The sequence below is a fragment of the Rattus norvegicus genome, chromosome 17 (genome assembly GCF_021556685.1).
Source record: "Rattus norvegicus strain SHRSP/BbbUtx chromosome 17, alternate assembly SHRSP_T2T, whole genome shotgun sequence".
In the NCBI taxonomy this organism is placed as follows: Eukaryota; Metazoa; Chordata; class Mammalia; order Rodentia; family Muridae; genus Rattus; species Rattus norvegicus.
Window position 1 is genome coordinate 59,566,908 of NC_141550.1, and position 63,304 is coordinate 59,630,211.

The following is a 63,304-nucleotide window of genomic DNA, read 5'->3' on the forward strand; positions in this document are numbered from 1 at the left end:
AGCATCCAGTGGCTTTGGTTCCTAGAGGATCGTCCTGACTGATCAGTAAGTCAAGGAGACTGCAGAAACTGGATTGTAAAGGCCAGAGCACAGCGCAAAAGGAAGAGCAGTGGAGTGGGGCTGTGGCCGATTCAGCTGCTGGAGACCTCAAGTGTACCAGAGAAGCAGGAAGGGGAGACGCTAGGGATGGCAGGAAGGCCCAGGCATCAGGTAAGAAGGGAGGAGCGAGCATGGGGAACTAGGTGCAGCTGTGGCTCTTCAGTGCTGGCCTGTCTCCCTCTACACTTCAAACTGTGGCTTCCGGGAAGGCCAATCCTTCCTGATCATCCCGTTTCCCTGACTGCATTTGCTGGCCTCAGGGTGAAGCAAGGGCAGACGGCTTAGTCTAAGCCTCAGACACCTTGACGCTGTGCTTTTGCTGTACCCTCTTTGGTTCATTACTGTTCTGTCTTTCAGGGAGACCCTGGGCAGGCAGTATTTTCCCAGTCACAAGGCCAAACGATCAAAGTCAGGAAAGGGCCCTTGTTCTTGCTGTTCCCAAGACAGCCTAACACTACCCTGTGAAAGCTTTCATGGAGTGCTAACTGTTCCAGCAAAACCCACTTGAACTCTTACCCATTCCTTGCATCTGACCCTGCTATTCCTGGAAAATAAACCCCAGTTAACTAGCTCCAAGGAAAGAGACAACAGATGAGGTGGACAGATAGATAAAGGATTTCTGTTTTGTTTTAATTAAGATAAAAGGTCTCATCTATGTGTCCCTGGCAGGTCTAGAACTCACTTTATAGAATAAGCTGCCCTTATTCACAGAGGTTCACCTGTCTCATCCTACCTAGTGCTGGGACAGAAATGAGTGCCACCACTCCCAGCTGAGGAAAAGCATTTTGGATGTTCGTAACAGGTATACTTAGACCTCAGGACATCCAGGCATCCCTGCATGTATGCAAACTCCCAGTAATCTGCGTGTGGGGAGTTATACTGAAGCAGCCATCTTCTAGATGATGGTGACAAGGGCTTATTGGGAACCAGGGGCTCCTCTGGTCACTTTATCTTGTGGGGAAGTCAGAGCAGGCCTCCTCACCTCTCCCGCACACTCATAAGGCAGGAGACTCAGGCCTAGAGAGTGAGAAGCTGGCCAGACTCTTAAAGGGGAGGAAGGCAGTAAGGCTGAGGTCTGAACTTGCTGCCTTACACCAGAGCCGCTGTGTGAAGCAGCCTGTGGTTGGGCTACATCTGTTTTCTTCATCATACTGGACAAGCAGAAAGGATAATTTGAATTTTGTACTTTTATAAAACTGGGTGACCATATGGTTACGAAACATTTGTGAGTTTTACATCCCAACAAGTTGTCTGTCATATTTAGCCTAAGAGGTGTTAGTGGCCGAGAGGGCACACCTCAGCAAGCAAAAGCAGGGGTAGGGTGCCCTAGAAAGCCATGTCTGTGTCACTGTCCTCTGCAAGAGTCCTGACAAAGCGCAGGACTGACAGACACAGGATATACAGACACACAGGGGCAGGCACCTGCTGGAGCAGGGTACGGCAAGGGTATGGCTGGGGCTGGGGCTGCAGCTATAAGTATAACAAAGCCTCTTGTTCTGCTAAGTAGGCCAAGGAAGTGCCTTCTGACTTCCTGCATCTGTCCTCCTGCCGTCATCCTCAGGAGTGCTCAGCTTCAAAAGGAAGAACATCTCTTAAATTAGAACAACAATTATGAAATAGCGCAAGTCAAAATAACTAGGTGCATACATTTGTGTGCATATTCAGCTCAGTTAGTTTATAAATCTGCCAAATAGCCTGTGTGTGGAGTAAGGTTTTCTGCATCTTTGTGAACCATTCTTGCAAAGCTGTGTGACTGACTTAGTGATTGAGAATGGAGAAGCTCTGATGAGGGCAGGCCTCTGCCGACAAGAACACATTTTCTTACTGTTGAACAGTGGATTGCATGGTTGAAGAGTTTGAGACTCTTAGGTGAGAGCAAACAGGATAGGGGTTGGGAGTGAAGTGAGGCTCCTCAAAGTACAGCAGTCCTTCCTTACCCACAGGGAACATAGCTCTCAGATACCTGAAATCGTGCAAGGTGACAGATCCTATACTAATGTTTGCCTCCTATCTATACATACCTATAACATTATTTATCAAACAACAACAAAAACAAAATAAAGTAAAAAATTATAGCAGATTGTAAAAGAAAAGTTAAATGAGCATGGTCCCTCTCAGAGTATTTTACTGTACTGAACTCATTCTTCTGTGGTGGCCGGAAGCACCTACTTGCCAAGATGAAGGACGGCAATGTTCTTTGTGGCATCACACTAAGACACTATCTAACGGTACTTGAACACAAGCACCATGATGCCACAACAGACATTCTGATAACTGAGATAGGCACTAGGTAACTGAGGGGGAGGTAGTACATACCCTGTGGCTACGGTGGACAGGGAGATGATTGATGCCTGGTGGGAAAGTGGCACCAGACAACTGTGAATAAAAGTAATGTCTTTGTGGTGGTTTGAATGTGCTGGGCTCAGGAGGGGCACTATTAGGAGGTATGGCCTTGTTGTAGGAAGTGTGTCGCTGTGGGTTTGGGCAATGAGACCCTCCTCCTAACCACGTGGGAGTCTCCAAGCAGCCTTCAGATGAAGATGTAGAACTCTCAGCTCCGTCCCGCCTGGAGACTGCCATGTTCCCACCTTGATGATAATGGCCCTCTGAACCTGTGAGCCAGCCCCAATTAAATGTTGTCCTTATGGGTTGCCTTGGTCATGGTGTCTGTCCACAGACTAAGACTGTCCTGAAAGATGCAGCAGTGGAATTATAGATTGTTCTATAATAAACTAGTGAGTGCTGACAGCCATTTGCAATACTCTAGCCTTAAACTAGGGTCCCGCGCTAATGAAGGAATGCGGGCCGTGTAAGATGAGGTAACGGGATTGTTATTAGTGACATTGACTATGGATGTGATGTTTACTGTGGAAGAGAACATTCTTTACTGGACTCGGTAGCCCAAAAAGACTTTAAATCTGTGATCCTCTTACCTCAGCCTCCCAACGGCGTGCGTGCGTGCGTGCGTGGGTGTGTGTGTGCCTCTCTTTGTGTGTATATGTGTGTACATGCATGTACACACACACAGGCTCACACACAAACACACACACACACACAAACTCACATGAAAACGAATACAGAAAGGGGACAGATACAAGAGTGCAAAGGAGAGAAAACCAACACAGGAGGCAAAATTAGTGATTTTAGCAGAGAATACAAGTTTCATTTTGTGAATCATTCCTTCTTTTTGCATGTTTAAAAATTACCAAAATAGGAATTCGGAGGCAGGATTGATGATGCTTAGGGAAATGTGGGTGAAGTTGCTGCAAGGAAGGTAGATGATTGATTCCAAGTGGGAGATAAGAATAGCAGTGTTCTCCTGAGCTGGAAAAAGGTATCGCTGCGGAGGACTGTGACTCAGAGTGTGCGGAAACTCCGCCTGAGCTCGCCCAGCGTGGCTCATACACGCGAGTGCCCAGGGTGGCCAAGCTTGAAGGACGAGGGATCTCCCCTTACTTTTTGCTTTGCCAGGTACAGAGGACAAATGCTAGTCACCAGATGGGAAGAGAACGGAGCAAAGAGAGTGAAGGCACAGGTACTCGTACCTGGAGGACAAGCAGCCTGTATAATTGTGTATGTTCCAGCAGTGTTTTCCCGCTCCCGTCTACTACCCTGACTTTGGTAGAAGACCCTCTGTGGCTCTCAGTCCATTTTGGCTCCTTCATCTATAGCTATCATTCAGTACCTCCAACACCTCTACTTATAGTCATAATTTTGTAGTATGAGCCAAATCACATCTTTTTCAAGTTTTCTGTCAGGTCCTATTTTAACTTGTTACAAAAAACAAAACAAAAAAAAATCAACTTTTTTAAAGTATAGGATAAAAACTGATTGGTTAAGTGATATATGCATGTACCCAGGTCCTCGATTTAGAAATAGCTGCATAGCTGCATTGTGCCTGCCTCCTGGCGTGAGCTGATACCAGTCAAGCAGAGAGAATAATCCAGAAACAGAAGGTCTGGGCCTGGGTACTCTGACGCTTCCTTTCTTTCCATGAAACCTGTCACAAATATGAATTGTGGCTTTTCCAGAATAAACTTTCTTGCAAAGTCTGATTGTAAATGCCATTGAGTTCAGGGACAAGATTGTTGCTTTTCTGCAATCCAGCAGGTACTTGATCCAGAAGAGCGCAGAGACCATGATGGATTCTAAGACAGGGAGGAAGATTGATTCAGCCTAACAAGCTTTATGCTTCTTTTGTTCTGGGGACATGGCTGAGTGTTTGCTGAATGGAATCATGGGCTGGCTAAGTCTGCTCCCCTTTAACCCTGGCTGTTAGAGGATCAGAATCACATCGGATCCCCATCTGTGATCAAAGCTGTGTGCCCTGCACCAGGAACTGGGGCTGCCTTTGCATCCTTGTAGCCCAGGTCGGCCTCAAGCTTCCTCTTTAGCTGAGGACAACCTTGAAGTTCTTTTCCTCCTGCCTCCACCTCCCACTTGCTGGGATGATATGGGTGCTCCCCCATGCACAGCGATGCTTGTGACTTCTTATTCTTTCCTAGCTGCCACTGTGTAAGTCACTTTGACATCTCAGGATGAGGAGGCGTGGGAGTCAGGAAAAGAGCAGCAGCTGAACCTGAAATATCCCCAGGCTGTTCCTCCAGCAGGCTGTCCCCAGGATGCATATGTGCCAGCAAACCCCAGGCCACTTCTGGGGGACATGTGCTGTAGCACCTGACCTCAGCTCGCATTCAGTATAAGAAGGGCAAATGTGATGTGCAGGTGCTATAAAGGAAGAGTGTGCTGCTGCAATGCTCTACCTGCCCAAAATGTCACACCTGCATGACTCCTAATGACAAATAAGCTGCACCCCAAGACCTGGGAGAAATCAGAACTGCATTGCAGACCTACTGTACATTATGTCATAGTCTATGACAATTCTTTAATAGAAACCATTATCCCACCTTTCTCTTTTCCATGTGTGCAGTTTTGCATGTGTGAACACATGTGCAGATTTGTGTGTATACATGTGGAACCCAACAGTCTACCTTGAGGGTCATTCCTCGGGAGCTATCCACCTTGTCTTCTGGGGCACAGTCTCTCTTGGCCTGGAACTCTCCAATTAGGCTAGTACTGGCCAATGAGGCCCTGGGATTCCTTTGACTGTGCCTGCCAGACTGGGGTTATAGGCATGCATCACCATGTCCGTCCTTTTCAAGGGGAAATTGAACTCAGATCCTCCGCACTACACTGACTGATACGTGGCATAGCCCCACTGTTCCATTCTGTATATGAAGAACCTAAGGGTCCTAGAGAGTAAGTTGCCTGCAGTCAAGTGGCTACAGAAAACAGTAAAGGATGAGTTCATGTCATAAGGCATCTGACTCCGGATTCCTGGCACTGCCTGCCATACCTACTACCTATCCATGCCTGTTTCCCCATGTGTCCTATGCTTAAGTGTCATTTCCTTTTTCTCCCAGGTGAAAGGGTTGCATAGGAGAAGAGCCTCAAAAGCATAAAGCTACGTGGAATAAAGTAAAAGATTCACGAGAAAACTGGTCAGTTGGATTCAGAGTCCAAATGTCAAAGAAGAGATCTTGCACCAGAGAGGCATCCATGAATGTCACAAAGCTTGTGGAAACTGCTGGAGAAGTCTATCAGGCTATGTGAAATGTTTCTAATCCCAATATTTAAATATTGCTCTGGGTCCGGCCAACATTGTGGGTGTGATGGTTTGTATATGCTTGGGCCAGGGAGTGGCACTATTAGGAGGTGTGGCCTTGTTGGAGTAGGTGTGTCACTGTGGGCATGGGCTTTAAGATCCTACTCCCAGCTGCCTGGAAGTATTCTGCTAGCAGCCTTCAGATAATGATGCAAAACTCTGAACTCCTCTTACATCATGGCTGCCTGGATGCTCTCATGTTCCTGCCTTGATGATTATAGAGTGAACCTCTGAACCTGCAAGCCAGCCCCAATTAAATGTTGTCCTTACAAGACTTGCCTTGGTCATGGTGTCTGTTCACAGCAGTAAAACCCTAAGACAGTGGGCATACTTTAAATTCAGCCCAACAAAGGACCCCTATGAACAGGCACCGAAGCTCGATTCTGAGAGCTCTCCCTGACTTACCTGGTTTCCCTTTAGACATCTGCTGAGACTGCTGACACTCAGGGCACTAAACAGTGTCACAGGAACACCCACAACTCTCTATGCTCCCTTGGGTTAGATCACTTCAGCACTTCAGATTATATACCTTCACATCGGAGCAATCATCAGCATTATGTTCTGAAATATTTTCTTTCTCTCTAAGGGAGAAAGCTCCAGTCATTATTGCTTTCCTGTCTCCCTCCACTCCTCCTCCAGATATGACATGACTGGCAATGGATTTTTGGTTCCTCTAGTCTTGTTCTTTTCTATCTTCAAGTCTTGGCACAAGCTAACCCTTCAGCGCTAGAACATTTGTCTTCCCAAGATCCCTTTGTTGGCCTCAGGTATTTTTACTTTAGTAAAGTCATCATTGCTGAGAAGGTCCTTGGATGGCCCTAGACAGGTAGGTGACTGCTGTGGAATGCTATTGTGCCTTGTGATTTTTTTTAACTTGCAATCCTAAATTTATCATCAGTCTCCCATTAAACTGTGGGCTGTGTGAGGATCAGAGCTACATCTGTACTAGTCACTCCGTGATCTAAATAAGGTCCACCATAGAGCAGATGTTCTGGAAATGGGGAGATCAATGTGTGCGTGCAAGTATGCATATATAGATGGATGATGCATGGAAGGACGTGTGAATGGGTAGATTTATGACTGCATAGATAATTGGACAGATAGTTGGTGGATGAGCCTCTCTTCAAGAATGAAAATATAACTTGGCCCAATATTGTGACAATGACGATAATAAAATATCCTCAAGTAGGCAATTCCTCAATGTTTAAAAAAGTAAAAAGGTGCACTCATGACCTAAGGAAAGGCTTGGAGTCAGAGTGCTTGCCTCGAGTTCTCAGCTTGGGTTTAATCCTCAGAAACTGAAAAAACAAATAAGCAAAACTATCGCTTCACATACATTGATAACCCAGCCATGTACATGTCTACTGTGAATGTCTTGCCTCCCACCTCACTAGGTACTTTTACTTTGAAGGAGCAAGTCATGTCCTCTTCCCAGCCACTTCTCGCCTGGGCAACAACATTTAGATGACTTAGATGCTTTACTTAAGGTCTCTTTTTCCCAAGTCCGAAAGTTCTCAGGAGGCTGATTTCAACTTGAGAATAATAAGGCCTCAGAATGGGAAAACTCTAGGCCAAATGGAAGCTGACCCCCAACATCTTGTTAGAGGTCCACATTACACACAGTAATGGCATTGGCTCCTTATTTTTAGATTTAATACATAAATGAGACTTCCTGTGCTTAGTGTGGGGAGGTTTGAACATCCTGTAGGCTTAGGATTTTAAAACCTCCTCTAATAGGGTTCTTAGATGCTTCAATTCCCCTTCTAGCCCACTCAAAGGTAGGATGGAAAGATGGTAATAGGACAAGGGGATACGGACCTGTTTAGAAGTGGTTCTTTGGGGTGAGTCCAACCTCCATTTGTCAGGATACCAGCAGTCCAATTTAGTAGAGTCAGGATACCGGACATGAATCAGCAGTGGTGGCACGATCCAGCAGAAACAGGCCTCCACCTATTCAATACTGGTCAGCAGGAGTGACCAGAACCAGTCAGAACACCAGAAAAAACTATCTTTTGTGTCTCCCTAAACCAAGTGAAGACCGGTGAAACTGCAAGAGCAAAAAAGTGTTGCAAAGCTAGCCGTGCGAGCACGCCATCACTGTCCGTTGAGTCCTATTTATATTCTCTCCAAACATCACGTGTTCTCCCACAGGTAAATACCATGTGAGTCTGCATCATGTGACATAACCAGAAACTTCCATTTCAGCATCCAGCAAGCATGGTGCAGGCTCTGGGGTGGCCCCAGGTTTGTATCGTCTAGGGCAAGTGCTCAGGGCTATCACTATATGAATGGGCTGCCTCAGTGTATCATTCCACAGTCAAGTTGCCATTGGAAACCTGAGGCTAAGCCCACCCCACATCAAACTACATGACAGGAGTATGTTGAAGCAGAGGATCCCTAAATATCCAGTCTGTCTACTCATTCACAGCGCAGTATATTTTTAAAGCCCTGATGGTCAACAGAATCAGAGTTCACAAGAACAACTGGTACAGTTGGAATCGCTCTTGTGCAGCCCTGATGAGGTGGCTGATCTCTGTGAGTTACCCTGATGAGATGGTTGAGCTCTCTGAGTTACCTACGGAAATCACCAGCTTGTTCCCCAAAGAAACTAGAAACATAGTTTTAACATGGAATTGACATCTCTATCATCCAAAATGCAGCTCCCTGATCCCTAGGGGGCTGGTTTAGTCATTCTTTAATTGATTAAAAGCCTAGGCCAGAATTGCAACAGATTCAGATCCCTCAACCTATGGACCTCTCCTACTTCCTCTAATATGGGACCCTCCTGTAAGGGCAGAGAATGCTGGTTCCTTATATATGATTTGTCACACCTGCTTACCAAGGGACCGGGTCACCAGGTTCACCCTGCACTCATTCTCAAGATTCTTCTCCTTAAATGAAAACAGCCAGTGATGGACTAAGACCATCTCCAGGTGTCTGTCATCCTTATTTGGGCTGGCCAATTAAGTCATCGCCATTACAGAGGTGGCACCGGAGATCCAAGGTCTGAGGCGATTCCAGTTTACACAACTTCAAAGATGGTCCCTCACCCTTTACTTGCTCAAAACAAGGAGAATGAGGAATAGAAACACCATACTGAGACAGCTGTCACCTGCATCCCAGTTGGGAGGAAGTGCTACTCGGAGCAGCAAAAGTCAGAGAGAGGCATGATTCTCTGAAAAGCATCATGGAACATGGATCCCCAGCCAAGATGGCAGCTGAGCTTCTCTAGGCTGGGAGCCAATCCCCAGGGAGCACAGCCCCATCAGAAGGCAGGTGCCAGGCATTTCCTTGACTTGACTCAGCCTGGGTTTGGGGGAAGTAATAGAGGCAGCACTGAGGAAAAATGGTATGTTCAGGGGTGCACCCCAAGAACTACTCAGGAAGAGTGCACATAAACTCTGTCTCAGCTAAGGCATTCCTATTGGCTTAGAGTCTTCTTAGAACTACAAGATCCACAGAGAACTCACCCTTCCCAAAATTATAACAAAGAAAGGACCCACCCTGCAGTCAGACTGGAGAACCTGATCCCAGCTCCTCGGACATTGACTGAGGTGAGATCCTGCCTCCAGCTTTGCTTCCTACGTCTTAGGGAGTAACCTGACACAGAGATCATTGTGTGCACCCAGAGGGCTGTGGTTCTAGGCCAAGAAAAGCATGACCAGTTTTGTTCTGCATGGAGTGCTTGAACGCACCCCTGCAACCCCCTGGAACTCACTGAGCCCACTTATTATGAATTTATTATTGTTACATTTACTGTAATAAGGACTTTGTACTTACAGCCAGAAGCATAGGAACTAAAAGTTTTGTACAATAACCCACTTGTGAAATATAAACAGACACTAATACAAATGGCTGTCACTCATGTATGCACAAATGCTTGAACAGTAAACGGGGAACTAGAGAACTGGTGTTAGGACAAGTCAAAGTAGACTCTGTCCACCCGGGAAAGTGATCTTCTTCTACATAGTCTACTGACTTAGAATCAGTATTTCTCAGGACTGGGTTAGAGCTCAGTGGTAGAGTATTTGCCTAGCAGTCACAAGGCCCTGGGTTCAATCCTCAACACCATACAACAAACAATGTCAGATCTAAAATCAGAACCTGTTCTGTGCAGCTGCTCTGCTCCCTGGACTCCAACTGGCCTGCTCCCTGCAGGAATTGCCATCTTCCTCATCTCCTGGGGCTTGTCCTCTCAGACCTTGTCCCTTGAGCTCTTTTGATCCCTTCTCCTGCCTTCCAGCTTTTATCTTCTAAGCAAAACAGTCACAGTACAGGATCTACTCTAATAGACTCCTGTGCTCACTCCTGTGATTCTGGGCACTGGTGACTCCACAGCCCCCACAGCTCTCTGTGACTATCAGACCACTGCTACCTTGGTGCTGCTCATCAGCCCCCTCCCCACCCCCTTTCTGTGGTGAGATAAAGTTCACCTCATCCTGGGCTTACCTGCCACCTACCACCCTCAGAAGGCTATGGATCTGAGTTGAAGAAATGCAAGCCTGGTAACTCAAAGGACCCCAGGGGGCAGAAGAGCAAGGAAGGCAAAAGAATACAGTGATGAGCCCACATTGAGCAACTGTTCCAGAAAGGAATGTGTTTGTGTACATGTGCATGTGTGTGCATGTGAGAGGAGGGGTGTGGGAAGAGGAGGGGGTCTTATACCAAGGTTGGCCTTGGACTTGCTCCCCTGAGTCCTGCTCCTCCTGGGCAGGATTGCAGATATATGCCACCATATCCGTTGCCTTGGTTGTTTTATTGTTTGTTTGCTTTGTTTTGTCAACTTGATCCAGCTACACTTATCTGGGGAAAGGAGCCTCAATTGAGAAAATGCCTCTATTGCAATGCCTGTAGACAAGTGTCTGTAAGGCATTTTCTTAATTAATAATTGATGGTAAGAGCAGCCTAGTCCACTGTGGGTGGTGCTACCCCTGGGCAGGTGGTCTTGAGTAAACTAAGCCAGGGAGAGCCAGTCAGTAAGCAGTGTCCTCCACAGTCACTGGGGGACATAAATGCCTTCCCCATCCCCATCATGGAAGACTGTGAGCTGTCAAGGGAGATAAAACCTATCTTCTCCAAGTGGCTTTGGTCGTGGTGTACATCACAGCAATAGAAAGCTAACTAAGACACCCAGTAAGACATGGGCTGTTAAACAGGAAGGAAAAAATGTCTAGTGTGGTTGTTAGGCACAAAGCTGCAAGGCTACTCAGGGTCAAAGCTGTCATTCCATCCACATGGGCAGAGTGTGGGTACCTCCAACTCCCTCACACAGGACACACTGGGGTTCAGAACGAAGGCTTGCAATGAGGTATGGGCAACTGGGAAAGCACTGTGTGGTGGGAGTAGGCAAAAATGGAGTCCCTCCTTCAGCATGGCTATCCACAAGACTCACATCCCAAATCTACCACAGTCTACCACTGAGCTGACAGGTGTGTGTGGGTGGCCCATGCCACTTCTCCCCACAAGAGAGGGGAAGACTTTGGGAAGAGAAGAGAGGCCAGTAACAAATAATCCACTGCTCTAGCAATATTTAACAGCCCTTGAATTGGGTGTCTGCACTGTAGTGGGAGAAAATATTTGTCTACTGGATCCAAACCTAAAACCCTTAGAGAAACAAGGAGCTCTGAGTGTTCAGCACAGCTAGCCAGCAGCCCACAGGAGTCCAAGGCCTTCCTCCAGGACTGCAAACACAGACTGGAATCTCTTTGAAGTGGCAAGCCTGCTCTTTGAAATTCATCCAGTTTTGCACTCGGCCCATTAATATTTATTTTATTATGAAAATATTGTCCTTTCTTCTGCACATTGAATCCAATGTTCCAGGAAGGCATGACATGAAAATAGGCAGCCTAGGCTCAGCTGTATTGCATTTGAATGACCAGGTATCAAGCACTACTGGAAGCATTTAGACAAATGCTGTCCGGCTCTGAGGCTGCCATGGAGGACAGAGATACACGGCAAAGATCTCCGGCCCTGGGTGACAGCCAGAGACAATGCAGATGTGTGCTCATAGCTGCACTAGGAAAAACAACTCTATCTGGGTCACACGGGTGTGTCTCTTGGGGGTGTTAATTTCTTCCCTGTCCCTCACACACCGTCCATTAGTTCTGAGGCTCAGCTACGTTACCAAACTAACCTAAATGTGCAATGGCTGTGCACTGCAGCAGTGAACAAATATTCAGGCAGGTGGCTGTTCTCCAGCCCGATGAGCATAGGAAAACCCAGGCTCATGGTGGCTCTGCCATCTTCAGCATGCATCCCCCAGGGCTGCACAGAGGCCTTCCTAATCATGAGAGGAAATGAGCTTGTCAGAGCATGCATGTGAAAATTTTATAGGCCAGGTCTGGAAGTGGGGCATGCGCACTGTCCACATTCTATTCATAAGCCCTCAGTGAGAGGGGCCTCTTGGACTGACAGGAAGTCTGGGACAGGAAGTCTAGTTGTATATCAGGAAAGGACACTGCAGTTCTAATCAGTCCATTTGCAACGATAACCAAGGCCAGAAAACCCCACAGAGCTGAATGGGTGAATCTAAGATAAATTCACTCATGAGAAAGGTCCTGCTTTGGGCTCCTGTGGGGTATCCACCTGAGAAGACTATTTGGACACAGGTTCAAGCCAATAGAAAGTCTTCATCAGCTGCCTGGAGATGACCCCAGTGCAGTCCCAAGCCTTTCTCAGGATGGGATTCTAAACACATCCTGGGTCGACACAGCTCAATTGAACTGTTAGCTAGAAGGGGAACTACAGAAGCCGAAAGGCGAGGTTAGAACATTTGGGACTTTCCAGAACCATGGATCTGATGAATTTCCTCTTTGTTCTCACTCAGGCAGATGATGCTGCCTGCCTGCTGGCTTTCAAGGCCTAAATGCTATATTCTTCATGTTGTCAGTTGTACTAAGGTCTGGGAACCTGTCACAGAGTCACCAGCATGTTTTGGAGTGGGGTTCTCAAGTCCTTGGCAAGAGCCTAATTATACAATAGAGTCCTACAATGAGCTATGGAAAGTTTGTGGAACTATTCCTGAGCAACTCTCTCTTGAGTTTGATCTACTCAAATTCCAGACCTGTGCACTAGAATTAATCAAAAATATGTTCCAGTCTTTGGAGTTACAAAATACAATGGATAAGTGGTCTAGAGAGCTCCATTTTCTCCCCAAAATTCTATTTTACCAACTGTCTTCCCTCCAATCTTTTCATGATAAAGTGTGTCTGCATCTCCTGGGAGAGTGGAAACAATTCTCTGTGTTGTTTGGGTTTGAGCTAGCTCATGCTGTGTGTCTTTGCTGGTCAGAACTGGACTGGAAAAACATTGACATGGAATACCAAGAAGAAAATTAGATTAAAAAAACATTTATCTGGGGTTGGGGATTTAGCTCAGTGGTAGAGCGCTTGCCTAGGAAGCGCAAGGCCCTGGGTTCGGTCCCCAGCTCCGAAAAAAAGAACCAGAAAAAAAAACATTTATCTAACTATTAGCACTTCTCTGGAACAGAGGACATGTAAAATCACTATTTCAAAAATAATAAACAGTGTAACAGCCTTTATCACCTGGCTTTCTCCCACTGATCAGCTTCCTATCTTCATGTACTGATGCGTTTGTACTTTTGTGACTCTGAAAAATCGTCTTTTGCCGTCTAGATCACTGTATTTTTATGATTGGTCTTCTAGACCAAGACATTTTTCTGCTCAGATACAAAGCTGGGATAATTGTCTTAGTTTGGTTCTGTCACTGTGATAAACACCAGGACCAAGACAACATAGAGAAGAAAGGGTTTGTTTGGGATTACGGTTCCAGAGGGATGACAATCCATCATGGCGGAGAGACAATCATGGTAGCAGGAGGAGGAAGCTGAAGACCACATCAGTAACTTCAAACTCAAAGCAGAGAGAGAAAACCAGAAGTAGGGCAAGACTCTAAAATTCCATCAGCATATCTTTCCCCATCAAGGCCACACCTTCTAAACCTCCTCAAATAGTGCCACTCAATGGGAAGCAAATGTTCAAGTACTGGAGCCTATGGGAGACATTTCTCACTCAAATCACCACGGATAATAGAACCATTTTTTGGTAGCTTCTCACTGGAAGTTAAATGACCCATTTGCATCTCTCAGCAAGTACCAACAGACAAGTGGGTCACAGAGTGGCTAGCTGCCCTTCTGAATACTAAAGACTGCAAGTCACCTGGGATGGCTTTCTGTCTGTAGAGTAAGACTTACAAAGCATGGAGTCAGTTGAGCCTGCCTGCCATGGCTTTTCCCTTCCTTTACCTAACTTGTCAGTACCATGTGGAGTCTATGTGTGTTTTACTTTCAGAGTTCTCCTTTCACCTTCACCTAAGGCTGCTATGCTATGCAATGCTCACTGTGCAAAAAGGTCCTCCAACCATCAGTAGAACTAAGGAAGCTAGACAATCATTATCTTGCTATATTCAATAATTGCCAGGGGCAACTGAAACAAAATGTGGGCTTCCATTTTTTTTTTTTTTTGCGTAAAGGTTTAAAAACCCAAACACTTTAAATATATGGCAAGAGCAGATGAAATTAGTGTGGTCTCAGGTGCAACTTGCAGGAGCGTAAAGAGAATCCCACAATCCAAGACTAAGCGTGAGATGGAAAAGAAGCAAGAGACTAGGTGGGCTGCTGCTTGCCCAGTCGCAGTACAGATTTCCATGGGTCTGGGGACTGCACCCAAGGGAAGGGGCTTTAGCACACACTGAGCATGTGGTCGTATGTGCCTGAAACACATCCCCAGGCCAACCTTATTATTTTTTTAATTTTAATTTTGCTTATTTTACCTTCTGACTGCAGTTTCCCTTCCCTCCTCACCTCGCAGATATCTCTCTACCCTACTCCATCCACTCCTCCACTTCTTTTCAGAAAAGGATCAGCCTCAATGAATATTAACCAGCCCTGGTATATCGAGTGCAGTAAGATTAGGCACCTCCCTTCCTATTAAGGCTGGAAAAGGCAACCTAGTAGGAAGAAAGGGTCCCAAAGGCAGGCAACAGAGTCAGACTCAGCTCCTGTTCCCATTGTTAGCAGCCCCACAAGGAGATCAAGCTACATAACTGTAACCTATGTGCAGAGGGCTTGGGTCAGTCCCATGCAGGCTCCCTGGTTAGTGGTTCAGTATCTGTGAGTTCCTATGAGCCCAGGGTGGTTGAATCTGTGGTTTTTCTTGTGTTCTTGACCCCTCTGGCTTCTACAATCCTTCCTCACTATCTTCCTAGAGGTTTCCCAAACTCTGCCTAATGTTGGGCTGTGGGTCTCTGCATGCGTTTCCATCAGCTGCTGGGTGATGCCTCTCTGATGATAAATGGACTAGATACCTAGCTACGAATATAGCAGAATATCATTAGGAATCGTTTCGTTGACTTTTTGTTTTGTTTTCTGCCATTCATCTTCGGTTCTATTGTAGACAGTCCAGCCTCTGGCTCCTGGTCCTCCTGGCAGTGTCAGGGGTAGATTCCCTCTCATGGCATGGGTCTTACGATGGGACAGTATTGGCTAGCCACTCCCTAACTTTTGGCACTACCTTTACATCAGCACGCCTTGTAGGCAGGACAAAGTCTAGTTCAAATGTTTTCTAGCTTGACTTGTGCCCCAATCTTTCCACAGGAAGTCTTGCCTGGTTACAGGCTACAGGCAGTTCAGGTTCTGTGTCCCCATTTGGCAGGAATCCTAGCTAGGATCACTCCCACAGATTCCTGAGAGTTCTCTCCTCCAGAACTCTCTCCCTCTACTGTCCCCACACTTGATCTCTCCGGTTCCTATCCCTCCCCCCAATCCAATCCAGTTCCCTCCCCCATTTGTCATGATGTCTTTCCCCTTCTCTGCGAGGTTCTCGCGTCTCCCCTTTGGGTCCTCCTTGTTCTTAGACTCTTTGGGTCTGTGGAGTGTAGCATGATTACCCTTGTACTTCACAGCTTGTATCTACTTACAAGTGAGTTCATATCATCTTTGTCTTCCTGGGTTTGGGTTACCTCATTCAGGATAATCTTTCTAGTTCCATCCACATGCCAAGTTCAATGATGTCATTGTGCTGAGTTGCTGCTGAGGTCAGAGCTTGACATTACTGGAAAACCCTGAGCTATGTGTAAAATGGCAGATTCCTCTTGTCAGTGAGGCTTCCTCTTCTCAACCTGAGAGAGCCCAGAGCCCGTCCCTATACCTGTGGAATGTCACATAGCCTTAGCTAAGGTCACAGGTTCAACTTCCTTTCTCCTGATAAGAACCCAGTTGGCTAGTGCCTTGGATTCCTGGAATGCCTCTCCATGCTAATGAGGCATCTCAGTACCTTAGCTTTCAGCAATTGACCTTTGCCTACCCTGGATATTCGGTCTCATGAGGTCCCGTTTGCTAAATTTTTATCTTAGTGCTTGTTTGATAAGTGTTTGGTTCAGGAAGTTGTCTTCTGTTCAAGACTATTCCCCTCATTCTCTTCTATTACATTTAATGTATCTGGTTTTACATTGAGGTATTTGATCCCCTTGGACTTGAGTTTTATACAAAGTGATACATACGGATCTACTTGTATTCTTCTACATGCAGACATCCAGTTTGACCAGCACCATTTGTAGAAGATATTTTTTCCCCTTTGTATATTTCTGGCTTCTTTATCAAAAATCAAGTGTCCATATGAAGCATTACACCTGTGTCCATATGTTACATCTGTCAATGTAACCCACCATATAAACAAACTGAAAGAAATAAATCACGTGATCATCTCGTGTGCTGAAAAAGCTTTTGGCAAAATCCAATACCCCTTTGTGATAAAAGTCTTGGAGAGATCATGGATACAAGGCACATACCTAAATAGCAAGCTGATGGCAACATCAAATTAAATGGAGAGAAACTTAAAGCAAGTCCCCTAAAATCAGGGACAAGGCAAGACTTTCCACTCTCTCTACATTTACTTAATACAATACTTGAAGTTTTAGCTAGAGCAAAGACAACTAAAGGAGACTAAGGGGATACAAAATGGAAAGGAAGAAGCTAAATTTCAAATAATAAGATAGAATATATAAGCAGCCCCCAAAATTCTACTAGAGAATTCCTACAACTGATAAACACCTTCAGTGAAGTGGCTGGATATAAAATCAGCAACAGCAACAACAACAACAACAACAACAGAAGCACTCTTATATATACAATTGATAAATGGCCTGACAGAGCAACAACATCCTTCACAACCGCCACAAATAATATAAAATATCTTGGTAGAACTCTAACTAAGCAAGTGAAAGACTTGTATGACAAAAAGTTCAAGTCTCTGAGAAAGTAAATTGAAGAAGATATCAGAAGATGGAAAGATCTCCCAAGCTCATGGATTGGTAGGGTAAATATAGTGAAAATGGACATCTTACCAAAAGCAACCTACAGATCCAATGCAATCCCCATCAAAATTCCAAGACAATTCTTTACAGACCTTGAAAGAAGAATACTCAACTTCATATGGAAAAAACAAAAAGTCCAAGATAGTCAAAAACAACTCTGCCCAATAAAAGAAGTTCTGGAGGAATCATCATCATCCCTGATTTCAAGCTATACTACAGAGCAGTAGTAATAAAAACCATATGACATTGATTTAAAAACAGGTCGCTCAATGGAGTCTAATCAAAGACCAAGAAGTAAATACAACCTCATTAATTCTGAGGATTAGGTTTAATATTCCTGCTAAAGCAAAAGGCAGAATTGTGATCTTGGAAAAGAAGGAAGCAAATAGGAATCCTTCAATGACAAAGATTAAACTACAGTAGATGAGTGCTGTATCCCAGACAACGACAGGAAAGTGCACATAAGCTCGGCGTAGTTGTGCACATTTGTAGGCCTAGCACTGGGGAGGTAGAAGCAAGGGATCAAGAATTCTGAACTTCTGCCAGTCTTACAAGTCAAGGCTAGGCCAAGTACCAGCTTCCCACCTCGAGTCAAGGCTAGGCCAAGTTCCATTCTTCACCCATAGTTTTCGGGAGGATCAGGGACATTCTTGGAAAAACTGCAGAATGTACTGACTGATAATCACTTGATTCTCTGGTCCCAGATAGAGTTCGAATGCATGTCATATGCTTGATAGACAATAAAATCAAAGGTCAATATGCTTAGCCAATAAGTTTAAACTGTAACCTTGCTGATGTAACCTGTACCCCTAAAAACTGAAAACTGCTTGTTATAGCCATTCTGGTTTGCCTTCTAGTCACTCACCATGAGGGGCTGATTGAGGGTAGACCCCAATGCATCAGAAAATAAACCTCTTGCATCAAACTCCATTCTTGTGTCTCACTTGGGGTTGGGGGGCTCTTCTGGTAGTTAAGACTCACATTGAGCCTTATAGTTCAAGGTCACCTTTGGCTATCTAGTGAGGTCAGAAGGCCCATCTAGGCTATGTGAATCTCTGTCTTGATGCTTGACACTCTCCCTCAAAAGCAAAGATGGAGAAAGCATCTATTATTTTGCTTAGTGTACAGGAACGCAGGGGAAAGTTTTTCTTGGAATTTATAGTTGTATCTTATTAGAATTTCTACTTCAAATTCTTACCTTCATCATGATTCAGGAAAACCTACCTCAAAAAAAGAATAAGGGCCAATGAGATAGCTCAAAGGGTAAACAAAGGTGCTTCCCACCAGTGAGATAGCTCAAAGGGCAAATAATGGTTCTTCTCACTAGTGAGGTAGCAAAAAGGGTAAAGATGCCTACCACCAGTGAGATCGCTCAAAAGGTAAAGCTGCTTCTCACCAGAGAGATAGCTCAAAGGGTAAAGGTGCCTCCCACCAAGCTTGACAACCTGTGCTTGATTCGTCCTTGGAACCCATAGAGTGAAAGAGAAGAACTAATTCCTGCAAGTTGTCCTCTGACTTCCAAATGTATATCATGCCATGCATGTGCTCATGTAAGTGTATATGTATATGTGAATGTCCACAAACACCCAGGCACAGGCACATATGCGTGTGTATGCACACGCGCGCACACACACACACACACACACACACACACACACGCATGCACACACAGAACCAACAGATGAAATAATCAATGACATTCTAACCCAAGAATTTTGGAAAACTAGGTAATTTTATATATTATAAAATAAGAAGCTTCCTGGTTGCTGCCGCTGCAGAGAGCCCGTGGGGAGCACCCCACGAGCGAACCTGAGCCTCGGGACCACAGGTAAGACCAAATTTTCTGCTGCAAGAAAGCTGCCTGGTGAGCTTGGGACACACAGAAGCAGAATTTCTCTAGAACCGGGCACGTTCTGTGTTTACCGGAAGTCCCACACCCGCGGATCCCGGCCCGCAGCAGCTCTCTGCTCCCAGACCCGGTGAGAGAGAGACCCAACCGCCTGGTCAGGTGGGCACTCCTGAGGCTGCAGAGCGGAAGAGACCACCAACTCTGCTCACCCCTGCCCACATCCCTGGCCCAAGAGGAAACTGTATAAGGCCTCTGGGCTCCCGTGGGGAAGGGTCCAGGAGCGGCAGGACCCCTGTGCCTGAGACACCGCCGGAACCTGAAAGAAACAGACCGGATAAACAGTTCTCTGCACCCAAATCCCGTGGGAGGGAGAGCTAAACCTTCAGAGAGGCAGACAAGCCTGGGAAACCAGAAGTGACTGCTCCCTGCACACACATCTCGGACGCCAGAGGAAAAAGCCAAAGACTATCTGGAACCCTGGTGCACTGAAGCTCCCGGAAGGGGCGGCACAGGTCTTCCTGGTTGCTGCCGCTGCAGAGAGCCCGCGGGGAGCACCCCACGAGCGAACCTGAGCCTCGGGACCACAGGTAAGACCAAATTTTCTGCTGCAAGAAAGCTGCCTGGTGAACTCAAGACACAGGCCCACAGGAACAGCTGAAGACCTGTAGAGAGGAAAAACTACACGCCAGAAAGCAGAACACTCTGTCCCCATAACTGACTGAAAGAGAGGAAAACAGGTCTACAGCACTCCTGTCACACAGGCTTATAGGACAGTCTAGCCACTGTCAGAAATAGCAGAACAAAGTAACACTAGAGATAATCTGATGGCGAGAGGCAAGCGCAGGAACCCAAGCAACAGAAACCAAGACTACATGCCATCATTGGAGCCCAATTCTCCCACCAAAACAAACATGGAATATCCAAACACACCAGAAAAGCAAGATCTAGTTACAAAATCATATTTGATCATGATGCTGGAGGACTTCAAGAAAGACATGAACACACTTAGGGAAGCACAGGAAAACATTAATAAACAAGTAAAAGCCTACAGAGAGGAATCGCAAAAATCCCTGAAAGAATTCCAGGAAAACACAATCAAACAGTTGAAGGAATTAAAAATGGAAATAGAAGCAATCAAGAAAGAACACATGGAAACAACCCTGGATATAGAAAACCAAAAGAAGAGACAAGGAGCTGTAGATACAAGCCTCACCAACAGAATTCAAGAGATGGAAGAGAGAATCTCAGGAGCAGAAGATTCCATAGAAATCATTGACTCAACTGTCAAAGATAATGTAAAGCGGAAAAAGCTACTGGTCCAAAACATACAGGAAATCCAGGACTCAATGAGAAGATCAAACCTAAGGATAATAGGTATAGAAGAGAGTGAAGACCCCCAGCTCAAAGGACCAGTAAATATCTTCAACAAAATCATAGAAGAAAACTTCCCTAACCTAAAAAAAGAGATACCCATAGACATACAAGAAGCCTACAGAACTCCAAATAGATTGGACCAGAAAAGAAACACCTCCCGTCACATAATAGTCAAAACACCAAACGCACAAAATAAAGAAAGAATATTAAAAGCAGTAAGGGAAAAAGGTCAAGTAACATATAAAGGGAGACCTATCAGAATCACACCAGACTTCTCGCCAGAAACTATGAAGGCCAGAAGATCCTGGACTGATGTCATACAGACCCTAAGAGAACACAAATGCCAGCCCAGGTTACTGTATCCAGCAAAACTCTCAATTAACATTGATGGAGAAACCAAGATATTCCATGACAAAACCAAATTTACACAATATCTTTCTACAAATCCAGCACTACAAAGGATAATAAATGGTAAAGCCCAACATAAGGAGGCAAGCTATACCCTAGAAGAAGCAAGAAACTAATCGTCTTGGCAACAAAACAAAGAGAATGAAAGCACACAAACATAACCTCACATCCAAATATGAATATAAAGGGAAGCAATAATCACTATTCCTTAATATCTCTCAATATCAATGGCCTCAACTCCCCAATAAAAAGACATAGGTTAAAAAACTGGATACGCAATGAGGACCCTGCATTCTGCTGCCTACAGGAAACACACCTCAGGGACAAAGACAGACACTACCTCAGAGTGAAAGGCTGGAAAACAACTTTCCAAGCAAATGGTCAGAAGAAGCAAGCTGGAGTAGCCATTCTAATATCAAATAAAATCAATTTCCAACTAAAAGTCATCAAAAAAGATAAGGAAGGACACTTCATATTCATCAAAGGAAAAATCCACCAAGATGAACTCTCAATCCTAAATATCTATGCCCCAAATACAAGGGCACCTACATACGTAAAAGAAACCTTACTAAAGCTCAAAACACACATTGCACCTCACACAATAATAGTGGGAGACTTCAACACCCCACTCTCATCAATGGACAGATCATGGAAACAGAAATTAAACAGTGATGTCGACAGACTAAGAGAAGTCATGAGCCAAATGGACTTAACGGATATTTATAGAACATTCTATCCTAAAGCAAAAGGATATACCTTCTTCTCAGCTCCTCATGGTACTTTCTCCAAAATTGACCATATAATTGGTCAAAAAACGGGCCTCAACAGGTACAGAAAGATAGAGATAATCCCATGCATGCTATCGGACCACCACGGCCTAAAACTGGTCTTCAATAACAATAAGGGAAGAATGCCCACATATACATGGAAATTGAACAATGCTCTACTCAATGATAACCTGGTCAAGGAAGAAATAAAGAAAGAAATTAAAAACTTTTTAGAATTTAATGAAAATGAAGATACAACATACCCAAACTTATGGGACACAATGAAAGCTGTGCTAAGAGGAAAACTCATAGCGCTGAGTGCCTGCAGAAAGAAACAGGAAAGAGCATATGTCAGCAGCTTGACAGCACACCTAAAAGCTCTAGAACAAAAAGAAGCAAATACACCCAGGAGGAGTAGAAGGCAGGAAATAATCAAACTCAGAGCTGAAATCAACCAAGTAAAAACAAAAAGGACCATAGAAAGAATCAACAGAACCAAAAGTTGGTTCTTTGAGAAAATCAACAAGATAGATAAACCCTTAGCCAGACTAACGAGAGGACACAGAGAGTGCGTCCAAATTAACAAAATTAGAAATGAAAAGGGAGACATAACTACAGATTCAGAGGAAATTCAAAAAATCATCAGATCTTACTATAAAAACCTATATTCAACAAAATTTGAAAATCTTCAGGAAATGGCCAATTTCCTAGACAGATACCAGGTATCGAAGTTAAATCAGGAACAGATAAACCAGTTAAACAACCCCATAACTCCTAAGGAAATAGAAGCAGTCATTAAAGGTCTTCCAACCAAAAAGAGCCCAGGTCCAGACGGGTTTAGTGCAGAATTCTATCAAACCTTCATAGAAGACCTCATACCAATATTATCCAAACTATTCCACAAAATTGAAACAGATGGAGCACTACCGAATTCCTTCTACGAAGCCACAATTACTCTTATACCTAAACCACACAAAGACACAACAAAGAAAGAGAACTTCAGACCAATTTCCCTTATGAATATCGACGCAAAAATACTCAATAAAATTCTGGCAAACCGAATTCAAGAGCACATCAAAACAATCATCCACCATGATCAAGTAGGCTTCATCCCAGGCATGCAGGGATGGTTTAATATACGGAAAACCATCAACGTGATCCATCATATAAACAAACTGAAAGAACAAAACCACATGATCATTTCATTAGATGCTGAGAAAGCATTTGACAAAATTCAACACCCCTTCATGATAAAAGTCCTGGAAAGAATAGGAATTCAAGGCCCATACCTAAACATAGTAAAAGCCATATACAGCAAACCAGTTGCTAACATTAAACTAAATGGAGAGAAACTCGAAGCAATCCCACTAAAATCAGGGACTAGACAAGGCTGCCCACTCTCTCCCTACTTATTCAATATAGTTCTTGAAGTTCTAGCCAGAGCAATCAGACAACAAAAGGAGATCAAGGGGATACAGATCGGAAAAGAAGAAGTCAAAATATCACTATTTGCAGATGACATGATAGTATATTTAAGTGATCCCAAAAGTTCCACCAGAGAACTACTAAAGCTGATAAACAACTTCAGCAAAGTGGCTGGGTATAAAATTAACTCAAATAAATCAGTTGCCTTCCTCTATACAAAAGAGAAACAAGCCGAGAAAGAAATTAGGGAAACGACACCCTTCATAATAGACCCAAATAATATAAAGTACCTCGGTGTGACTTTAACCAAGCAAGTAAAAGATCTGTACAATAAGAACTTCAAGACACTGAGGAAAGAAATTGAAGAAGACCTCAGAAGATGGAAAGATCTCCCATGCTCATGGATTGGCAGGATTAATATAGTAAAAATGGCCATTTTACCAAAAGCAATCTACAGATTCAATGCAATCCCCATCAAAATACCAATCCAATTCTTCAAAGAGTTAGACAGAACAATTTGCAAATTCATCTGGAATAACAAAAAACCCAGGATAGCTAAAGCTATCCTCAACAATAAAAGGACTTCAGGGGGAATCACTATCCCTGAACTCAAGCAGTATTACAGAGCAATAGTGATAAAAACTGCATGGTATTGGTACAGAGACAGACAGATAGACCAATGGAATAGAATTGAAGACCCAGAAATGAACCCACACACCTATGGTCACTTGATTTTTGACAAAGGAGCCAAAACCATCCAATGGAAAAAAGATAGCATTTTCAGCAAATGGTGCTGGTTCAACTGGAGGGCAACATGTAGAAGAATGCAGATCGATCCATGCTTATCACCCTGTACAAAGCTTAAGTCCAAGTGGATCAAGGACCTCCACATCAAACCAGACACACTCAAACTAATAGAAGAAAAACTAGGGCAGCATCTCGAACACATGGGCACTGGAAAAAATTTCCTGAACAAAACACCAATGGCTTATGCTCTAAGATCAAGAATCGACAAATGGGATCTCATAAAACTGCAAAGCTTCTGTAAGGCAAAGGACACGGTGGTTAGGACAAAACGGCAACCAACAGATTGGGAAAAGATCTTTACCAATCCTACAACAGATAGAGGCCTTATATCCAAAATATACAAAGAACTCAAGAAGTTAGACCGCAGGGAAACAAATAACCCTATTAAAAAATGGGGTTCAGAGCTAAACAAAGAATTCACAGCTGAGGAATGCCGAATGGCTGAGAAACACCTAAAGAAATGTTCAACATCTTTAGTCATAAGGGAAATGCAAATCAAAACAACCCTGAGATTTCACCTCACACCAGTGAGAATGGCTAAGATCAAAAACTCAGGTGACAGCAGATGCTGGCGAGGATGTGGAGAAAGAGGAACACTCCTCCATTGTTGGTGGGATTGCAGACTGGTAAAACCATTCTGGAAATCAGTCTGGAGGTTCCTCAGAAAATTGGACATTGAACTGCCTGAGGATCCAGCTATACCTCTCTTGGGCATATACCCAAAAGATGCCTCAACATATAAAAGAGACACGTGCTCCACTATGTTCATCGCAGCCTTATTTATAATAGCCAGAAAATGGAAAGAACCGAGATGCCCTTCAACAGAGGAATGGATACAGAAAATGTGGTACATCTACACAATGGAATATTACTCAGCTATCAAAAACAACGAGTCTATGAAATTCGTAGGCAAATGGTTGGAACTGGAAAATATCATCCTGAGTGAGCTAACCCAATCACAGAAAGACATACATGGTATGCACTCATTGATAAGTGGCTATTAGCCCAAATGCTTGAATTACCCTAGATCCCTAGAACAAACGAAACTCAAGACGGATGATCAAAATGTGAATGCTTCACTCCTTCTTTAAATGAGGAAAAAGAATACCCTTGGCTGGGAAGGGAGAGGCAAAGATTAAAACAGAGACTGAAGGAACACCCATTCAGAGCCTGCCCCACAGGTGGCCCATACATATACAGCCACCCAATTGGACAAGATGGATGAAGCAAAGAAGTGCAGACCGACAGGAGCCGGATGTAGATCGCTCCTGAGAGACACAGCCAGAATACAGCAAATACAGAGGCGAATGCCAGCAGCAAACCACTGAGCTGAGAATAGGTCCCCCGTTGAAGGAATCAGAGAAAGAACTGGAAGAGCTTGAAGGGGCTCGAGACCCCAAAAATACAACAATGTCAAGCAACCAGAGCTTCCAGGGACTAAGCCACTACCTAAAGACTATACATGGACTGACCCTGGACTGTGACCTCATAGGTAGCAATGAATATCCTAGTAAGAGCACCAGTGGAAGGGGAAGCCCTGGGTCCTGCTAAGACTGAACCCCCAGTGAACTAGACTATGGGGGGAGGGCGGCAATGGGGGGAGGGTTGGGAGGGGAACACCCATAAGGAAGGGGAGGGGGGAGGGGGATTTTGCCCGGAAACCGGGAAAGGGAATAACACTTGAAATGTATATAAGAAATACTCAAGTTAATAAAAAAATAAAATAAAAAAATAAGAATATTTGACATGACTAATGCCAGAAAGGGAAATATCCAACCAACAAGGTAACATTATTAAAATAAAAACAGAAAAAAAGAAAAATAATCCAAACTTTTTTTTAGAAACAAAAACCTACTATGTGACTGAAATTAAAAACTTAGAGGCTAGATTTTACCTAACTAACCAGACATCGATCATCAGAAAAGCAGTGAACTGAAAGCAGAGATGAGGAAATTCTTCAGGAAGCATCACAAATTTTAAAGAGTTAGAAAATATCAAAGAGAATTTAGATACGCAGGTATTTAGACTGAATGAAAACAACTAGATACATCTAGTCACATATAAAGGAAAAGAAGAGTGGAAGAATAAGGAAAATCAATATTCATAGAGATGGCGAAAGGTAGATTATAACTACTATTAATTATAATAATTACATGTTATTAGTAATTATAAATGTTATCAATATTCATAGAAAAAGCTTGCTAGACATTATCAAAGACATGTGTCTATAGACTCAGTATGTAGAGAGCACTTTTTAAAGGTCCACAGGAAACATATCATGTTCGACTGGAAAACCAAGGCAAGAAAAAGGCCATAGATGTAGACAAGAGCATGTATAAAAGAGTAGCAGACTACCTCTAACAGTCATAAGAAAATCAAAGAGAGTGGCTGAGATGTTGGCGTGCTGGCATCCTCGGGTACTTCTGCCCATTTATACTATTCTTGAAGACTGAGGAGCATATTAAATGTTTCCAGACAAATCAAGGCCAAGAACATTTCACCCACCGACTCTCTTAGGGTGGCAGGGATGAGGGTGGGTGAGGAGTGTGTGTGTGTGTGTGTGTGTGTGTGTGTGTGTGTGTGTGTTTATTTTGTTGTTGTTACTATCAAAAATACCTGCAATTTCAGGGAGGAAATCCTGAGGTCTGCTTATGTCTGCAATGGTGGGACAAGCATGACAGAGTTCATAATGGCAGACAGAAACACTGAGGGGGAAGTTCTTTACTTTGTAATAAACCAGAAACAGATGATCTGGGGAAGAGGAATGGTCTGGAACTCTCAAGTCCCAAGCCTGATATTTACATGCTCCCCTCCCCCCAGTCAGGCTCTAGGCCCCAGAGGTTCTACAATCCCTCAAGTCAGTACCATTGAGTAGGGCTAATGCCCTACTTGACACACCAGAAGAGGGCATCAGATCTCATTACAGATGGTTGTGAGCCACCATGTGGTTGCTGGGAATTGAACTCAGGACCTCTGGAAGAGCAGTCAGTGCTTTTAACCATTGAACCATCTCTCCAACCCCCTAAAGGGAGTTTTTAAGTGAAGAGAAGTCTCGGGGATAGAAATTGAAGCACTAGTAGGTCTGTGTGCTGTGTAAGAAGGCAGGAAGGGTGCCAAGAAAAGACTTCACTAACTCAGAAGGTAGCCTCTGAAAGAGTAGAAACAGACTATGAAAACTCCCTGGCAGGAGTCACAGAAGAGCCAAATCACTCCAGCAGAGAGAGGAAGACAACAGAAGAGGAAGGCTATATTGGCTATGTAGATGTATTTATGAATTGGTAGATACAAATACAATATAGATATATCTCATAAACATGAGCTACCATAGTAAGAATACTATTTTAAATCACATGAATATAAAATATATAAAATGTATTAAACATAAATGGTTACATCTACTTTAGATTTAATTTCATTCTTGAAAAAGGACAGGACACACACTGTTGGAGCTAGATGTCTCAGTCGTCACTCAGACCCTTTCCTGGACTCACCAGAAAGCATCTCTACCCTGGCCTGGGAGTTTCTACAGCTGCAAGAGTCTAGAAGGGGGAGGGAATCAAGAGTTGCTTTCGAGGAATACTTGCCCAAGGGTCAAAGTCTTATTTTGAATTTCAGCTAGGAAGCATCTTTATCCCATAAAGGCTGGCCAGGCCCTACTTGGGAAATCAGGGTCCTCCTTGCCAACTGGGATTGGCAGGGGCTCGTTTCCCTGGATTACTCCTAGTTCAGGGAAAAGGAGCACCAACAGACAAACTCCTGACCAGCTGTCAGGCAGGTGATGATATACCTGAGTGCCATAAGGAATTGACATGTTTTGAACTGCAGAGCATTGTGGCAGAGATGAAGTATCAAGGGTTGTGGTTCTATTGCAATCTAAGGAGGTTAGCATTCCTACAAAACGCATCCCAGAGGTCCTAAAACAGTTTGCCATACCAAAAAGACAGATAAAGCACTTTCCAGATCCTACTTGGAAAGACTGTTTCTTTAGAAATAGAGGGATTCTGGACCTCCCAGACTCGGGGTCTACCTGAGAAGCTGGTAAAGGAAGCCACATGTCCGTATTATTAGTAGGGTAACTGGCTAGAAGGAGCAGAGGGGTTGCTGGAGAGCCTAGGTGTAGGCAAATGGGGGGAGCAAAGGAAATAGAGGCTCCCAACTTTACTAGAAGATCCCTTCCTAATAAGGGGACCAGACATGTTGGCACTACCAAAAAGAACTGTGTGAGAGGTATACCCCTAAAATGCAACCAAATGGTGGGGTTTGGTGAGGAAGGTAAGGTTGCCTTCTACCCGGACAATAGGGAAATGGGAAAAAGAAGTGGGTCCCCAAAACTCCATTAGGACTGAGAAGTGGCCCCAGTGTCTAAGTGGAAGGAGATGGGCTGCCCACATACGACGATGGTTACCTGGAGCTCCCTGCTGGTGATGATAGTGGTCAGGTCCAGGGAATTCGGACCCCTTCATTGGCCCATAGCCAAGCCTAGGAGATCAGCCAGAGGATTATCTGGATGTGATGTCCCTCTGTCATGTACAACATAAGGGCAATCAACAGCCCAATGTCCCTCCCCTCTTGATGGCACCTAGGGCATGGTCCCCTTCCTTGCAGAAGTTCGGGCAAGCCCTTGCCCAGTGACCTTGTTGACCACATTTGTAGGAAGAGCCTGGTAGTCTCTTAGCCTTAGAAGATCAGGAGTCTGGGGCAGTGGCTGGGACTGGTCAGACAGCCTTTGCCAGCATATTGTATTTTTGTCTGTGAGCCTTCTTATCCCTTCCATAGTACACTTTGTAGGCCAACACCAAGACTTCTGCCTGTGTAGTTAGGGGTCCCTTCTCTAGCTTTTTAAGTTGTCTTTTATGTTGGGGTAGCTCTTGGAAAAGAAATAGATCATCAGAATTTGCCTACCTTCTGAGTTATTAGAATCTAGATTACTATATTGCAATAAAGCCTTTGTAAGGTGTTCTAAAGATTGGGATGGGTTTTCCTGTTTTTCCTGGATGACCTCTTGCAGTTTTTTCAAATTTCACTGGGTTTAAGGCTGCCCTGCAAAGACCAGTCAGGAGACAGGTTATGAATCTATCTCTGGCTAAAATACCACCTGTGGAATTTCAATTCCATCAGGGATCTTGATCAGGTACTGCCTCAGGTCCAATTGGATATGTTCCATCTATTTGATGGATCTCGTCTGCATGTATTCTTGCCTGCTCCCAAACTTACAGGCCTTCCTCAGGAAGTAAATTATTAGTAAGGACCATATGTACATCATGGAAAGTCAAGCTCTGAGGTAAAGAAAGTGCACAGAGGTCAAGTAGGTCACTGCTGGCCAGCACATGCTTGAATAGGGCACTCTCCTTGGCAGGCAGCTGCATGTAGGGCATCACAGTGCTGGACTGACCAGCCAGTACCCAGGCCTTGGGTTACCACAGTAGATGCCACAGGAAGTGAAACACAGAGAGGGGTTGAACATAAAGGCCCTCTTTCCATTTACCAGACCTCTGGTATTGAGTATGAAGATCCCATAAAATTGAGGAATGTCATTATGTGGCCATTTTGAACCATTGTCTAATAAATACTGAGTCCAGACATTATTGTAAAGGTGTATCAGTTTTGATGTCCTCAGGTGAGTCATTAGTTTTAGAGTTTTGAAATTTTCCAGGAAACATCCCAATGGTGAGTCTGGCAGTACATTTGGAGACATTGAATTACCCACTGGGGGAAGTTATTGAATTATCCATACCGGTGTCCCAGCGGGTAATTCAATAACAACACTCTGCCAGGCCAGGTGTCTGAGTCGTCACTTAGACTCCTGGGAGCATACTAGAAAGCATTCCTACCCAGGCCTGGTATTTTCTGATCAGCTGCGAGATTCTGGAAGAGGAGGGGAGAAAGGAAAGGCTTTCGAGAGAATCTCTGCCTAATGATTGAAGTCTTATCTTGTGTGTTAGCTAGGAGGTCCCTTTATCCCATAAAGGCTGGCCAGATCCTATCTGGGAAATCAGGGGTCCTGCTTGCCAACTGGAAGAATAAGGCTATCAATCTGCCAGTGTTCATGCGGGAATTTAAGCAGCGGTCTGGTAGAAGGAAAAGTGAAACTGTGTGGTTGGTGAGGGCCTGTCCAAAGTGACCAATGTGGCAAGAGCTAGCACCACGTGGTGAATCACAGAGAACAGCAGCTCACGTAGAAGTCTGTGTGCGCCAGCTGCAGCAGCAACTCAAGTGGTGGAAGTCCTGAGTCCCACAGCAGCCAGCAGGTGGTGGTGGTCGAATGCCGCAGTGGAGGCCTAGAAGGTGCAGCAGAGGAGGACTGGGATATGTGGTAGAGATTTTGGGTGGCTTGTAGCAGCGCCGAAGGTACACGGAAGAGAAGGGAAGGGAAGGGAAGGGAAGGGAAGGGAAGGGAAGGGAAGGGAAGGGAAGGGAAGGGAAGGGAAGGGAAGGGAAGGGAAGGGAAGGGAAGGGAAGGGAAGGGAAGGGAAGGGAAGGGAAGGGAAGGGAAGGGAAGGGAAGGGAAGGGAAGGGAAGGGAAGGGAAGGGAAAAGGGAAGGGAAGGGAAAAGGGAAGGGAAGGGAAAAGGGAAGGGAAGGGAAAAGGGAAGGGAAGGGAAGGGCCATTGTCCCCCTTGCTGCCAGCTGCTGCTGTGGCCGGCGCACAGCAATGGGGCACTGGGCCAGGCCAGGCATGGTCATGGGGAAGTCAATTCTCCCCGTACGGGCCACCAATGTTGGGTAGAAATCTCAGCTTGAGTCTGAATGAACCACACCAAGCCAACGTGGTTCCACGTGGAGAGGTTTAATGGAAGGATGAGACAAGGGAGAGGAGAGGAGAGGAGAGGAGGGGAGAGAAGGGGAGGGGAGGGGAGGGGAGGGGAGAGGAGAGGAGAGAGAGAGAGAGAGAGAGAGAGAGAGAGAGAGAGAGAGAGAGAGAGAGAGAGAGAGGAAGAGGAGAGGAGGAGAGGCTAGCCATGAGCACATAGAGAGAAGGGGAAAGGGAATGGGGAGAGAAGAGACAAAGGGGAAAAGGGGATGAGCAAGAGCAAGAGAGTGAGGAGGGGCAAGCGGCCCCTTTTATAGTGAGTCAGGCATACCTGGCTGTTGCCAGGTAACTGTGGGGGTGGAGCTTAGACAGAATGCTAACACATATAAGATTGGATGTAAGTAAATATAAACTTGAGAGATTTCTTGTCTCCTCTTCTAGTTTAAGACAGTGAGGACTGAGCTGTGGCAGATGGCTGAGTAGCGTGGGAGGAGCCCTTCATTCATTCCCAGAGTTACAAACAAATCAAAAGATAATAAAAAATGTTAATGATTTCCCACTGAGACCTTTAAATGACAACCCTTAGTGCTGAAAAAAGTGGAGTGAGCAGGCATTCTTTTCAAATATTGATTTAAAAGTTAATTCGTCTAACATTTCTGGAATACAGTTTGGAAAATAGATCACATGGCCTGGAAAGATGGTCAGCAGGTAACAACACTTGCCAGGAAACCTGGAGACCCAAGTTCAATCCCTGGAACTGATATGATGGATAGAGAGAACTGACTCCTACATGATGTCCTCCAACCTTCACATACACATGGTACATGTGCACACACCCCCACACACAAAGTAAATAATGTTTAGAAATGTAAAAGAAAACAGATAATAAATATTTAAAATACTTACAGTAAACAGATACAATCTGAGAAAATAATAAAGTGTATGCAAAATGTATGTATATAATTATCTATTAAATGTATCAAATTATAGTATAAAGAAACTTGATATCCAAGTGTCTACTTATTATTAGTGCTTCTACTAATAATTACAATAATAATAAATGTCAATCAAATGTATTACGTGCTGACACTGTCCCAGATATTTTACAAGTTAGCATACTTTCCTTTAGTAGTGTATAAGGTTATAGTATCCTCTTGGTTTGAGTGCACAGAATTTATTAACTTACCAGAAGCTCTACAGAGCACAGGGTAGACAACAGTAAGATCTCCAACAGAGAAATAAAAAACCCTCTCAAGGATAGGGTGGGCAATGGTCAGAGGGACCTGTGAGGAAGAAACCACAGGAGGAGCACAGATGACGTAAGGGCCATTGTGCAAGCACACACTTTTAGGTAAGCCTTGCATTCCTTCTTATCCCTTAGAAGAGACTGATTTCCTGAGTGGTGTTTTCCTGTCCATGTGCCTGGCAAGCCCAGCTAAATTGTAAGCTCGTGGTCTCCCAGTCAGTTTAGACTTCATGGCTCCCTCAGACTCAGATCCCATTCTTTTTTTCAACCAACAAACAAATCCTAGTGCTTCAACTTCTAGTTTTGTGAACTATTGTTGATGAGGGAGGTTCCTCCATGTCCTTCAAGCTGCTGTACTCTGACAGCTACCAAATAGAAACATCATCAAGGATAGCACTTCTTTCTGCTGGCTGTACCTTCCTATTTCTCACAGGAATACATATGGGTAGACTCCTAATGTAATGTAAAAGAACATGTGACTTCAAAAGTAAAGAATGGAAGTCTGGGGCTGTAGTTTAGTGATAGAGCATGTTTGCCTCACATGCTTGATACCGTAGGTTCAATCCCCAGCATTGTCAAGAAAAAGAAAGGAAGGAAAGAAGGAAGGAAGGAAGGAAAGAAGGAAGGAAGGAAGGAAGGAAAGAAGGAAGGAAGGAAGGAAAGAAGGAAGGAAGGAAGGAAGGAAAGAAGGAAGGAAGGAAGGAAGGAAGGAAAGAAGGAAGGAAGGAAAGAAGGAAGGAAGGAAGGAAGGAAAGAAGGAAGGAAGGAAAGAAGGAAGGAAGGAAGGAAGGAAGGAAAGAAGGAAAGAAGGAAGGAAGGAAGGAAAGAAGGAAGGAAGGAAAGAAGGAAGGAAGGAAGGAAGGAGGAAGGAAGGAAGGGAAGAAGGAAGGAAGGAGGAAGGAAAGAAGGAAGGAAGGAAAGAAGGAAGGAAGGAGGAAGGAAGGAAGGAAGGAAGGAAGGAAGGGAAGAAGGAAAGAAGGAAGGAAGGAAGGAGGAAGGAAAGAAGGAAGGAAGGAAGGGAGTTTGGGTAAGTGGAGTTGAGAGTCAAGGTGGGAGAGAAGATGGAAGGTTATGAAGAGACGTCTTCAGAGACCACACAGTCTCAGAGATACAGAAGAACTCCACAGCATCATGAACACACACACACACACACACACACACACACACACACACACACACAAGTCTAAACACCACCTTGTACATCTTAAGTATACATACATTGTTAATTAAAGCTTAATAATACTAAGGGATTAATATTTAAAAGAAAAGAAAAGGGTGATGGCAGTCAACCCAGCAAGAAGCCACATTTCTCCAGAATCCACGCCCCCTCGGGTCCTTCTCTCAACTGCTTCCCTTAAGCTGCTTTTGAAGTCACTGGCTGGGGTGGGGTGGGGGCGAGGGTGGTGGTCTGTATACCCTTTGTTCTCTCTGTCCAGTGCAAGAAGATGTGAAATTATTTGTGGAGTATTTTATAGGTATTTCCCTTATGTCATCTGAGGAAATGAGGCCAGGTGTGGCATCCACAGGAAGAGACAATGCTTCTTCATAAATGGATTCAGCAAATGTTTACCAAGTGCCTACCACACACCAGACAGGCTGCACTGATAGGTCAAGCAACCTTTAATTCAAGGATATTAACTCAGACACTTCACCACCTTTTCTTTATACTTCCTTAGTGCTTTTGTTTGTTTATAAAGATGTCAACGTTATAGCTGCCTTGGCATAGATAAAAAAAAAAAAAACCACCACCCCATCTCTGGTAAGATCATAAACACCCTGCATATGCAAGTTCCCCATCCAGCTACAAGCACTGAAGCGTCAAAGGAATTTCTTCACTGCAACTTAACTGGAGCCTTCATTGAATGCCTCAATTCATGTATCTATTTTTTCCTTTTTTTAGTTAGGAGCTCACTCCGTAGCCCAGGCTAGCCTTGGACTTATGGCAATCTTCTTGTCTCAGTAAGTGGACTCTGTCATATTGACTAGACACGTCTTGAGTAAGTTCTCCATGAGTCCTGCTGAGAGGTCTTTTTTCTAATTATCTAGCTCAGAAATTTCAGTTCTGGGTAGATGGGTAAGGGCTCTGTGCCCTTTGAGGCACCTTCAGAAAATACCTTGACCTGTTTGCACGCACATCTGAGGGGGTTCTTCAGAGTGATCTCTTTCTCCCTGCCCTGAGATATTCCAGGGCTCCTTAACACCCCTCACAAAAACAGTGTGTAGGTTAGCAGGTATCTAGAACATACTTTAGTGGCTGTGTACCTTGAGTTAAAATGTCATTCTTGAAATGGGTTTTAGGTTTTTATCTATTGAGTTCTTTCCACCTAGCTGTTGAGATAAAAGAGAGATCTTGTACAATATGAAGAAGAAATGAACCTGACAAAAATGCAAATAAAAAAATAATGATTATTTCCCTTGCCCTGGCTCCACAGTTTATTAATTTAAAAACTTATTTGCTTATTTCTACTTAGTTATTTTATTGTTATTTAATTTAGAAAGCATGTGTGTTGTCCTTAGAACCCATACTCCTAAGTAAATTAACTAAAGCCTGAGTCAGACTACTTATCAAACAGACATATATCTCCATATTCATTAACAATTATATGAAATCATTTCAATTTTTAAAAGAATTAAAAAATTAATATTTTTCATATATAGCAAAGAGTGAGAAAAGTAAAAGTCCCATATAATATTTAACTGGATCAAATCATTAAAGAGCAGGACACAAATTTGCAGAATACTAGGGAAAGAACCTGGGCCTTGGTGCATTCTAGGTCTGCATTTTTAACTGGGCTAGACTCCTAACCCTTGGGGTTTAGAGACACTTTCTATGTATCACAGGCTGGTCTTAAACTTATGGTCTCCCTGTCCTAGTCTCTTTGCATGGTGCCTAAGAAGAGTCAGTGACCTGAACACTCCAGAAATAGTTCATAAGCTATACTCTGATGGGATGTAGCTTTGAGTTCTCTCACATTAGCCAATGGTCCAGCAGACCCAGGAGGAAAAAACAAAACAAAACAAAACAAAACAAAACAAAAGCCACTGATCGCCCTCCCTGTCACCATCTTTCTAGTCTCATCTTTCTTGAACACATCCAAGGCTTTATCCAAAGCCACAATTATTTAAAAAGAAAATGAAATATACCAAGACAAAAGAGGGTAAAATAAAACCTTCCTGGTGCATATTCTATGAGAGCCGAGCGCAATGCAGAATTTTGAACAACTGTGCAAAACAGAAATGGTCCTTGTGGTTTCAGCTTCCTAGAGAGATTCTGTAGTTGAAGGGAGCAAAATACTACTAATCAATTAGAAAGAACAGCTCTGGGGGCTGGGAATGGAGCTAGAGTTAGAAGATGTGCTTGTCCTTGGTTCATTCCCAACACTGAAGGAAAAAGGAAAGAGCCAGGCACGGGTTGTTTCTGCTTCCAGTGTAGAAGGCTCAAGAATTCTTGGATCACAGTAAAAGATTTTAGAAATGTTGATATCGGAGAAATAGTTCCCTAACAAATTCAAATGAGCCTAAGATTTAAAAAGGTACTGAGCCCCATCCAGGACAAAGTGCAAGGCAGAACCAGGGCACTATTTTAAATTTGTGTTAGCAAAGAAAAACAGGAAAATACACTGCTGGTGAGGGATTAAGATTACAGAAAACACAGTGTCCTGAGGGGAGTCTGGATGAACTCTCAACTTACAAAGGACTAAGGAAGTCTACTGGGAAATTATCCTACAGACACATTAATACAGAGGCAGATGATAATGCTATAAAGACATTGTTTGCAATATTTTCTACAATTGCAAAAGGCTGCAGACGATAGCTGCAGTGGGAAGCTAGTTAAACAAGTTGATTCTCAAAAGAGATGTGTGGTTCAAAAAAGATTGAGGAAAAACTTACCTGACTGTCTTAGCCTCTTTCCCTGTAGCTGTGATAAAAATCCTCCGACAAAAGCAATTTAAGGGAGAGAGGGTTTATTTTGGCTCAAAGTTCACAGTTACAGTCCATCAAGGTGGGGAAGTCAAGGCTGCAGGAGCTAGAATGCATGCTGCTGATCAGCTCCTTTCTCCACCCACACAGTTCATGATCTCAGGCAAGGGATGTAGTAGCCATCTACAGTGAGAGCATTCTCACCTCAATTAATGGAATCAAGATAATTCTCACAGGTGTGTCTAGAAACCTATCTTCCATGTGATTCTAGATTGTCAAGGTGATAACACTCACCACCACAATTCTACCTTTTCTCATCCTGACACACAAATACATCATCTTTAAGCCATAAATTCCACCTCTTGTCCCCAAAAGCTCATGAGAGTGTTACACTGTAAAATGCATTCTATTCTAAGCCAAAAATTCCTATAGTCATTAATGATCTCAAAACTTTACAAATCAATAGTATCTCAACTGTGGGCTCCTACGAAATTAAACCCAAGTTACCTACTTCCAACAAATAATGGCCAGAGTAAATGCTCTCATTTGAAAATGGAAGAACTGGGGAACAGCAAGAGACAACCACAGCAACACAAAACCAAAGTCAAGCAGGAAAATCACCACATACTGCAACTCATTATCTAGAGCTCATCATGTAATCAACTGGACTCCAGAAAGCTTGGGTATCCTCCTGGCTTCTGGCTTTACTGACTGCAGGACTCATATCTTGGGTGGGGTGTGTTCCAAGGCTGCAACATTCCTCACAGACTTTCCTTGGTCTCATTTGCTTTCTGAAACTATGGAGCAATACTTCATGACCTGATTCAACCTTGTATTTTTCATGCCTGTGAAATAGGCAGTAGTATATTGGCAAGTAGTATATAGACAATGCCTCTGGGTTCTGCTGCCATGCTTCCTTGACCTCCAGCTGTCTCAGCTACAGTGAGCAGACTCTGGAAAACACTTTCTTATGGAGTTGCCTTCAAGGAGCAAGGAATCTCTTCATTTATGTACTTTTTTAAATTTTGAATTGTGATCTGTGTAATGCCTCTAAAGAGTTAAATTTTATTACAAGGTTATACATATATGAACAAGCTGATTCAGGAGAGGGCTCACCGGAGATGGTCTACAGTGGGTTATTTATTGCACATTGGGTGAGCATCCCCCTCTGGAATGAGGATCCTATGTCTTGTGGCAGTACCATGGCTCAGCGTAGCTCAGACACTCAACTTGCCTGGCCCCATCATTCTGTTTCTAATTTATTTAAATTTCCCATTAAATGCAACTCAGACTCATAAAGTTTGTACCCCTCCTGCCAGGGGAGAGACATCAAGTTGCTCTAAAGCACAGAAAACAACAATTAGATTCTCTCAGACTCTGAGCGAGAGTGGAGAATGTGTCTATAGAATCTGCACCTTTGACAAATGAACTGTACTGTTCTCGTTGCCAGGCAAAGGCTTCACCCACAACCTGGAATTCTGACCCTCAAAGCAGAAATGTGTACCAGTTCAACTCAAATTGAGGTAGGAATCATCAGGATTTGCTAGTAGTCAACTGAGCCCCACCATAGTCTAGCTCCTGTGGAGGGGACCTGGCACAAAAGCAAGGTAAGTAATTTTAAAGGAACAGTGTGGAATTTTTGTTGTTGTTGTTGCATCTGGTGTTATACAAATTAAGCTTTCATTTTGCATTTCATTTTAAAAATTTTTAGTTCACACTTAAAATATTTATAGAGTTGCATTAATCTAAGACATCTGTAGTGAGTTCAGTAGATTAATACTTTGTAGACTGAGGAATGTGTTTAATTTCTTCATATTTAGTAACTTTTTGTTTCACTTTATAGATATGTCCACACAAAGCAAACTAAAATCTTAAAAATCAAAAACAAAGACACTGTTCTTCTCCAGCAATAACTTTGGCATACTGCTTTGTTTTATCTTGTTGGTGATTGATGGTACTGATGATGGTTTTCTGAGACAAGGTTATATTACATGACACATATAACATATGTCATCTTATAACATATATGACATCTCAGGCTGGCTTCATACTTACTATGCATCTCCAGTTGGTATGGACTCCATAATTCTCCTGCTTCAGCCTTTCAGGTACTAGCACATGTGCTATGCTGTCATGGTCAACTGAGATGTCTGATGTCTGGGTTTCGTTTTGTGTGTGAGGTATTTTTTTTTGTTTTATTTATGTTATCTGTATGAGTGTTTTGCTGAAAGCATGTGTGTGTACCATGTGTGTGCTTGGTGCTTGCAGAGGTCAAGAGAATGTATCAGGTCCCCTGGAATTAGAGGTAGACATGCTTGAACCACCATATGGGTGCTAGGAACAGAACCCTAGTTCTCTGCAAAGCAGTACGTGTTCTTAACCATTAAACTGTCTCTCCAACCCCTGAGAAGCCTGGTTTTGATTCCTATTTTCATATATTCAGAAACACTGTGACGTCGTACTACATCTGTGGTAACTAAGGCTCAGCTACCCACCACAGATGCTATGGGACACCTGAAATGCAGTCAGTCTGCATGTGAAGTTCTATAAGAGTAAAACACATACAAGATTTCAACAACTATTTAAAAAAAACAACTGTGTGCAAATCATTGACTTTTTAAATTAACCGTGTGTTTGAGATGTTAATATTTGGTATATGATTTGGTTAGTGTCTTAGTTGCTGTTCTATTGCTGTGAAGAAACACCATGATCAAGGTAGTTTATTAAAGAAAGCATCCACTTGGGACTTACTTTCAGTTTCAGAAGCATTAGTTTGGGATCATTATGACAGACAGGTGAGGTGCCAGGCAGGCATGGTTCAAGAGCAGCAGCTTAAAGCTTGCATCCTGATCCATAGCAGAGAGGGAGGAGGAAGAGATAGGGAGGCTGGCATGGGCTTTAGAAACCTCAAAACTCACTTCCTGTGACACACCTCCTCCAACAAGGCCACACCTTCCTAATCCTTCTAAAACAGGTCCATCAATTTGGGATCAAGCATTCAAATATCCCTTGCCCAGGAAACTTCTATGAACCATGAAGAAAATTGCTCTTTCCTACAGCTGAGTTCTAATAGTTTCTACACAGGCATGCATAGTGTAAATGCTATTTTTTAAAAATGAGTTTATTTATTATTTGACAATTATACAAAAATATATGTCCTTTTGTCCTGTTTGCCCCTCATTGCTCCCTCATTCTCTTTCCACTCCCTCTGAACATATCCTTATTTCTAATATGTCTCCCTCCTATTTTTTCTTTTTAATATCAACAAGATAATTTTAAAATTTTTGCATATGAGTGCATATTGTGCCATTGTGTATATATGCATGTTTTCATGTGTATGGGATGCACACATCATGGGGTACACCCACATATGTGTAGAGAATAGAGCTTGATAGCAGAGTCTTCCTTACCTGTTCACCTTACATATTGAAGCTGAGTCTCTCTCTTGAACCTAGAGCTTACTGATTTGGTTGGCCCAGCTAGCTAGCTTGCCTCAGGGATTTGTGTCGCAGTCTCCTGGGTGTTGAAATTATAAAGTGAGTCGCAATGCCTGATTGTCATTTACGTGTCTTTTAATGAGCTCTGGAAATCCGAACTCCCAATAGTCACTCTTGCACAGCAAGTGATTTTCCACTGTGCCATCCACTCGTGTCCCCACCTAAGTTTAGTAAGGGGTGCTTACATAAGCATGGGTATGGGGTATTATAAATTTACCAGTGGCCACACCACTGAAGAAAACAGCACCCCTAAGACCCCAGCAACCATTAGCTGCCAATAGCTCCATGGGACTAGAGACAGCCCAGGCTCTTACGTTCTTCCTGCCCTTTTGTCCAGGGTGTTTCCTGAGCCTGAAGGAAGTGTCTCCTGTTCAGGACTGAGCTCTCAACACTCACTTATTCTCAGCACTTTGGCCAGTTATGAGTTTCTACATTAACTGCTGCCCATTGCAGAAGGCAGCTTCCCCAGCCAGGTCTCCAAGCATCAGTTATCTCTGGGCTCACACACACCACTCTAATTTCCTTGTTCTTTCTACATGCCCCTACCTCGGGAGCTATTCATCTAGCAAAACTGGGCTACACTTGATAAAAAATCTTGAGTTTAGAAATCTCTTCCATATTTAATGTTTAAAGCAGTGTTTTCTCAGTTTCCAAGCTTTTCTTTTCTTGCCTAAGTTCCTTGGCTAGAACTTCAGGGGTCACAGTCTACAGAAGAGCTAAGAGCAGACATCCTGGTCTTAGTCTGATCTAAGAAAGAGACTCGGTATTTCTGTGCCAAATGTTAGCTGTGCTTGGGGCTTGTCACACACAGCACTTCTCAGATTATATTCCTTCTAGTCCGCTAACTGAGAGCTTTCATAATGAGTAGGTGGATGGATGCATAATTCATTTCTCTGTTTTACTCTGACTTTAAAATGTAAAATGTCATATTTCTAGAATAAATACCATTTATATACAATGTGATAACAGCATAGACTCTATCAGTTAAGTATCCATAATTATCAAATTTGAAATATAAAGTGTTCTAAATCTGAAACTTTTAGAAAGCCACAAAGTATTTAAAAGGTTTGTTTTGAGTTTGGGAGCTATTGAGATGGCTCAGTAGATAAAGGCTTATCCCCAAGCCTGACCACCCAAATTCAATGTCTGAAACCCATACGTCAGATAGAGAGGACAAATTTCCCAAAGTTGTTCTCTGCAGACATGCCATTCATATGTGCATGTATTCACATCTCTCTCTCTCTCTCTCTCTCTCTCTCTCTCTCTCTCTCTCTCTCTCTCTCTCCTCTCTAAATGTAAAAAAAAGTTTTAGACTTTATGGTATCAGATGCATGAATAATATTGCACCATATCCAAGTTGAGATTAATCTCAGGGCTATGTCCTCTGGCTAATACTTAAAACTTTATAAACATATTTTCATATGATCAAGATTAAGCACCCAGAAAACAAGGAAATGTTAACCTGAACATAAAAGCCACAAAGGACACAGCCCTCACAATAGGGCAAGCCACCCTCCATCCCTGAAACTACAAGTAAAACCAGATGCCGGCCAACGCCATGCCTTCTGTGGACCACTTGAGAGCTGCAGGCCTAGAGAGTGAGCTGGGTATCAAACTGCCTTTGTAGTGTGCCTGGTGCATAGCAAAGTCGATCAAATCTCCAAGTAACAGAATTTCAAAACCAAATTTCAACTCAAAAATTGAAAATGTAGTTTCATATACAAGGACTTTACAAATATGATGAAAATGTAACATACCTATAAATAAACCTTTTTGAAGCCCTGAAGAGAGAAAATTATTTTTCTTAGCTTTTGTTTTGTATTAAAGAATAAACAAAGTTAGGCTAGATAATAAGCTATCCTTGGATAGAAAGACTCAATATCCTAGAGATGTCAGATTCCTCAATCCAGTGCAGCCTGGACCACAGCCATAACTAAGGCCCATGTAAATCTTAACCTAACCTGCACAGGTACCCACTGGACTCCACTCAGCAGTCATGGAACCACGGGGTCTGGGGAAAGAAGAAAAGCAGACCACCGACCCCCACAGGCAACTCTGAATGCTCTGTTAGTCCAGACACAAAGTCCTGGAGTCATTCTGCACCATCAGCTGTTACAGACAACAACAATGTCCCCTGCGGTGGACCTGTGAGACTTCAGGCCTGTCTGTGGCCTGGCCTGTCAGCCTCATCTGAAGCAGCAGATTCAGTCCATTCTGTAATCAATTGAAAGGTTTGAGGTACAGGTCTGGAGCCTCTGTGCTATTTTCTTGCCAGCTCCTCCCGGGACTTGTGTGTCATGCTGCCTGTTTTAGCATGTACTATTTTTAATGGTTCTCTATTATAAAATAATATAGTGCTAAAATATTAATATGGCCAGGAATATGGCTTAGCAGGCAAAGCCTAACAACCTGTTTGACTTTCCAGCCCCACATACTGGCAGAAGAAAACCAGCTTCCCCAAGTCGTCCTTTGATCTCCACACACATAAGATAAGAACATGTCTAAAAATGGCTTGTTATAGACCTTAACATGCTGATCCTTAAAATGGTATGAAAGAACAAAGGGGCAAAACTAGTCAAGATCTCTTGACAAACAAGATTGGGCAGTGAGAGGATTAACTTAGACTGTAAGTGTGATGGGCTTTAGAATGACCATGGACACAAACCTCTGAGTGCATCTGTTGGGGGAGCTAATTGAAGTAGGAAAACCTTCCCTAACTGTGGGGAGCACCATTTCGTATACTGGAATCCTAAGCTGAGCGAAAAGGAGCAAGCGAGCTAAGCATCAGCATGCATCTCTCGGCTCCTGACAGCAGACGCAGGGAGCAGATCAAGCTCCTGCCCGCCATGATGTCTCCGCCATGATGTCGCTGAGAACTGAACAAAGCCTCCTTAGGTTGCTTTTGTTATGTGTTCCATCACGATAAGAGCAGCAACTGAAAGAGGGAATCGATAAGAAAGCTGATTCCATTTTTAAATTTTGACTGCCAAGAGCTTTCAAGCCTCAGCCTTTCTCCTTGAATGCTACTTTTGCCGTGCTGGTAGACTCTAAAAGCCACGTAAGCTTCTCGCCATACATTAGCTCTCCATCACTGTGACAAAACCCGACCGTGACGTAAGGGGGAAGCTTTGCTGTGAATCAGCCACTGCTTCCTCGGCTTTGTAGGCTGGGGTGCTGCATAGCACAGCATGGCAGAAGCATGGAGTAAAGGACTGCCCCCTGCACAGGGGAAGTAAGGCCAATCCACCTTCTAGGGTATCTTCAATGAGCTAGCCTCCTTCTCCTGGGTCCCACCTACCGTTTCCACAGCCTCCTACTGTGGTCAGGGATGGGACTGAGCCTTCGGCATGCTGGGCTTTGGGGGCCACTCAAGATCCAAATTATAAAACAGCCTGCCAGTCCCACCTCCTGGCCACAGTAAAGACCCAGCCGGTGTCCTGCCTGGGAGGCCTCAGTTACACAATAAACTCTTCTGTGCCCCTCTGCCTCTGTGTGTGAGTGTGTGTGTGTGTGTGTGTGTGTGTGTGTGTGTGTGTGTGTGTGTGTCTTGCTGCCCATCTGGACATCTGAACCAGTCTTAGGAGAACAGGTACCTACCTACTTATTAGAACCCTCAAGTTGGAATTAACGATAGCCTCCACCATCAGTGTTTTTACTGTACTGATGGGAACCATGGGCCCTAGAATTGTGTTACAGAATAACGCTAGATAAAGTGGACCTTTGTATGTTAATCAGGAGTTCGGATTCATCTCAGAATAATAATGGGGGTGGGCTTAAATAGGGAATAAGCTTGACCCAATGGTAGCATTTTAAAGATCCTCTGCTATGAATGGAACTGTGATTTTCCTGTCAATTTACATACTCAAATTCTAACTCCCAAGATGACTTGTTAAGGAGGTAAAGTTAAATGAAGTCATATGGTAGAATATTAATTCAGTTGGACTGATGTCTTCTGAAAAGAAAAGACATCAGAAAACTTCTTGATCTTCTTGCCAACATGTGCTGGTTTGAATGAAAATGGCCCCCATGGGCTCATAGGCAGTGGCACTGTTAGGGGGTGTGGCCGTGTTGGGGAAAGTGCTCCTCAGGAGGTGGACTTCGAGGCTTTAGAGCTCAAGCCAGGCCCAGTGAAACTCTCTTTGTGCTTTCTGTGCTCTTAGCTCCTTCACCAGCACCATGTCTGCTGCATGCCACCATGCTTCCTGCCATGACGATAATGAACTAAACCTATGAACTGTAAGCCAGCCCCAGTTACATGTGTTCCTTTGTAAGAGTTTTTGTGGTGGTGGTGTCTCTTCACAGAAATAGAAACCCAAACTGAGACGCCATAGTAAGCTAGTCTTGGGGGAGAAAGTGAGACTGCCCGTGACTGGGTCTGACTGCTTGGAATCCAGTTTGACCTCCAGCACCCATACTCTGTGCAAGCTCCCAGTCTTTACAGTAAGTCATGGCAGCCTGAGCAGAAGAATTTCTGACCAGTGTATAGTGAAGCAAAGGGAGTTAGGAGGATATTTAAGGGTAGAAACTGAAACTCCAGTCCAGACGTTAATCCCTTCATGTGAACAGCTTTGGAAATGGATCCACAGGTTTTTGTGGTAGAAATGGGTTGGATCTGCTTCCCCGTTTTCTATGTGATTTTAGAGTTACCTTTTCCAATGGTGTCAGGGAAGCTTTTCAGTAAAGAATGGCATCTACCTCCAGGTGAAGACAGACCTCTGTTTCCTTCCTAAGAGTTAACCCCATTGCGCCAGTCACTCACCCAGCAACTGCTCCCAGGAAGGCAGGTTCACAGTAAGCCATGCTAAGGAGATGGGAGGAATAATTATCTTTTTAATGAGATCGTGTATTTTTCCTCTCCAGGATGCAGTGCAGTTCCTTGGTGCAGTTGCTATAGAACCACCATGGGGTTGACTCTGTCTTTCATTCTGAGACTCAGAAAGGGATAATGCTTATTCTTTCTTTTCTGTTTTTTCTTTCTTCTTTTCCTTTCAGACACCAATCAGAGCCTCATGTGTCTCAGAGGTACCTCAAACTTTCTCACTCTTTCTCCCAAGCACCCTACCCTGTCATGTAGCTGCTTATCCACCATGTAGCTGACTCCCATCCTCATCCTTGTGGAGGCAGAGACAGGAGAGATGGCAGGGCTAGGAGGCAGGGAAGTGGGGCATCCAGCAATGTTATGCAAGCCTGACAATTTGAGTTCAATCCCTGAAACCAACAGAAAAAGGCCAGATGTGGTAGCTTGTGCCTCTAATCCCAGTGTTCCTACTGCAAGGAGGGAGTTGTGGCAGGAGGACTGTCTGGAAGCTTGTTGGTCAGTTAATGTGGGATATACAACACAGAGGCACAATCGAGAGAGACCAGGCTCAACCAACTCCTGACCTCACATGAATGGACACAGATACAAACAAATAACAAACAAACAGAATAAAAATAAAAAGGAAAGGAAAAGGCATGACTTCTCCTATGGATGGTGGAGGAGAAAGTCTATTATAGATATATGGAAGAACACAACCAGAGACAGACACATCTGAAAGAGTCCAGTAAGGTCACGAACCTGAACTATGTGTGAAAGAGATGGAAAGACAGAGGAGAACTTGGTGCAGCAGCCAGGAGGCCAAAGGAACAAAAGGGGAGAGTAAATGTCTGGATTATACAGGAAGAACCTCTGGGGGAAGGGCAGCCCAGCTCCTTGGCTGGAAAGTTTAGCATGGGGGGTGGGGGGCAGGGGGCGAGGTATGCCAGCCATACCCTGTAACATGTAGAGAGTGAGGGATGCTGGGAAAACCTGGCAGCCATTTGTCCTGGGTTTGAAACAACACAAACAAACATCATTCTAAACAAGTGTCTAGACAAGACAAACTATACCCTTGAACAACAAGGTATATTGGGGAGATGTGAATGCTCTGAGACAGGAAATACATTTGACTTTTATTCTAACTTAGGTGGTCGCTATGTCTCTTCCCCATTGGCTAGTGTCCAACCTCAGTCTTATTCAGTTGCCTAGTCTGAACAGTATTGGCACAAAGGAAATCAAGAAGGGAAAAGGTCACTTTTCCAAGGAGAAAAGGATCACTGCTCCAGGCCATTAAATTCCTAAAATGTATATCAAATGTTTATCCAAAAAAAAAAAAAAGTATATAAAAAGTCTTACCAAGGTGGGAGAGATAAAAAGATTTTAGTTCCTCGTCCTAGATACAACTCTTACAGTATTTGATAGAAAAGACTCACATTTGATGATTCTTACAGGCTTTTAACCTTGGGACCCACCCAAAACAACCTTTTTTTCTGTCAGCTAGACCCTATCCTCTACAGCATCCACAACCTTTTAAGACAGCGCCACCTGCTGGAGTCATTGAACAGGGCATCTTACATTCTAACCATGCCAGTCAATATTGCTCAAAAATCACTGGACACACATGAGAAAAATTATCAGTTGAACACGCTTCTTGAAAGTTTTGTGAAGCCATTTGAGAGTCAAATTTCAGCTGTACCTCTGCCTTGTTTTTAAATAACATCAACTCTCTCTTCCAGCGGATTTCCAGAAGAGCAGCGATGCACAGAAAATAGAGGTAACTGCTTTTTAGAGATTAAATATTCCCAGTGCAGCTTTGTCTTAGACATATTTGGTAGTTTTATAACAGATACCATCTAGCTAACCCTTCGGCTGCTTTCTCAGTTGACCAGGTATCTCTGCCCAGAGAAAAGTCCCCCTCATGAGGACTGAAGCAGACACAGACCACTGGGAGACTGGGGGAATCCTCCTAACTGAGGAATCCCAGCCCTTTGGTATGGCTCTGGTTTCATCATTCAGCCCTAGCATGTCTTTGTTATTTTTTCTTTTTTCTTTTTTTTTCGGAGCTGAGGACCGAACCCAGGGCCTTGCGCTTGCTAGGCAAGCGCTCTACCACTGAGCTAAATCCCCAACCCCTTTTGGTCTTTTTGTTATTTTGTCTTTTTTTTTTCCCCTAGCATGTCTTTATGATTCACATAATCACAGGACTTGCATTAGCATGACAGACATGATTCTATTTTTTCTAAATTTTGCTTAGTATACAGATAATGAGCTTCAATGTGACATTTTCATACATATTTACCATACTTTGTTCTTATTTGTCCTATTGCCCTTTCATGTCCGACTTCCTCCCCAACGAGTAGTCCCTCCTTCCTTCATGGCCCACGTTCCATTACACTAACCTGTTCACTCTACTGTAAAGTGTCTTCCCTTCCTAGTTCCCTTTCTAATTCCCCAGGGCCCCTCGCTTGCTCACTCTTTCCTGCACGAGCGTGCGCACGTGCTCGAGCGTGCGTGTGTGAGCGCGCGTGCGCACACACACACACACACACACACACACACACACACACCTTAAATCTAGACACCATGAGAGAAAACATGTGTTTGTCTTTTGTGTCTGATTTATTCTCCAGCCCATGCAGCTGCCCCAAATGTGATAATTTCATTTCTCTAAACAATGGAAGGAAGGATACAATGGAGGCACCAAACTGGGCTACTCCTCTTGTCTAGAATAGCCATCTAGGAAATTTTCTTCTGTTATTTAACTGGATGGATTTGATGCCTTTAGTTATTATCTTAGAGACTTCTGTCCTTGGATTCTGAAGATTGTTAGGAAACTTAGTCAGATTATAGATTTGTTTTACATGCATGCTGACTTGCTTACTTTCTTTACTGTCATAGAAACGTGGTATTCTTTCAACTTTGTCTTCAGTGTCAGATACTTTTTCTTGGTTTTGTTTGTTTGTTTGTTTGTTTGTTTGTTTTGTTTTTGAGTCATTAAAGTTTTCATTTCCAACATCCCCCCCCCAACCTTAATTTCCTCACAAAATTTCTCTATCGTGCTGATGGTGTTTTCTCCTGTCACACTGATTTTCCCGATTATTTTTCTGACTCTCTGTGTCCCTGACTTCCCATTCCAGGGTACGCATCTGCTTGTTTGCACCATTTCGGATCACTGATAATTTTAACTGGTAAACCTTGGAAGTCTTCACAAGGCATCACAAGGGCTGTCAGGCGCACAGGACTTCGAGTCGTCTATGAGACAACCCCAGGGCATGTCTGTAAATGGGTTTCCAGATTCAGTTAATTGAGGTGGGACGAACCACCTTGAGAATAGGCAGCACCATTCCATGGGCTGGGGTCTGAACCAAAGTAGAAAGGAAGCTGAACGCCAGTGCTCATCTCTCTTTGCTGCCTGACTGCGGACAAAGTGCAAGCAGCAGCCTCATAACTACCACGATGACTGTTTGTATCCTCAAAGCCTTAAATAATAAATAAATAAATAAGGCCTTCCTTTTTTAGTTGTAGGACTTTCTCAGACTCGCCAGCGGTTCAATATCGACGTGGAGACATCTAATACAGTTTAAAGCTTAGGCTATTTACAGTCTTTCAGCCACTTTCTAACTTAATCCAACTTCCTAGCGCTGTGTCCCACCACCTCCCTGCTCGGCTACGGTCTCCCTTCCGTTCTGTTTTGTACCTGACTCTGAATTTCCCGGATCTGCTTTCTTCTTCCTGAGTCACTCTCCCTGCCCGGAAGTTCCACCCTCATACTTTCTGCCCCAGCTATTGGCTATCAGTTCTTTATTACAACCAATCAGCAGTAAAACAACACCAGAACATCTCTTAGCTTGACGAAGGCATTGAGAGATGCCTGACTTTCATGTTTTGGGAAGGTGTGGAAGGACAAGCATTTACCAATATAAAGCTGAGGATAGGCCGTAGAAATGATACCAAAATCCTGCCAACACTTAGCCCTCTGCTGATACTGTAGTCAACAATTCAAACTACAGACATACCTCATATGAATAAATTCATCCTAAAAAAAAGTTGCTTCTGCCTGGTATTTTGCTACAGCAATGCAAAAGGAATGAATACAAGCATTTTAAACATTTCTGTATCTTTGAATATAAGAATCACGATCTTTGGTGGACCCACACTGTCTTACTTTTTTATATTTGTTGGTTTGGACATCCCTCCTGGTTGCCTTTGGGGGTTGCTTTATTGAGCAGTCTACTTTTCCAATACTTGTGAAGGAGGAGAAAACAAACTGCTTCAGAACAAGGCTTCTGCTACCCCGGTTCAGATTATGAATAGCCAGTTGGATTTTTTTTTTTTTCGGCCAGAGAGGTAAGCTGTCAAGAAATGTGAAAATAGAGCTTGCTGCATTGATATGCTATGCTGCAACTTTTATTAACCAATATTACTATTAAAGACATTTCTAAGCTCTTCTTGCCCAAGACCAATTATTTATACTATTTTCTTAATTATAATTATTGGTACTGAACAAACCTAGGGGTTTTTGCCAGCCTTACACCTCAGGTCAACACTAGGCCAAGTACCAGTTTCCTGCCTCAGGTCAAGGCTAGGCCTAGTTCCATTCTCCGCCAACAGTCCTCAGGAGGAGGAGGAACATTCTTGAAAAACCACAGAATGTACTGATAGTCACCTGACCCTCTGGTCCCAGATAGAGTTCGAATACATGTCATGCTTGCTAACCAATAGATTCAAAGGTCAATCTGCTTAGCCAATATGTTTGAACTGTAACCTTGCTGATGTAACCTGTACCCCTAAAATATATAAAAACTGCTTGTTATAGCCATTTGGGGTTGCCTTCTAGTCACTCGCCACAAGGGGCTGACTGAAGGTTGCCCCCGACGTGATGCGCAGGAAAACAAACCTCTTGTGTTTGCATCGAACTCCATTCTTGTGTCTCACTTGAGGGGGTGGGGGTCTCCCGGTACTTAAGACTCACTTTGGGCCTTACAGTACAGTTAAAGAAATACCCATCGCTGTTTTAACTTTCTTTTCACACGTCAATGTTATTAGGCATCACGTTTCTAGGTTTTCTTGCTTGTAGCTTTCCTCAGCATGCACACAGTATAAGACTCAAAGTGACTCTCAACTACCAGGAGACCTCCCCAAGTGAGACACGAGAATAGAGTTTGATGCAATGATGCAAACACAATAGATTTATTTTCCAGCACACTGGGTTTGACCCTCAATCAGCCCCTCATGGCAAGTAACTAGAAGGCAATCTGAATGGCTATAACAAGCAGTTTTTATACATTTTAGGGGTACAGGTTACATCACCAAGTTTACAGTTTAAACTTATTGGCTAAGCATATTGAATCTATTGGTTAGCAAGCATGACATGTGTTCGAACTCCTATCTGGGACCAGAGGGTCAGGTGACTATCAGTCAGTACATTCTGTGGTTTTTCAAGAATGTTCCTCCTCCTCCTGAGAACTGTGGGTGGACAATGAAACCTGGCCCAGCCTTGACTGGAGGCTGCTGGGTGTAAGGCTGGTGAAAGCCCCTAGGGTCCTTCAACAGTATACGTTAGACCCTGATTTTTGGCCACAGTACATGGAAAGTTAAAAAAAAGTGAGGGGAGCATTTCCATCTAAAGCAGCTTTCTGAGGAAGAAGCAGACACTGACACAAACTACTTTTCATTAAACCTAAGGATATGTAAAATATATAAATTTTAGGCTTCTTGCTATCTAAATTTTGAATATTTTATATCAAAAACTATGTGGTGTGTGTGTGTGTGTGTGTGTGTGTGTGTGTGTGTGTGTGTGTAAGCCAAAAGGGTGTAAGATCTCTTGGATCTGCAGTTACAGGCAGTTGTGGGCTACCTGACACAGGTGCTGGGAAAGAAACTCCAGTCCCCTACAAGAGCAGCAAGTGTTCTTAACTGCTGAATCATTTCTCTAGCTTAGGGATTATTTAAAAATTAAAGAGGGTTCGAGAGATGAATCAATGGCCAAGAGCATTTGTTGCTCTTGCAGAGAACCTGATATCGGTTCCCAGCATCCACATGGTGGTTCAGAACCATCAATAAACTTCTGTTTCAGGGGAGTCCATACGTCCTTCTGATCTCAGGAGTTAACAGGTATGCACATAGTACATAGACATACATGTAGGCTCAGCACTCATACACATAAAGTAGTAAACTGATTCAAAAGAATAATTAAACAACCATAATAACAAAATCAACCAACCTCAAATCCTTCCAACTATGTTTTCATTTGCTCTGTTTTCTCATTAGCATTTAGAATGCTGCTCAAATTTCTTCCTTTGCCATTGTACCCGTAACAAGAAATCCACAATAACTAGCACCACACATTTATTTTCTTAATGCACCACAGGTAGCTTACGAGAAGTAGACATTTGTTAACATATTCAAAAGTAGCCTTTCCATTCTTGCCTTTAGGTGAAGGAAAGACAAATTATAATCAGCATAAAGCTATTTTTATTTTACATTATACTAAAAAATAGACTGCTTCTTCAAATATCATTTTCATTATTAAAAATTATTTTAAGTAAAAGTAATGTCACATTTTCTCAGTAATAAGTTTACCAATATCAGTCTGTATTATAAAATAATTGATAAAAAACAGGATAACCTAATAAAATTTAATCTTAATATTAAAAATTATGACCCATAGTACACACACATTATCTACAAGAGCCCCAGGGGTCACACAGACAATGATAAAGGCATGGATCTGACCCTATGAAGTCAAGGACACTGTTACCATTCTAGTCAGCTCTACAGGAAGCCATGGCCACTATGAGTCAGAAAGGAATATAATGAAGCCAAAGAAACAGCATCATTATTTTCAGGTGACATGGGAGAATTCTGTGGTATTCTGCAAAATACCACAGCACAGTTGAAGGTACCAACAATATTGTTAAAAATTATGGTATGCAGAAGAATGAAAACATACCTTCCTCTCTCACCCTATATAAAAATCAACTCCAAGGATCAAAGACTTGAGACCCTGACACTATTGGAGGAAAAGGTAGGGAGGGATGCGTCTCGATAGAGAGGCAGGCAAAGACTTTCTGAATAGAACTCCAGTCACTCAGGAAACAGTGCTAAAAACTAAAATATGTAACCTCGTAGAATTAGGAAGTTTTGGTATAGCAAAAGAAACAACTAAAGGATGATGCATTCTACAAATTAGGAAAAAATCTTTTCTAACTATCTATCTGACAGAGGATTGATATGTGTAGTACAAAAAGAAACTCCAAAATCTAAGAACTCAAGTGACTCAATAAATAAATGAACTAATGAAGAAATGGTTCTCAAAGAAAGAAGCGGTAAACATGAAAAACGTTCACTCCACTGACAGAGCAATGCACACTGAAATTACATTGATTCAAGCTCACCCCAGTCTGACTATCAGTCATTCAGAAAACAATAACAAAGGGGCTGGCCACTGGGAGTTTAAGCATGTTCCGGTGAGTATATGCGAAACACAAATTGGACTTGCTGTCTTCCTCTTCCTCTTCCTCCTCTTCTTCCTCCTCCTCTTCCTTCTCTTCCTCCTCCACTTCCTCTTCCTCCTCCTCTTCCTCTTCCTCCTCCCCCTCTTCCTCCTCTGCCACTGCTGCTGCTGCTTTTTGTTGAAGGTCACAGGGTCAAGGAGTGGATCTGGGAGGACTTGGAAGTGAGGTGATAGGGGTGCCTTACAGGAAATTCTCACATAATCAAAAAATATAAATATTATGTTGGGAGAAATATGTAATACAGACTCAATAGAAGATCCTGGCTTTCCAGAAGGCCATAGGAAACCCCAGAGAAATCTTGGCACCCCAAACCCCAATGTCAGGCAGGCCACAAAATTCCCAACAGAAACATCCTACTGGACCTGAAACTCACTGGTCACTAGAACCCCAGGCTACTCAGGCAAGAAGACCAGAGAGAAAGCATAAAGCAAGGAAAAATAACATAGAAAAAACTCCCATCCAATAATGGTAAAATAAATTAGCACCGAAACCTATAACCCCAAATCTAGTTGACTAGAGGCCAGAAGACAATAAACAGCAGCACAATATGCCACCACTAGAGCCAAGATATCCTAATACCGCAAGCCCTGAATATTCCAACACTGCTGAGGCAGGTGGCGTGCACACACACACACACACACACACACACACACACACACACACTTAAATTCAATTTTATGAAAATGATAGAGGCCTTTAAAGAAGAAATTAATAAACCCTTAAATAAATACAGGAAATACAGTCAAACAGGTGAAGGAAATGAATGAAACTGTTCAAGACCATGGAAATAGAACCAATAAACACACACGCGCGCGCGCACGCACACACACACACACACACACACACACACACACACACACACACACTGAGGGAATACTGGAGATGGTAAATCTAAGCAACTGAAGAGGAACTACAGATATAAGGATCACCAACAGAATATGAGAGTCTCAGGCATAGAAGACACTGTAGAAGAAATAGACATATTAGTCAAAGGAAATATTAAATCTAAAACATTCCTGAGACAAAACATGCAGAAAATCTGGGACACTGAAAAAAACCTCAAAATAATAGAAATAAAGAAAAGATAAAAAATTACCAGCTCAAAGGCCCAGAAAATACTTTCAGCAAAATTATAGAAGAAAAATTTCCTAACCTACAGAAAGAGATGCCTATAACCATATAAAAACCTTAAGGAACACCAAATAGATTGGACCAGAAAAGAAAATGCCCCCAGCACATAATGATCAAAACACTAAATGAACAGAACAAAGAAAGAATATTAATAGCCACAAGGAGGAAAGGCCACATAATTAGAATTATACCTGACTTCTCAACAAAGATTGTAAAAGCCAGAAGGGCCTGGGCAGCTATTTTGTAGACTCTGAGAGACCATGGATGTATGTCAGCCCAGACTGCTATTCCCAGCAAAACTTTCAATCCCCATGGATAAAGAAAACAGGATATTCCATGACAAAACCCAATTTAAACAATGTCTATCTACAAATCCAACCCTACAAAAAACTAGAAGGAAAATTCCAACCCAAGAAGTTGAACTAAACCCAAGAAAATACAGGAAATAATTTCACACTAGTAAAACCAAAATAAAAGGGGAGAGGAAGCGCACAGATATACACACACTATTATCTCTTAATATCAGTGGACTCAATTCTTCAATAAAAGGGCACAAGCTAACAGAATGGATGCAAAAAGCATACCTCAACATTAAAGATAGACATTACCTTAGAGTAAAGGACTGGAAAAAAGATTTTCCAAGCAAATGAACTCAAGAAGCCAGTTGGTGTAGCCATTCTCATATCTAACTAACTTTTAACCAAAATTAATCAAAAGATACAGGGAATATTACTTCATACTAAACAATCAAAGGAAAAATCCATCGAGGTGGCATATCAATTCTGAATATCTTGCCCCAAACGCAAAGGCACCCATATTTGTAAAAGAAGCAGTACTAAATCTCAGATCCAGCATTGAACTCTACACATTAATAGTAGGAAACTTCAACACTCCACTGTACCAATGGACAAGTCATCAAGACAGAAACTAAATAGAGAAATAATAAAACTTACAAACATTATGAATCAAATGGACCTAACAGACATCTCTAGAACATTTTACCTAAACACAAAAGATTATACCTTCTTCTCAGAACCTCACAGAATCTTCTCCAAAATTGACCACAGACTCAATCACAAAACAAGTCTGAACAGATACAAGAAAACTGAAATAACCCCTTGTATCTTATCAGATCATCATGGATTAAATCTGGACTTCAACAATAATAGAAACAATAGAAAGACTACAAATTCATATAAACTGTACAACTATTAACTCAATGACCACTGGGTCAAGAAAGAAATGAAAGACTTTCTAGAATTCAATGAAAATGAATGTACAACATACCCAACCTTATGCTACACAAGGAAAGCAGTGTTAAGAGGAAGTTCATAGCACTACATGCCTTCATAAAGAAATTAAAGCAATCTCATACGAGTGATTTAACAGCAAGCTCTAGAAGAAATAGAAACAAACACGCCCAAAGGGTGAAGGATGCAGGGAATAATCAAACTGAGAGCAGAAATGAATAAAATAGAAACAAAGAGAGAACAATATCAAGAATCAAAGAAACAGGGTTGGGGATTTAGCTCAGCGGTAGAGCGCTTGCCTAGCGAGCGCAAGGCCCTGGGTTCAGTTCCCAGCTCCAAAAAAGAAAGGAAAAAAGAAAGAATCAAAGAAACAAAGAGTTGGTTCTTTGTGAAAACTAACAAAACAGACAGACCCTTAGCCAAACTAACTAAAATGCTGAGAGAGATTATCCAAATTAACAAAATCAAAAATGAAAAGGGAGACATAACAACAGACCCTGAGGAAAGCCAAGGAATTAGGTCTTACTTCAAAAGCCCATACTGCACAATATTGAAAAATCTAATAGAAATAGACAATTTTCTTAATAGTTAAATCATGATCCAGTAAACAATTTAAACAGACTTAAGGAAATAGAAGCAGTCATTAAAAGTCTCCCAACCAAAAAAAAGAAAAAAAGCTTAGGAGGTTTTAGCACAGAATTTTACCAGAGTTTCAAAGAAAAGCTAATACCAATACTTCTCAAATTATTCCACAAAATAGAGACAGAAGGAACATTGCCATAGTCACCATGATTTACTAATCACACCAAGAATCAACAAAGAAATTCAGACCAATTTTCCTTATGAACACTGATGCAAAAACAGTCAATAAAATATTCACAGGAATGTGAGCAGAAAGTACTCATCTTCTCTAGGTTCTCAGAAGTGTCCGCACTTCTGAGGGTCCAGCTCTCTCCCCCAGGGGATTTGGGTGCAGGGAGCTGTGAGGCTGGTTCAGTTCAGTTCTGGGTACAGAAACCAGATGAAACCAGAAACCAGTTCTTGTTGCTGACTGCTCCTATATTCCTGTATCCAGAGGCACTATGCAGCTTCCTCTTGGGCTGGATATGTGGGCAGCAGTGGGCAGAAGTGGCATTCTGTCCTGAGGTCTTGGGGTTGTCCGCACTTCTGAGAGTTTAGCTCTCTCTCCCACAGGATTTGGGTACAGGGAGCTTTGGGATCAGTTCAGTTCAGTTTTGGGCACCCAATAAAATATTCATACACTGACACCAAGAACACATCAAAAAGATCATCCACCATGGTCAAGTAGGCTTCATCCCAGAGAGGTAGGGATGGTTCAACATTACAAAAATCTATCAATGTAATTACCATATAAACAAACTGAAAAAATTCATGATCATTTCATTAGATACTGAAAAAACCTTTAGCCAAATCCAACACCCCTTCATGATAAAAGTCTGGGAGAAATCAGGGATACAAGGTATATACCTAAAATTAATATAAAGGGAGTAAGCCAAAACCCAACATCAAATTAAATGGAGAGAAACTTAAAGCAGTTCTACTAAAATCAAGAACAAGACAAGACTGTCCACTCTAACTGTTCAGTACAGTACTTAAAGTTTTAGCTAAAGCAATAAGATAACCAAGATCAAGGAGATACAAATTAAAAAAGAAGTCAAAGTATTACTATTTGCAGATGATATGATAACTTAATTGACTCCAAAACTTAACCAAAGAACTCCTACAGCTGAAAAACATCTTCAGTTAAGTATCTGGATACAAAATTAGCTAAAGCAAGCAAGCAAGTAAACAAACAAACAAACAAACAAAAAACAGTAGCTGTTCTAGATACAAATGATAAACAGGCTGGGAAAGAAATCAGGGAAACAGCATCTTTCACAATAGCCACAAATAACAAAATGTCTTGGTGTAATTCTATCCAAGCAAGTAAAAGACCTGCATGACAAGAATTTCAAGTTTCTGAAAACATAAATTGAAGATGTCAGAAGATGGAAAGAGTTCCCATGCTCATGGATCAGTAGGATATACAATAAAAATGGCCATCTTACCAAAAGCAATCCACAGATTCAATGGAATTATGAAAATTCCAACACAATTCTTTACAGACCATAAAAGAACAATACTCAACTTCATACGGAAAAAGTTCTTGTCATACAGGTCTTTCGCTTACTTTGTTAGAGTTGTCCTGTGGTGAATGGGAGGTAGGGTTCAAATGGAAACAGGAGGGATCAGGTGGGGTAAGGAGGGAGGGAGAGAGTACTGGGAAAGACAACTGGAATGAGTGGTGGGGAAGCAACTCTGGGATGAACTAGAAACCTAGGGCAATGGGAACTCCCTGGAACCTATGAAAGTGACCCTAGCTAAGACTCCTAGCAGTGGGGAAATAGGGCCTGAACTGACCATCTCCTGTGATCAGGCAAGACTTCCAGTGGAAGGACTGGGACTCCAACCGGCACAAAACCTGCCTACTCTTGTCCTGCCGATGAGATGTGTGGGATAAACAGGAGTAGAAACTGAGGGAATGGCCAATCAATGGCTGATCCATCTTGAGACCCATACCATGAGAGGAACCCACCCCAGACACTTTTAATGATATTCTGCTATACTTGCAGATAAGAGCCTAGCATAACTGTCATCAGAGAGGCTCACCCAGAAGCAACAGAAGCAGAGACCCACAGTAAAACATTAGGCAGCATTCATAGAATCCTGTGGAAGAGGAGGAGGAGGCCTGAGGAGTCAGAGAGGTCAAAGAAACCACAGGAAAATCTACAGAATTAGCTAACCTGAACCCATAAGGGCTCAGAGACTGAACCTCTGAGTTTTGAAAACTTTCCTTGCCACCACTTCCTCAGTAACATTGAAATTTGTTGAAGTTGATATCTATTCTTATATTGGGGTTTCTACCCCACCTTTGATCATTCTGTTCCCAGATAAAAGACAAACAACTTTTATATTTGTAATAAGCCTTCAATGCACTAGAGCTGGGCAGATTCCTACCCTCTAAGCTATAGAATCTACTTCCCTTGCTATTACGTCTACTTCACTCTCAATAACTCCTCGTTCTAAGTTGCCGTGTCCCATCTGGGCCACTCTCAACTCCAATTGACCAGCCCTCATGGCCACATTTTAACTCACCAAGGTATCTTGTCCTCTCTCCACCTTCCTCATTCTCTTTCTTGCGGTCATTCTCCAAACCCCAGCTTGGGGACCCAAACCCTGCCTACCCCTCTTCTGTCCAGCTATAAGCTGTTGGCATCTTTATTCAACCAATAGTTTTAAATCAAGGAGCAAGGTGGCAGAGCAGTACTCTGTGTGCCGGCAGATCCTCTCATTCCTGGAGGCCAGTATTTAGCATTGCAGTACATAGCAAAAGACCAAACCTCAGCAAAAATCACAGGCTGTGAATGCAAAAGGGTGAGGAAAAGACATCATGTTTGATTGGTTACCACTCGTGGCCTCTGTCTAAGTCTCCACTGCCTTATTTGAAGCAAGGAGGTGCTGTGAGGAGCATGGAACCAAAGCTGGGTACACTTGCTGATCGGAGCATTTGACATTGAATGGCCGGAGCTATCGGTTCTAGAATGGTATTCCATGTGGCCTTAGAAAATATGATCTCTGTATCTCCTGCTGCTATCTGACCTTTTAATTTTTAAAGCAAAACAGATTTCAGCCACACAGGGTTTAAACAGACTATAGATATATAACTACATTTAAGGCCTAAAGTATTTCCTCTTGAATCACATGACACATATTTTATTAATTTATGAATACAATTTATTCCAGGATGATGCTACACATTCTTAATCATAGTCACATCTTTCTTCATCTAGAAGATCAATATAGCTAATATGTCTTAGAAATGGGAACTACAAAAGGCTTTAAAACAGCGCGACCTTTACACTCAATATCACCTAACATAACTTCCATCCTGCAGCCACAAGGCCTTTGAAGCACTGCCATCAGCTTTCACATGGTTTTATTAAATATGTAGGCTTCTTTGGTCTCTGGCAACCCAACAGTGCTAAAAATTTATGTAGCACATTATAGTTATGTATGGAAAACTAAAACAAAGACACCATTTTTATTCTGTTGTCACAGCAAATACAGGCTACTTATTTAACTGAAAAGAGGAAACATATATTATAGGACTGACTCATAAAACATACAGACATCTTAAGTATTTCCCCTGTGTACAAAGGCATTTGAGTCTTCATTGTGGGATGCTGTAACAAGATGGAGATGGTTCAATGGGCAAGAAAGCTTGCCGTGTGCATCCCCAGCACCCAAAGCTGCATAGCGAGCGGTGTACCTTGCAACCCCACTGTGAGGGACAGACAGAAGGACGCCAGAAGTCAAAGCTGCAAGCTTTATATTCAGTGAGCAAGCCTGTTTCAAAAAGTAAGGTAGAAGATAGTGGGAGACACTCACACCCTCCTCTGTCCTCCATATACCACATATAGCACAGCTCCTTCCCCAGTAAAACAAATAAGAAAAACTGATCCCAATAACTTGTGCTAAAAATTGAAAAGACACTTTCTAACATCTTTTTAAATTTTATGTGTGTTTGCTTGCATGTATGTAAGTGTACCACATGCATGTCCAGTGCACACAGAAGCCAGAAGAGGCCATTGGATCTCTAGGACTGGAGTACAGATGATTGTGACTGGCCATGTGGGTGCTGGGAATCAAACCCACAGAGCAGAAAGTGCTCTTAATGGCCATCTTTCTAGTCACTAATTTCTTTCTTATAAATCAGATCATTTTTAAAAGAAGAATTTTGGCCTAAAATGTTTCATTCTTTATCTTTGCCAAGACAAGTGTTTTGAAAAACTAGAAGAAATGTCTACTTCTTGGTCGTTTGAAGTTTCTGAATGTACACATTTATCCGTACACATCATATATGGCATACACACATGGCACACATACGTGGCATTTGTACACATTCATACATGGCATACATTCAGCCTTGAATTCGCATGGGCAGAATCTGAGAAAAATCACAGGCTGGAAGTCAAAGTTTGGTGATGCTGATTTCTAAAGGAGGGCATGGTCTCTGCTTTCGTGGTAATGGAGTAAGTGTGGCTCCAGTCGGGTGTGTGCACAGAACTCCATTCGAACAAGCTGGTAGTGAGAGCACTGGAACCCCTTACAAGGAGTAGAAGCCCCTGAGCAATACCTACTCCTGTACAGGGCCAGGGGCTGGGGTCAACAGACGTCAGGGGTTTCTAGTAAAAGCAGAGCAGAAAAAAGTAGAGGAAAAAAGCCAGCAGCTTGAATACATCAGAGTGCTCAAGGGGTAAAACACTACAGGTCTGACAGAAGTAAACTGCAGGAGAGCCCAATCTTTGCTGTGAGACAAGTCTGGGAAACCCGTCTTGAAGCAGTAGCTTACAACTAGAAAGCAATGTGGACACATGCTGAACATGCCTGCCTGGGATGAGATCTTTCTTGCCAGTGCTACAATTCTGGGTAAACACAAACTAAACTGTACTGAATCTGTCCTCAAACTCTCATACCCTTTCTGTAACAAGAGGAGCCAAGGTAATAAGTATCCCTGCCCACCACCTAGACACAAAAGGAAGTCTTCTGCTCGAAAGCACATCATCCCCTCTCACAGGCCGTGGTACCACACAAATGAACTTGAGTACCACTGGTTTCTGCTAGGCAGGAATCAGTACCTCTAAAACAAGAAGAGCCATGGAGGAATGGGTCACTAAGGCTCGACGTTCAGGCCTCAAGCTGTTGTATACAGGAAGAGAAGACCAGGTACTTGAATTGAGAATTCCAACCAAATTGGAAGGTTTTTTTGGCAAAAGTGTAGAACTGAGAAAGAAAACAAGAAACAAAACTCAATTAAAATATAGTTTAATAGATTTTGAGTTAGATGTAAAAATGATATATTGTAATATAGGTCAGAAGTAAATGGAGAGATAAAAGGAGAGACTTAGAAGGGAAGTAAACAAAAAGGTTTAATCGATGTAGCTGGATGCTTAGAATAAAAATGGAGCCAGGTCAATATTTGAAAAAAGTCATAAATAAATGGGTCCTATCCAAACAAAGCCATTCAGGGAGCCACTGTGTTCCTCAGAAGACTGGTATTAGTCTTAGGGGTGATCAATGGTTAATAAGTTTCTATGTTTTGGTTACACTGGCATGTTATCAATGCCAGTAATAAATAATAAGAGAATGGATGGAAATTGTTTAGACTGAAAACACAGGCGGCAAGCCAGTGAGTTATAGACTCAAACCCTTTGCCATGAGTTAACTGTCCGAACTGGGGAATGATCTCTGCAAGCCCACTGAGCTTCTCAGTCTCTCACTACACTCACAATTATCCACATGAAATTAGACGTGATTACTGCCTGCTTCCCTGCAAGACAGCAGCCAGCTCTGAGGACTACCTTCTATGGTCAGCAGAACATGCCTTCTTGCTCAGCCCAGGCAGAATAAACATATCCAAGTTTAATGAGAACGGCAGATGCATTCCTCTGAGCCCAGATCCAGAAACTGTCACAGAAGCTTCCTGATAGGACCTTACCAAGTGACACACTGAAGGAACTGGTGGCAGGGGACACGATGCACCCTAGATTCATAGTGTGCTCATCACATCGATTCATCTGAGTACACAGCATGAATCATGGTCCTCAATGCTGTACACTCAATGACAACCAGAAGAAGGGCCAACCTAGAGTTTCATTAATTAGACTTCATGAACTCCAGGTATGGCACAGGTTGAGCAGTGCTAATCCAAAATGCTGGGACCAGAGTGCTTCCGATTTCAGGTACTTGAATGGGGATGATTACAGAGGTCTTAACCACTGAGCATCCCTAATCCAAAAATTCAAAACCAGAAATATTCTGCAATGAGGGAAGTCAGGGCAGGAACTGGAGCAGGAACCTGAAGGCAGGACTGAAGCAAAAGCTAAGAGGCTGCTGCTCACTGGCATGCTTGGGTCTTGTTCAGTTTATTCCTTTGCATCCAGGACCACCGGCCCAGAGGCTGCTGCTCACTGGCATGCTTGGGTCTTGTTCAGTTTATTCCTTTGCATCCGGCCCAGGGTGGCATTGCCCAACTGACTGGGCCATTCCACAATAACAGTTAATCAAGGGACTGTCCAACAGACCTGTCTATAGGCCAAGCTCACAGCGGCATTTTCCCAATGAAAATTCCCTCTTTCCAGATATGTCTAGGTTTGAATCAAATTGGAAAATAAGTAAAAGAAACAAACAAACAAAAGCCAAACAAACCGGTACAATGGCCTTGTTCAACTCTTAAGCAGTAATATACACCTCCTGGTCTCGAACACTCGGACTCATTTCCTTTCCTGGGATAATCCCCACTTGGTCCTTATCTACCCTATTGATCCCATTATGTCAGACAAAATGCTAAGATTTTGAGTGATCCAGTACCAGTTAGCAGACTGAACAGTGACAGCTACTCACCATCAGCCACCACGCTCCAGGAAGCAGAGAGCTCACAGTGGAGCTGCTGCCTTTCTGTGGCTGGCCCTTCCCGTGGCTTTGCAGCAGACGTCTCTGTACTTCTTATTCAGACATGCGAATACAGCCTTCCTCTACTGCCACGCCAACAGGCTAGGAGTTCAAAATAGCCCTTCTTTAAGGCTATGAAATTCCAGGAGCATCTAAAATCTAGTCCTGCCTGCCCTCGACTGCCTATAGTGTAGTGAACGGAAAGGAGCGCTGTAATGAGGGCAAGGTTATCCCAGCTGCCCTCCCCGTTCTCCCACACACTTGAGACCTCTGGCTGTGAAGGACAGTGTGCTGTTTTCCCAAACTGCCTGAGGCTACTACTCAATTCCTAGACCATTTCTGGCTAATTATCCAATTTCCTAAAGGTGGGCAATAATCTCAGGACTTAGTCTACTAGGCTATATATCCTTGGAAGTGCAGAGCTCAAATCCATTTGATCCAGGTAATCTACCAAAGTTACTTTCATAACTCAATAAAGCTGTGACAGGTAAAAACTACACAATGAAAGCCTAGTGGCACCTGGGGAAAGCCTGAATATCTGTCCTTTCCGTGTAGTTTTACTTCAGGAAGATCATTGCCAAGTGCTCACACATTCTTATAATTTAAAAAAAAAAAAATGCCGGAGGGGAAGGGAGATTGCTGGGTCGGCAGTCAGCAGGGGAGGTACTTGGACCTGAGTCTGATCCCAGCACTCATGCGGGAGCTGCAGATGGCAACGTGCAGCTGCAGTCCCAGTAGTGGATCCGTGGGGCTTGCTGTCCCAGCCTAGCAAATCAAACGGGTGGGTACCAAGTTAAATGAGTAAGCCTGTCTCAAAAAACAAAGTGGAAAGTGACTGAGAAAGATACTCAGGCTCAACTCTGGCCTACACACACACACACACACACACACACACACACACACACACACATACACACACACGGCTCTGTTATACTAAAGATATGAGGAAGTATATTATCTGTAGTGTATATTCAGTTAAATACAGTTTAAAATTATTTACTATGGGGCTGGGCTGTAGCTCAATGGGAGAATCCCTAAATGGACCGTGAAAGGGTCTTGGGCATCAACTGACTCTGGTATCAGGAAGAGAACACGTCAGCACCAGCAGGAAGACACACCCCACAAGAACAAAACACCTACTTCCCTCTAACAAGAATGTTACAGCAAAAAAGTTCCTAAGACCTTTATTTTAAAATTGCATACTAAAAAATTTTAGCCAGGTATGGTGACTTACACCTGTAATTCAAGCACTTGGGAGACAGGGGCAGAGAATCATGAGTTCAAACTCATCTTTTACTTCATAGTGAGTCTGTGGCCAGCCAGATCAACAGTGACTATCTCAATAACAGAATTTCATGCATTAAAATTCATCACACACACATCTCAATGGGAAAAGTGAGACAGATTGTCATTGTCGAGGTAAGAGACAATAGGCTGTAAGTTTAAAAAAAACCAGAATATTAACATATACATGCACCGTATGTGCTTAGTAACTCTTAAATTTAAAAAATTATGTTTTTATAAATTTCTGATCAAACACCTGTGACTAGGGAAATAGAATCATTTGCTAGAAACTCTAATTAATTGCTTTTAAAATTAACACAAAGCTCTTGGTCAGCTAAATGAGCTTCAAGAACAAATGCCTTTGCTGGACACCATTAGAGCACTACCACTGGTCTGGCTTCAGATGTGAGTTCACAGCCCTGTGGGCAGACACCCTTCAGAAACCCCCTGGGGAAGACTTTCTCAAACTATTCCAATTCCTTAGAATTCTGTCCGAAAACTTTAAAAAGTTTACCACTACCTGCTCTAAGGTTAAATTTTGAATAGCAGGAAAATATTAAAGACTTAGAACTCTAGGATTTATCTTGTGACAAGTGCTTGCCCAGGACACACAGGACTGAAGTTACGCCCCCCAATGTCCCAGTCAAAAGCATGGGCAGGAGCGTGGTTGAGA

General features: G+C 43.0%; 2 long non-coding RNA genes across 2 annotated transcripts in view; both read left to right on the forward strand.

Annotated features, from left to right (window-relative positions):
- The window catches only part of LOC108348576 (uncharacterized), a 20,756-nt gene extending 14,918 nt beyond the window's left edge, over window positions 1-5,838 (forward strand). Inside the window, exon 3 of the long non-coding RNA XR_015641299.1 lies at window positions 5,523-5,838. This is a non-coding gene — a long non-coding RNA (uncharacterized LOC108348576). The remainder of the gene's footprint in view (window positions 1-5,522) is intronic.
- A 24,062-nt stretch (window positions 5,839-29,900) lies between these two features.
- On the forward strand, window positions 29,901-47,975 carry LOC120097757 (uncharacterized). The gene is made up of 4 exons (XR_015641301.1): window positions 29,901-30,010; window positions 37,093-37,249; window positions 45,674-45,711; window positions 47,075-47,975. It is a non-coding gene; the product is annotated as an uncharacterized LOC120097757 (long non-coding RNA).
- Window positions 47,976-63,304: the final 15,329 nt, after the last annotated feature.